Raw genomic sequence first — 72,089 nt, 5'->3', positions numbered from 1 at the left:
AATAACGGATGTTAGTTGTGACGGAAGACAAAACGGCATATTGCACAAATTTTTCTTCCGTCACAAGAAATATGTAAATTAACGGCCGTTATTTTTAACATTGAAGTCTATGGGTGACTCCTGCAGTGCTGAGGGACTACTACTACTCCCATCATGGAACAGACTTGTTTCCATGATGGGAGTAGTAGTTCCCCGGCTGCGGGAGTCAGCAGACAGCTGGGAGGCTACATAAGTGTTTGTATTATAACCCCTATCATGGAACAGACTCTGTTCCATGATGGGGGTTGTAGTATAGGGGCTCAGAGATTGATCGGACCGGGTCTCACTTCTGAGACCTCATGCGATCAGAAGTTATTAAACAGGAGCGGGCGAGATGGTCCGCAACCCTGCCGTGTACGATGTATTTTACTTTCATTTTTTTATTCTTCTATTTGAAAACCCCGCCGGGAGCCCTGAATGGCCGGTACTGAGGAGCCATTCAGGGCTCCCGGCAGGGTTTTCAAATAGAAGCGCTGCAGTGGGGAAAGACATATAGAATCGCTGGGAGGGGGTATATGTCTGGCCTCCACAGCGCTTCTATATATTTTGCCCCCCCCGCAACGCATTTATATATGTTCCCCTCGGCACCGCATTTATATGTTACCCTGCAGTGCATATATATGTTCCCCCCACAGCGCATATATATGTTCCCCCCACAGCGCATATATATGTTCCCCCCACAGCGCATATATATGTTCCCCCCACAGCGCATATATATGTTCCCCCACAGTGCATATATATGTTCCCCCCACAGTGCATATATATGTTCCCCCCACAGCGCATATATATGTCCCCCCCCCCACCCCCCGCAGTGCTATCAGAAGCCCCCAGCAGCGCTATGAATGAAAAGTATTCTACAGGCATTTGATTATAGAAGCTATGTGGGGGGCCAGACATATGGATATATGTCTGACCCCTGCAGCGCATCTATATGCAGTAGCCACCACAGTGCTATAAATGACAATTATTCTTTCAGCAGCACATCGCGCCGGCCAGATGCGCTGCTGTAGAATACCTTTCATTCATAGAGCTGCTGTGGGGGGAACATATATAAATGTGATGCGGGGGGAACATACATAAATGCGCTGCGGGGGCCAGATATATTACCCTCCACCCCCCCCCCCCCCTAGCAATTCTATATATCTTTCCCCAACGCAGCGCTTCTATTTGAAAACCCCGCTGGGAGCCCTGAATGGCTCCTCAGAACCGGCCATTCAGGGCTCCCGGCGGGGAATTTAAAAATGAAAGTAAAATACATCGTACATCGCAGGGTTGCAAACTATCTCGCCCGCTCCCGTTTAATAACTTCTGATCGCATGGAGTCTTAGAAGTGAGACCCAGTGCGATCAATCCCTCAGCCCCTGTACTACAACACCCATCAAGGAACAGAGTCTGTTCCATGATGGGGGTAATAGTACAAACACTAATGTAGCCTCCCCAGCTGTCTGCAGACTCCCGCAGCTGGGGAACTACTACTCCCATCATGGAAACAATTATGTTCCATGATGGGAGTAGTAGTAGTCCCTCAGCACTGCAGGAGTCACTGATGTCACCTCTTCTGAGCTCAGAAGTAATAACGGATATTATAAACCAGGTGCAAACAGATGACATAAAGGATCATCCCGTTAGAACCCGTTATTTCATCCGTTATTTCATCCGTTATTTCATCCGTTAATTTGCATCCGTTTTTACACAGAAAGCGGATGTTTAATAACGGATGAATACTCATAGTGTCAAAGGAGCCTTAAAGCAACCTTAAAAAAAGTTACAATTTTTGTTGTCGCTGGATGCCCTGAGGGCCCATTCACACTATGGAATTTCCAAGCTCAGAAATCCCGGCCGCCTGAAGATTATCTGTTACCCCATTCACATCGCTGAATATCTGCAGTGGAAAATTCCAGATTTTGGAACCATCAAAGACTGAACATTCAGCACAGATTGCATTGCCGGTGAAGTGAAAAAAAAATACTGTCACCCGTAGCCGAATATGATTCGTAGCTCAGCGCCCTCAGCCCTTCTCAGTGCTGATCACTGTTAGGGGTTAGGATTAGAGTTAGAGGTTAGGATTAGGGGTTAGGATTAGGACTGGGGGTTAGGATTAGGGTAAAGGGGTTAGGATTAGTGGTTAGTATTGGGGTTAGGATTAGGGTTAGTTTTAGGGATTAGGATTAGGGGTTAGTATTAGGGTTAGTTTTAGGGGTTAGCATCAGGGTACGGGATTAGGATTTGGGGTTGGGATCAGGGGTTAGGCTTAGGGTTAGTTTTAGGGGTTAGGATTAGGGTAAAGTTAGGATTAGGGTAAGGATTAGGGTTAGTTTTAGGGGTTAGGATTAGGGTAAGGTTAGGATTAGGGTAAGGATTAGGAGTAAGGATTGGGGTTAGTTTTAGGGGTTAGGATTAGGGTAAGGTTAGGATTAGGGTAAGGATTAGGGTTAGTTTTAGGGGTTAGGATTAGGGTAAGGTTAGGATTAGGGTAAGGATTAGGAGTAAGGATTAGGGTTAGTTTTAGGGATTAGGATTAGGGTAAAGTTAGGATTAGGGTAAGGATTAGGGTTAGTTTTAGGGGGTTAGGATTAGGGTAAAGTTAGGATTAGGGTAAGGATTAGGGTTAGTTTTAGGGGTTAGCATCAGGGTACGGGATTAGGATTTGGGGTTGGGATCAGGGGTTAGGTTTAGGGTTAGTTTTAGAGGTTAGGATTAGGGTAAAGTTAGGATTAGGGTAAGGATTAGGGTTAGTTTTAGGGGTTAGGATTAGGGTAAGGTTAGGATTAGGGTAAGGATTAGGGTTAGTTTTAGGGACTAGGATTAGAGTAAGGGATTAGAGGTTAGGGGTTAGGATTAGAGGTTAGGGTAGGGGAGTAGGATTAGGGGGAGATTAGGAAAAGGGGATAGGATTAGGATTTGGGGTTAGTATTAGGGGTTGGGTTTAGAATAAGGGTTTGGATTAGAGTAGGATTAGGGGTAAGGGTTAGGATTAGGGGGTAGGATTAGGGATATGGGTTAGGATTAGAGGTTAGGGGTACAGGAGTAGGATTAGGGTGAGATTAGGATTAGGGGATAGGATTAGGATTAGGGGTTAGTATTAGGGGTTGGGTTTAGAGTAAGGGGGTAGGATTAGGGGTAAGGGTTAGGATTAGGGATAGGGGTTAGGATTAGGGTTTAGGGAGTGAGAGGGAGCTGGCTGTAAAGCAGAAAAGGGTGTCCCTTGGTCCTAGCATTGATTGATTGCAGTGGCAGCTGCTGCAGACAGAATCTACACCCTGATTGTCTCCAGCTGGAGATTCGGTAGTGTGAATAAGCCCTAATATTCAAGAACTAATGGGTGCCACATAAACCTGTTCTTAGGCTGTGAAGAAGCTTTGGAAGTGAAACTATTGTTGCCTGTGTTCTGGCTAAGCTGTTAATAAAGTTTGGATCCATGACGTGTGCCGCGGACGTGTTATTCTTACCTCCGCTGCTGCTGGTCTGCTTTGAGCACCGTCCGGAGCTTGTGGAGTGATCATCCGTGTACCTGTTGAACCCCGCATCATATGGGAAGTATGTGGTAGTGCCAGCTGTATTCCTTCTCCGCATCTCTGTTCTCGTGTACCTATAATATCATAGAAAAAAAATACTGCTTCTATATGTTACTCACTGGGTCATGCAGATGCTTTTTATCTGTCTAGTTTTGTATTTTTATTACAAATTTCTTTGTTTTGCTGCTCACTCATTCTGACACCAACTGCTCCGGAAGGGGCGTGTCCAAGGCAAGCCCTGACCTCGCCATGCATTCACTTCTTTCCTGAGTCTGCTGTGCTGCACTGAGTCTCTTCATCCAATCACTGCAGACCACTCTATAACCCCCTCCTCTCTGTTTTCATGCTGCAGTCTGATAGGACAGGAGTGAGCACAGAGGAGTGCTAGTCCCGCCCTCACTTCCTGGACTTTGTCCCTGTCTGTGCTTCAGCTGGGACAAAGATGATGCTGCAGCCGGACAGGATTATGTTCTGGATGATATGGGGACCCCTAGTGGTCTTTTTTTATAAGCCACGAATTCTATAAAAATAATGTTTTCTTAGGAAGTAGATTGGAAAGGTTAATGTTTTGCGAAGATGTAAAACATGTAATGCCCATTTAGCCACACCTCTATCACAGCCAATGTCTGCCTAGGCTGGTTTTGTAGGTCAGTGGGTGGATTGTAGGTGGATGGCAAGGTAGGTAAGTAGATGGATAGTTGTTTGGGTAGGTAGGTAGATGGGTAGGAATGTAATTAGATGTGTGTTTGGCTGATTGGGTAGGTAGATAACTGGGTGGGTGAGTGGATGGTTTGGTTATTAGTTGGGAGATTGGTGCGGTGTGTAGATTTGATAAGTGGGCAGATAGGTATGTACATGGATTGTTGTAAGCATAGGTAGGAGGATGGGTGGGAAGGTAAGTAGGTGAACAGTTATTTGGGTAGGTAGATAACTGGCAGGATGGCTCTGGATTAATAGGTAGTAGGGTAGGTAGGTAGTTTGGTATGTTGAGTGGTTAGCTGGTTGGTTTGTTGGTTGTTTTTTTTTTCCTTTCAGTACATTTTAACCAGTACATGGGGTAGCTAGGTGGGTTAGGCAGTTTTAGGTAAATATGATCCCTTAAAGGTGCCCTCTTTGTACCGACATTTTTTTTTTTTTTTTTTTAAAGTAACCTGAAATACCTCTTTCCATTCTCAGACCAGGCAGGTAGGTCATCTTACTGCAGTATAACGCCTGTGATGTGATGCGGTGACAATAGCAGTCTATGGTATAGAAGGGTAAGTGGTGGGAAGAGCAGATAATGGCTCTCTGCTCTGTCATAGTGTTCAACTGCATGAGCATCCTAAAGTCGCAGATATAGTTATGAAAAGAAAAAACACTCACCCGGGGATCTGAAGCAGGTTACTGGAATTCACAATCTCCTAGGACAGTGCTTACAACTAAGGACTAATGTACCAGGGGATCCAAAAGTCAGGACGAACTTTAAAAACAAATAATTCGAAAACGAATCAAGAAACAAAGATACGGTTTACACCAAACGGATGGAAAAGAAACCCGGTTTTGTTTTGGTTTTATGTGGCAACGAAAAAAAAATAGTTCTGTTGGCGACCAATAGATGGCGCTATACAGCATTTAGTAGCATTTCTTGCGTTATGGCAGACACATTTTGGCGGATGGCATCTTTCAGTGCTGCTAGTGATGGCGGTTGGTCGCGGTACACTTTTGACTTCAAGAATCCCCAAAGCCAAAAGTCACAGGGTGTCAGATCGGGAGATCTTGGAGGCCATGCGTGATTAAAGTAGCGACTGATAATGCGATCCTCCCCAAATGTTGAGTGTAGCAGGCGTTCCACAGGCAGAGCAATATGAGGTGGCGCTCCTTCTTGCATAAAGGTGACTGTTTGGAGTGCCTGTGGCGCCTGCAGTTCAGGAATAATGTTGTTCTGTAACAGTGCTACATATCGCTGACCGGTGACAGAAACTGTTTTGAAACCTGTCGCCAACGTTGGTCGCCAAGAGAATTATTTTTTTTCATTGCCTCACAAAACCCGGTTTCTTTTCCATCCATTTGGTGCAAACCGTACTTTGTTTCTTGATTCGTTTTCAAATTATTCATTTTTAAAGTTTGTCCTGACTTTTGAATCACCCGGTATATAGAAGCAGTATTATAGTAGTTATATTCTTGTATATAGGAGCAGTATTATAGTAGTTATATTCTTGTATATAGGAGCAGTAATATAGTAGTTACATTCTTGTATATAGAAGCAGTATTATAGTAGTTATATTCTTGTATATAGGAGCAGTATTATAGTAGTTATATTCTTGTATATAGGAGCAGTATTATAGTAGTTATATTCTTGTATATAGGAGGCAGTATTATAGTAGATATATTCTTGTATATAAAGGGCAGTATTATAGTAGTTATATTTTGTATATAGGAGACAGTATTATAGTAGTTATATTCTTGTATATAGGAGGCAGTATTATAGTAGATATATTCTTGTACATAGAAGCAGTATTATAGTAGTTATATTCTTGTATATAGGAGCAGTATTATAGTAGATATATTCTTGTATATAGGAGCAGTATTATAGTAGTTACATTCTTGTATATAGGAGCAGTATTATAGTAGTTATATTCTTGTATATAGGAGGCAGTATTATAGTAGATATATTCTTGTATATAGGAGCAGTATTATAGTAGTTACATTCTTGTATATAGGAGCAGTATTATAGTAGTTATATTCTTGTATATAGAAGCAGTATTATAGTAGTTATATTCTTGTATATAGAAGCAGTATTATAGTAGATATATTCTTGTATATAGGAGCAGTATTATAGTAGTTACATTCTTGTATATAGGAGCAGTATTATAGTAGTTATATTCTTGTATATAGGAGCAGTATTATAGTAGTTATATTCTTGTATATAGGAGCAGTATTATAGTAGTTATATTCTTGTATATAGGAGCAGTATTATAGTAGTTATATTCTTGTATATAGGGGGCAGTATTATAGTAGTTATATTCTTGTATATAGGAGCAGTATTATAGTAGTTATATTACTGTATATAGGAGCAGTATTGTAGTAGTTATATTCTTGTATATAGGAGCAGTATTATAGTAGTTATATTCTTGTATATAGGAGCATTATTATAGTAGTTATATTCTTGTATATAGGAGCATTATTATAGTAGTTAGATTCTTGTATATAGGAGCAGTATTATAGTAGTTATATTCTTGTATATAGGAGCAGTATTATAGTAGTTATATTCTTGTATATAGGAGCAGTATTATGGTAGTTATATTCTTGTATATAGGAGCAGTATTATAGTAGTTATATTCTTGTATATAGGAGGCAGTATTATTGTAGTTATATTCTTGTATACAGGAGCAGTATTATAGCAGTTATATTCTTGTATATAGGAGCAGTATTATAGTAGTTATATTCTTGTATATAGGAGCAGTATTATAGTAGTTATATTCTTGTATATAGGAGCAGTATTATAGTAGTTATATTCTTGTATATAGGAGCAGTATTATAGTAGTTATATTCTTGTATATAGGAGCAGTATTAAAGTAATTATATTCTTGTATATAGGAGCAGTATTATAGTAGATATATTCTTGTATATAGGAGCAGTATTATAGTAGATATATTCTTGTATATAGGAGCAGTATTATAGTAGTTATATTCTTGTATATAGGAGCAGTATTATAGTAGTTATATTCTTGTATATAGGAGCAGTATTATAGTAGTTATATTCTTGTATACAGGAGCAGTATTATAGTAGTTATATTCTTGTATACAGGAGCAGTATTATAGTAGTTATATTCTTGTATATAGGAGCAGTATTATAGTAGTTATATTCTTGTATATAGGAGCAGTATTATAGTAGTTATATTCTTGTATATAGGAGCAGTATTATGGTAGTTATATTCTTGTATATAGGAGCAGTAGTATAGTAATTATATTCTTGTATATAGGAGCAGTATTATAGTAGTTATATTCCTGTATATAGGAGCAGTATTATAGTAGTTATATTCTTGTATATAGGAGCAGTATTATAGTAATTATATTCTTGTATATAGGAGCAGTATTATAGTAGTTATATTCTTGTATATAGGCGCAGTATTATAGTAGTTATATTCTTGTATATAGGAGCAGTATTATAGTAGATATATTCTTGTATAATGGAGCAGTATTATAGTAGTTATATTCTTGTATATCGAAGCAGTATTATAGTAGATATATTCTTGTATATAGGAGCAGTATTATAGTAGTTATATTCTTGTATATAGGAGGCAGTATTATAGTAGTTATATTCTTGTATATAGGGGCAGTATTATAGTAGTTATATTCTTGTATATAGGTACAGTATTATAGTAGTTATATTCTTGTATATAGGAGCAGTATTATAGTAGATATATTCTTGTATATAGGGGCAGTATTATAGTAGAAATATTCTTGTATATAGGTGCAGTATTAGAGTAGTTATATTCTTGTATATATATATATATATATATATATAGGAGCAGTATTATAGTAGTTATATTCTTGTATATAGGAGCAGTATTAGAGTAGTTATATTCTTGTATATAGGAGGCAGTATTATAGTAGTTATATTCTTGTATATAGGAGCAGTATTATAGTAGATATATTCTTGTATATAGGAGGCAGTATTATAGTAGTTATATTCTTGTATATAAGGGCTGTTAGGATTCGGCAGGCTGGATGTGGATCCTCTGTGTCAGCGAGGGATTGGCGTGGACCGTGTCGGTGGACCGGTTCTAGGACTGTTAGGATTCGGCAGGCTGGATGTGGATCCTCTGTGTCAGCGAGGGATTGGCGTGGACCGTGTCGGTGGACCGTTTCTAGGTTGCTACTGGTTTTCACCAGAGCCCGCCGCAAAGCGGGATGGTCTTGCTGCGGCGGTAGCAACCAGGTCGTATCCACCGGCAACGGCTCAACCTCGCTGACTGCTGAGAAGGCGTGGGGCAGGAGGACAAGACAGAGGCGAGGTCAGACGTAGCAGAAGGTCGGGGCAGGCGGCAAGGTTCGTAGTCAATGGCGATAGCAAGAGGTCAGGAACACTGGTAAGGCAAACACTATAAATGCTTTCTCTGGCACAAGGCAACAAGATCCGGCAAAGCAGTGAAGGGGAAGTGAGGTTATATGAGCAGGGAGCAGGTGGAGGCTAATTAGACTGATTGGGCCAGGCACCAATCATTGGTGCACTGGCCCTTTAAATCTTAGAGAACTGGCGCGCGCGCCCTATGGAGTGGAGCCGCGCGCACCAGGACGTGACAGCCGGGGACCGGGACAGGTGAGTGACTTGGGATGTGATTCGCGAGCGGGCGCATCCCGCTATGTGAATCGCATCCCCGCCCACAGTGTCAGTGCAGTGCTCCCGGTCAGCGGGTCTGACCGGGGCGCTGCAGAGAGAGGAACGCTCCGGGGAGGAACAGAGACCCGGAGCGCTCAGCGTAACAGGACCCCCCCCCTTAGGTCTCCCCCTCTTTTTGTCCGGTTGTCGCTCCACATGGGACGAGGACATTGGGAGCGATTGGAGAGTCTCCTTCTGGAAGACAGAGAAGTCCTGGGTATACTCATCAACGGCAGGCAGTTCAGTAGGAGTGGGAATGAGGAGGGGGGGCAGAGGGTGAAGCTTGGCACGGGGCAGAGTGTTACCAGGACGAGGGCTATGAGGAGGAGACACTGAGGTTTGACTGATGGGACTGGGAGCAGACGTGAGGCATTTTTTGTGGCAAGAAGCACCCCAGCTCTTGATCTCCCCGGTGGTCCAGTCAAGGGTAGGATAGTGGCGTTGGAGCCATGGCAGACCGAGGAGGACTTCAGATGTGCAGTTGGGCAAAACAAAAAATTCAATTTTTTCGTGATGCCATCCAATGCTCATGAGCAGGGATTCTGTGCGTTAACGCACAGTGCAGTCCAATTTTACTTCGTTGACCGAGGAAATGTAGAGCGGCTTGACGAGACGGGTCACAGGGATGTTGAACTTATTAACAAAAGAGGCCAAAATGAAATTTCTCGCAGAACCGGAGTCCAAGAAGGCCATAGCTGAGAAGGAAGAGTTGGCAGAAGGGGAAATCCGCACGGGCACAGTGAGACGTGGAGAAGCAGACTTCATACCAAGAGACGCCACTGCCACGTGAGCTGGGTGCGTGCGTGCGTTTCCCAGACGTGGAGGACGAATAGGGCAATCCACCAAGAAATGTTCGGTACTAGCGCAGTACAGACATAAATTTTTATCTCTACGGCGAGTCCTCTCTTCATGGGTCAGGCGAGACCGATCCACTTGCATAGCCTCCTCAGCGGGAGGCACAGGGGTAGATTGCAAAGGATACTGTGAGAGAGGTGCCCAGAGATCAAGGTCTTTTTCCTGGCAGAGCTCCTGGTGTCTTTCAGAAAAACGCATGTCAATGCGGGTGGCCAAATGGATAAGTTCATGCAGGTTGGCAGGAATTTCTCGTGCAGCCAGCACATCCTTGATGTTACTGGATAGGCCTTTTTTAAAGGTCGCGCAGAGAGCCTCGTTATTCCATGATAATTCGGAAGCAAGAGTACGAAATTGGATGGCGTATTCTTCTACAGAAGAATTTCCCTGGACCAGGTTCAGCAAGGCAGTTTCGGCAGAAGAAGCTCGGTTGGTTCCTCGAAGACACTACGAACCTCAGCGAAGAAGGACTGTACAGTGGCAGTGACAGGATCATTGCGGTCCCAGAGTGGTGTGGCCCATGACAGGGCCTTCCCAGACAGGAGACTAACCACGAAAGCCACCTTCGACGGTTCTGTAGGAAATTGGTCCGACAGCATCTCCAAATGTAGGGAACATTGTGACAGGAAACCACGGCAAAGTCTAGAGTCTAGAAGCGGAGGCCAGGAGCGGCCACTCGCTGCGGAGGAGGTGCAGGAGCTGTCGGAGGAGATGGTTGCTGCTGTAGCTGTGGCAGAAGTTGCTGTAGCATGGCGGTCAACTGCGACAGCTGCTGTCCTTGTTGGGCGAACTGTTGTCCAAGTTGCTCTATCTGTTGAGACTGCTGGGCGACCACCGTGGTAAGGTCAGCGACAACTGGCAGCGGGACCTCAGCGGGATCCATGGCCGGATCTACTGTTAGGATTCGGCAGGCTAGATGTGGATCCTCTGTGTCAGCGAGGGATTGGCGTGGACCGTGTCAGTGGACCGGTTTTAGGACTGTTAGGATTCGGCAGGCTGGATGTGGATCCTCTGTGTCAGCGAGGGATTGGCGTAGACCGTGTCGGTGGACCAGTTCTAGGTTGCTACTGGTATTCACCAGAGCCCGCCGCAAAGCGGGATGGTCTTGCTGCGGCGGTAGCAACCAGGTCGTATCCACCGGCAACGGCTCAACCTCGCTGACTGCTGAGAAGGCGTGGGACAGAAGGACTAGACAGAGGCAAGGTCAGACGTAGCAGAAGGTCGGGGCAGGCGGCAAGGTTCGTAGTCAATGGCGATAGCAAGAGGTCAGGAACACTGGTAAGGCAAACACTATAAACGCTTTCTCTGGCACAAGGCAACAAGATCCGGCAAAGCAGTGAAGGGGAAGTGAGGTTATACGAGCAGGGAGCAGGTGGAGGCTAATTAGACTGATTGGGCCAGGCACCAATCATTGGTGCACTGGCCCTTTAAATCTTAGAGAACTGGCGCGCGCGCACGCCCTAAGGAGCGGAGCCGCGCACGCCAGGACGTGACAGCCGGGGACCGGGACAGGTGAGTGTCTTGGGATGCGATTCGCGAGCGGGCGCGTCCCGCTATGCGAATCGCATCCCCGCCGGCAGTGTCAGTGCAGCGCTCCCGGTCAGCGGGTCTGACTGGGGCGCTGCAGATAGAGGAACGCCGCGAGCGCTCTGGGGAGGAGCAGGGACCCGAAGCGCTCGGCAGTATTATAGTAGATATATTCTTGTATATAGGGGCAGTATTATAGTAGTTATATTCTTGTACATAGAAGCAGTATTATAGTAGTTACATTCTTGTATATAGGAGCAGTATTATAGTAGATATATTCTTGTACATAGGAGCAGTATTATAGTAGTTATATTCTTGTATATAGGAGCAGTATTATGGTAGATATATTCTTGTATATAAGAGCAGTATTATAGTAGTTATATTCTTGTATATAGGAGGCGGTATTATAGTAGTTATATTCTTGTATATAGGAGGCAGTATTATAGTAGTTATATTCTTGTTTATAGGAGCAGTATTATAGTAGCTATATTCTTGTATATAGGAGGCAGTATTATAGTAGTTATATTCTTGTATATAGGAGCAGTATTATAGTAGATATATTCTTGTATATAGGAGGCAGTATTATAGTAGTTATATTCTTGTATATAGGAGCAGTATTATAGTAGCTATATTCTTGTATATAGGAGGCAGTATTATAGTAGTTATATTCTTGTATATAGGAGCAGTATTATAGTAGTTATATCCTTGCATATAGGAGCAGTATTATAGTAGTTATATTCTTGTATATAGGAGGCAGTATTATAGTAGTTATATTCTAGTACATAGGAGCAGTATTAAAGTAATTATATTCTTGTACATAGGAGCAGTATTATAGTAATTATATTCTTGTACATAGGAGCAGTATTATAGTAATTATATTCTTGTACATAGGAGCAGTATTCTAGTAGATATATTCTTGTATATAGGAGCAGTATTATATTAGTTATATTCTTGTATATAGAAGCAGTATTATAGTAGTTATATTCTTGTATATAGGAGCAGTATTATAGTGGTTATATTCTTGTATATAGGAGCAGTATTATAGTAGTTATATTCTAGTACATAGGAGCAGTATTATAGTAATTATATTCTTGTACATAGGAGCAGTATTATAATAGTTATATTCTTGTATATAGGAGCAGTATTATAGTAGTTATATTCTTGTATATAGGGGCAGTATTATAGTAGTTATATTCTTGTATATAGGAGCAGTATTATAGTAATTATATTCTTGTATATAGGAGCAGTATTATAGTAGTTATATTCTTGTATATAGGAGCAGTATTATAGTAGTTATATTCTTGTATATAGGGGCAGTATTATAGTAGTTATATTCTTGTATATAGGAGCAGTATTATAGTAATTATATTCTTGTACATAGGAGCAGTATTATAGTAGATATATTCTTGTATATAGGAGCAGTATTATAGTAGTTATATTCTTGTATATAGGAGCAGTATTATAGTAGTTATATTCTTGTATATAGGAGCAGTATTATAGTAGTTATATTCTTGTATATAGGAGCAGTATTATAGTAGATATATTCTTGTATATAGGAGCAGTATTATAGTAGTTATATTCCTGTATATAGGAGCAGTATTATAGTAGTTATATTCTTGTATATAGGAGCAGTATTATAGTAGTTATATTCTTGTATATAGGAGGCAGTATTATAGTAGTTATATTCTTGTATATAGGAGCAGTATTATAGTAGTTATATTCTTGTATATAGGAGCAGTATTATAGTAGTTATATTCTTGTATATAGGAGCAGTATTATAGTAGATATATTCTTGTATACAGGAGCAGTATTATAGTAGTTATATTCTTGTATATAGGAGCAGTATTATAGTAGTTATATTCTTGTATATATGAGCAGTATTATAGTAATCACATTCTTGTACATAGGTGGCAGTATTTAATAATATTATATGATTTTTGTTTTGTAATATTATTGTTTATCTGTGGAAGGGGTGGAGTTGCCCTTTAAGAATAGGGGTGTTTTTTTTTTCCTTTCAGTACATTTTGTTTTGTAGAGAGTCGCACAGAATTTGGAATACACCTATCATAAAATCATGTAGAGGAAAAGAACAACAGGAACTTCGCATTGTACTCAATATATTAGAAATCCAGGCCGTGTGATTCATGTGTCTCTCCCTGAGGCCCTATTATTGGGATGAATATATCTTTACAATACATTGGGGTTATCCTACGTACAGAGTCAATGGGCAGCCGTCCAGCCACACATTTATGTTATTGTTTTAAATCTATATACAACCATTTCTTCATTCTCTGAGGATGCAGAGCTGAATGATAGCATATATATATATATATATATATATATATATATATACATGTACATATTACCTGCCATCGCTGAGGACAGAGAGGCCATATGATTCCCATTGCAGATGGCATCATGTTGGGCAGTAGGGACCTCAGCGCAGCGCCATAAACCAAGTGCTATGGATATTTGTAGCTATAAAATGTCCCAACTGTTATACAGTGGGGCAAAAAAGTATTTAGTCAGCCACCAATTGTACAAGTTCTCCCCTTTATAAAGATGAGAGGCTGTAACTATCATCATAGGTTATAACCTCAACTATGAGAGACAGAATGAGAAAAAAATCCATAATCACATTGTCTGATTTTTAAAGAATTTATTTGCAAATTATGGTGGAAAATAAGTATTTGGTCAATAAGAAAAGTTCATCTCAATATTTTGTTATATCCCCTTTGTTGGCAATGACAGAGGTCACATGTTTTCGGTCTTCACAAGGTCTTCACACACTGTTCCTTGTCACGATGCCGGCTGGCAGGAGGTCAAGTACACAGTATGGACAAACACAGTAACGCTTTCACTAGGCTCTAAGGCAACAAGATCCGGCAGGGGAGTGCAGGGGCAGTGATCTGATATAGTCTGGGAGCAGGTGGAAGCCAATTAAGCTAATTGGGCCAGGCACCAATCATTGGTGCACTGGCCCTTTAAGTCTCAGGGAGCTGGCGCGCGCGCGCCCTAGAGAGCGGAGCCGCGCGCGCCAGCACATGACAGCAGGGGACCGGGACGGGTAAGTGACCTGGGATGCGATTCGTGAGCGGGCGCGTCCCGCTGTGCGAATCGCATCCCCGACGGCCATGACAGTGCAGCGCTCCCGGTCAGCGGGACCGACCGGGGCGCTGCGGAGAGATAGACGCCATAAGCGCTCCGGGGAGGAGCGGGGACACGGAGCGCTAGGCATAACAGTACCCCCCCCCCCTTAGGTCTCCCCTTCTCTTTGTCCGGTAACTGCCTCCCCTGGGATGAGGACACCGGGAAAGGATGGAGGGATTCCTCAACGGCAGGCAGTACAGCAGGAGTGGGAATGGGGAGGGAGGGCAGAGGGCGAGGCCTGGCACGGGGCAGTGTGACACCAGGACGGGGGCCATGAGGAGGCACCGAGGCTTGCCTGACTGGACTGGGAGGGGGGGAAGGGCACTTCTTATGGCAGGCAGAGTCCATAAAGACCTTAGGGAGACCGGTTACAGGGGGAACCACAGGGTCACGGCAGGGAGTACTGGGAACCGGTTTAAGGCAGTCCTTGAAACAAGAGGTACCCCAGCTCTTGATCTCCCCTGTGGACCAATCCAGGGTTGGGGAATGGTGTTGAAGCCAGGGTAGTCCAAGGAGAATTTCGGAAGTGCAATTGGAGAGGACCAAAAACTCAATTTTTTCGTGATGAGGTCCGATGCACATTAGGAGGGGCTCCGTGCGGTAACGCACGGTGCAATCCAACCTGACTCCGTTGACCGCGGAAATGTAGAGTGGCTTGACGAGACGGGTCACCGGGATGCGGAATTTATTCACCAAGGAATCCCGAATAAAATTCCCAGAGGCACCAGAGTCCAAGCAGGCCACGGCTGAGAGGGAGGAGTTGGCTGAAGGAGAAATCCGCACGGGCACAGTGAGACGTGGAGAAGCCGACTTTGAATCAAGAGACGCCACACCCACGAGAGCTGGGTGCGAGCGTGCGTTTCCCAGACGTGGAGGACGGATAGGGCAATCCACCAAGAAATGTTCGGTACTGGCACAATACAGACAAAGATTTTCTTCTCTACGGCGATTCCTCTCCTCCTGGGTCAGGCGAGACCGATCCACTTGCATGGCCTCCTCGGCGGGAGGCCTAGGCGCAGATTGCAGTGGAGACTGTGGGAGAGGTGCCCAGAGATCTAAGTCTTTTTCCTGGCGGAGCTCTTGATGTCTCTCAGAAAAACGCATGTCAATGCGAGTGGCTAGATGAATGAGTTCATGCAGGTTAGCAGGAATTTCTCGTGCGGCCAGAACATCTTTAATGTTGCTGGATAGGCCTTTTTTAAAGGTCGCGCAGAGGGCCTCATTATTCCAGGATAGTTCAGAAGCAAGAGTACGGAATTGTATGGCGTACTCGCCAACGGAAGAATTACCCTGGACCAGGTTCAGCAGGGCAGTCTCAGCAGAAGAGGCTCGGGCAGGTTCCTCAAAGACACTTCGAATTTCCGAGAAGAAGGAGTGTACAGAGGCAGTGACGGGGTCATCGCGGTCCCAGAGCGGTGTGGCCCATGACAGAGCTTTCCCAGACAGAAGACTGACTACGAAAGCCACCTTAGACCTTTCAGTAGGAAACTGGTCCGACATCATCTCCAAGTGCAGGGAACATTGTGAAAGAAAGCCACGGCAAAACTTAGAGTCCCCATTAAATTTGTCCGGCAGGGACAAGCGGAGGCGAGGAGTGGCCACTCGCTGCGGAAGAGGTGCAGGAGCTGGCGGAGGAGAAGGTTGTTGCTGCTGTAGCTGTGACTGAAATTGCAGTAGCTGAGACTGAAGCTGCTGTAGCTGCGACTGAAGTTGCTGAGTCATGGTGGTCAAGTACGACAGCTGGTGCTCTTGTTGGGCGATCTGTCGAGCTTGCTGGGCGACCAGCGTAGTGAGGTCGGCGACAACTGGCAGAGGAACTTCAGCGGGATCCATGGCCGGATCTACTGTCACGATGCCGGCTGGCAGGAGGTCAAGTACACAGTATGGACAAACACAGTAACGCTTTCACTAGGCTCTAAGGCAACAAGATCCGGCAGGGGAGTGCAGGGGCAGTGATCTGATATAGTCTGGGAGCAGGTGGAAGCCAATTAAGCTAATTGGGCCAGGCACCAATCATTGGTGCACTGGCCCTTTAAGTCTTAGGGAGCTGGCGCGCGCGCGCCCTAGAGAGCGGAGCCGCGCGCGCCAGCACATGACAGCAGGGGACCGGGACGGGTAAGTGACCTGGGATGCGATTCGCGAGCGGGCGCGTCCCGCTGTGCGAATCGCATCCCCGACGGCCATGACAGTGCAGCGCTCCCGGTCAGCGGGACCGACCGGGGCGCTGCGGAGAGATAGACGCCGTAAGCGCTCCGGGGAGGAGCGGGGACCCGGAGTGCTAGGCGTAACATTCCTGGTATTTTGGCCCATTCCTCCAAGCAGATCTCCTCTAGAGCAGTGATGTTTTGGGGCTGTCTCTGGGCAACACGAACTTTCAACTCCCTCTAAAGGTTTTCTTTGGGGTTAAGATCTGGAGACTGGCTAGGCCACTCCAGGACCTTGAAATGCTTCTTACGAAGCCTCTCCTTCATTGCCCGGGCAGTGTGTTTGGGATCATTGTCATGCTGAAAGACCCAGCCACATTTCATCTTCAATGCCCTTGCTGATGGAAGGAAGTTTTCACTCAAAATCTCACGATACATGGCCCCATTCATTCTTTCCTTTACACGGATAAGTCGTCCTGGTCCCTTTGCTGAAAAACAGCCCCTAAGCATGATGTTTCCACCCCCATGCTTCACAGTAAGTATGGTGTTCTTTGGATGCAACTCAGCATTCCTTTTCCTTCAAAAATGCTAAGTTGAATTTTTGCCAGAAAGTTCTACTTTGGTTTCATCGGACCATATGACATTCTCCCAATACTCTTCTGGATCATCCAAATGCTCTCTAGCAAACTTCAGACGGGCCCAGAAATGTACTGGCTTAAGCAGGGGGACACGTCTGGCACTGCATGATTTGAGTCCCTGGCGGTGTAGTGTGTTACTGATGGTAGCCTTTGTTACTTTGGTCCCATCTCTCTGCAGGTCATTCACTAGGTCCCCCGTGTAGTTCTGGGATTTTTGCTCACCGTTCTTGTGATCATTTTGACACCACGGGGTGAGATCTTACGTGGAGCCCCAGATCAAGGGAGATTGTCAGTGGTCTTGTACGTCTTCCATTTTCTAATAATTGCTCCCACAGTTGATTTCTTCACACCAAGCTGCTTGCCTATTCCAGATTAAGTCTTCCCAGCCTGGTGCAGGTCTACAATTTTGTTTCTGGTGTCCTTCGACAGCTCTTTGGTCTTGGCCATAGTGGAGTTTGGAGTGTGACTGTTTGAGGTTGTGGACAGGTTTCTTTTATACTGATAACAAGTCCAAACAGGAGCCATTAATACAGGTAACGAGTGGAGGACAGAGGAGACTCTTAAAGAAGAATTTACAGGTCTGTGAGCGCTTGTTTGTAGGTGACCAAATACTTATTTTCCACCATAATTTGCAAATAAATTCTTTAAAAATCAGACAATGTGATTTTATGGATTTTATCTTTTCTCATTATGTCTTTCTCACCTATGATGAAAATTACAGCCTCTCATCATTTTAAGTGAGAGAACTTGCGCAATTGGTGGCTGACTAAATACTTTTTTGCCCCACTGTATACAAGTGATGAAGAAATATAAGATGTAGAGATGTCATCTGCGTCATGCTGTCATCTTACTCAGATGTATTTTATGTGAATGTATCACAATGTGATATCTTCTGTATAGAGTACTGCAGATAATATTCTTACCAACGGATGGTGGTGTAGAGTTTTGGAAATGCTATGCTCACTAGCACTCCATGCTGTCATACTTGTTTCCAGATCTGTGGCTTCACAAAATCCTGTCTCTGAGCTCTACAGGCAGTTCTATTCTCCTCATAGCTCTGGTGTGATGCTCTGTTTCTGTGATGCTTTGTCTGTGAGGTGGTGCGGCCCGGAGCCAGGGGCTTGGTCGGGCAGCAGTGGGGCGGTCTGGCCACTGGGTTGTTCCCCCTATGGGCATGGTGTCTCAGAGGCAGTGGTCACCGCCCGGCACTACGCCAGTGTTAGGTTAGGGACCCACTCTGAATAGGTGGCCTTGACGTGGCGAGTGGGCTTGTACTTTTTGATCAATATGTATAATAACAAGCTGTTCGTCTGGAGGCACCCTGGTTGGGAAACACTGGTATAGAGTACTGCAAAGAATATTCTTGCCAACAGGAGGCGATGTAGCTATGCTCACTAGCACTCCATGCTGTTATAATTAGTATTTAGCAATTTATTGGTCATTAATGAAAGTTTCAAGATCCAAGTGAGTCAGCAAGTGCCCCCCAATGTTCAGTCAATGTTTCTAAATGACAACCAATCTAATGGGGTGGCTGCTCTAGGAAGAGTCCTGGTTGTTTCTTCTTCTCCCATGTTAGAATTATGGAGGCCACTGAGCTCCTGGGAACTTTTAGTGCAGCAGAAATGTTTTGCAGCTTCTTCAGATCTGCAGCTGTACACAATCCTGCCCCTGAGCTCTACAGGCAGTTCTTTCCTCCTCATGTCTTGGTGTTTGCTCTGATATACATTGTCAGCTGTGAGACCTTATATAGACAGGGCTGTGTCTGAGCTCTACAGGCAGTTCTTTACCCCTCATGGCTTGGTGTTTGTTTTTATATACATTGTCAGCTATGAGACCTTATATAGACAGGGCTGTGTCCGAGCTCTACAGGCAGTTCTTTCCACCTCATGACTTGGTGTTCGCACGGATATACATTGTCCGCTGTGAGACCTTATATAGACAGGACTGTATCTTAGCTCTACAGGCTTTTCTCTCTCCCCTCATGGCTTGGTGTTTGCTCTGATATACATTGTAAGCTGTGAGATCTTATATAGACAGGACTGTGTCCGAGCTCTATGGGCAGTTCTTTACCCCTCATGGCTTGGTGTTTGCTCTGATATACATTGTCAGCTGTGAGACCTTATATAGACAGGGCTGTGTCTGAGCTCTACAGGCAGTTCTTTAGCCCTCATGGCTTGGTGTTTGTTCTGATATACATTGTCAGCTGTGAGACCTTATATAGACAGGACTGTGTCTTAGCTCTACAGGCAGTTCTTTCTTCCTCATGGCTTGGTGATCACTTTGATATACATTGTCCGCTGTGAGACCTTATATAGACAGGGCTGTCTCTGAGCTCTTCAGGCAGTTCTTTACTCCTCATGGCTTGGTGTTTGTTTGATATACATTGTCAGCTGTGAGACCTTATATAGACAGGGCTGTGTCTGAGCTCTACAGGCAGTTCTTTATTCTCATGGCTTGGTGTTTGCTCTGATATACATTGTCAGCTGTGAGACCTTATATAGACAGGACTGTGTCTGAGCTCTACAGGTAGTTCTTTCCTCCCTCATGTCTTGATCTTTTGCTCTGATATACATTGTCAGCTGTGAGACCTTATATAGACAGGACTGTGTCTGAGCTCTACAGGCAATTCTTTCCTCCTCATGGTTGGTGTTTGTTCTGATATACATTGTCCGCTGTGAGACCTTATATAGACAGGGCTGTCTCTGAGCTCCTCAGGCAGTTCTTTCCCCCTCATGGCTTGGTGTTTGCTCTGATATACATTGTCAGCTGTGAGATCTTATATAGACAGGACTGTGTCTTAGCTCTACAGGCAGTTCTTTCTTCCTCATGGCTTGGTGTTTGATCTGATGTACATTGTCAGCTGTGAGACCTTATATAGACCAGGCTGTGTCTGAGCTCTATAGGCAGTTCTTTACCCCTCATGGTTTAGTGTTTGCTCTGATATACATTGTCAGCTGTGAGACCTTATATGCACAGGGCTGTCTCTGAGCTCTACAGGCAGTTCTTTCCCCCTCATGGCTTGGTGTTTGCTCTGATATACATTGTCAGCTATGAGACCTTATATAGACAGGACTGTGTCTGAGCTCTACAGGCAGTTCTCTCCCCCTTCATGGCTTGGTGTTTGCTCTGATATACATTGTCAGCTGTGAGACCTTATATAGACAGGGCTGTCTCTGAGCTCTACAGGCAGTTCTTTCCCTCCTCATGGCTGGGTGTTTGCTCTGATATACATTGTCCGCTGTGAGACCTTATATAGACAGGGCCGTGTCTGAGCTCTACAGGCAGTTCTTTCCCTCTCATGGTTTGGTGTTTGCTCTGATATACATTGTCAGCTGTGAGACCTTATATAGACAGGGCTGTCTCTGAGCTCTACAGGCAGTTCTTTACCCCTCATGGTTTGGTGTTTGTTCTGATATACATTGTCTGCTGTGAGACCTTATATAGACAGGACTGTGTCTGAGCTCTACAGGCAGTTCTTTCCCTCCTCATGGCTTGGTGTTTGCTCTGATATACATTGTCAGCTGTGAGACCTTATATAGACAGGACTGTGTCTGAGCTCTACAGGTAGTTCTTTCCCCTCATGGCTTGGTGTTTGCTCTGATATACATTGTCAGCTGTGAGACCTTATATAGACCGGGCTGTGTCTGAGCTCTACAGGCAGTTCTTTCTACCTCATGGCTTGGTGTTTGCTCTGATATACATTGTCAGCTGTAAGACCTTATATAGACAGGGATGTGTCTGAGCTCTACAGGCAGTTCTTTCTACCTCATGGCTTGGTGTTTGCTCTGATATACATTGTCAGCTGTAAGACCTTATATAGACAGGGATGTGTCTGAGCTCTACAGGCAGTTCTTTCTACCTCATGGCTTGGTGTTTGTTCTGATATACATTGTCAGCTGTGAGATCTTATATAGACAGGACTGTGTCTTAGCTCTACAGGCAGTTCTTTCCACCTCATGGTTTGGTGTTTGCTCTGATATACATTGTCAGCTGTGAGACCTTATATAGACAGGACTGTCTCTGAGCTCTACAGGCAGTTCTTTCCCCCTCATGGCTTGGTGTTTGCTCTGATATACATTGTCAGCTGTGAGATCTTATATAGACAGGACTGTGTCTTAGCTCTACAGGCAGTTCTTTCTTCCTCATGGCTTGGTGTTTGATCTGATGTACATTGTCAGCTGTGAGACCTTATATAGACCAGGCTGTGTCTGAGCTCTATAGGCAGTTCTTTACCCCTCATGGTTTGGTGTTTGCTCTGATATACATTGTCAGCTGTGAGACCTTATATGCACAGGGCTATCTCTGAGCTCTACAGGCAGTTCTTTCCCCCTCATGGCTTGGTGTTTGCTCTGATATACATTGTCAGCTATGAGACCTTATATAGACAGGACTGTGTCTGAGCTCTACAGGCAGTTCTCTCCCCCTTCATGGCTTGGTGTTTGCTCTGATATACATTGTCAGCTGTGAGACCTTATATAGACAGGGCTGTCTCTGAGCTCTACAGGCAGTTCTTTCCCTCCTCATGGCTGGGTGTTTGCTCTGATATACATTGTCCGCTGTGAGACCTTATATAGACAGGGCCGTGTCTGAGCTCTACAGGCAGTTCTTTCCCTCTCATGGTTTGGTGTTTGCTCTGATATACATTGTCAGCTGTGAGACCTTATATAGACAGGGCTGTCTCTGAGCTCTACAGGCAGTTCTTTACCCCTCATGGTTTGGTGTTTGTTCTGATATACATTGTCAGCTGTGAGACCTTATATAGACAGGACTGTGTCTGAGCTCTACAGGTAGTTCTTTCCCCTCATGGCTTGGTGTTTGCTCTGATATACATTGTCAGCTGTGAGACCTTATATAGACCGGGCTGTGTCTGAGCTCTACAGGCAGTTCTTTCTACCTCATGGCTTGGTGTTTGCTCTGATATACATTGTCAGCTGTAAGACCTTATATAGACAGGGATGTGTCTGAGCTCTACAGGCAGTTCTTTCTACCTCATGGCTTGGTGTTTGTTCTGATATACATTGTCAGCTGTGAGATCTTATATAGACAGGACTGTGTCTTAGCTCTATAGGCAGTTCTTTCCACCTCATGGCTTGGTGTTTGCTCTGATATATATTGTCAGCTGTGAGATCTTATATAGACAGGAATGTGTCCTAGCTCTACAGGCAGTTCTTTCCCCTCATGACTTGGTGTTTGCTCTGATATACATTGTCAGCTGTGAGATCTTATATAGACAGGACTGTGTCTTAGCTCTACAGGCAGTTCTTTCCACCTCATGGTTTGGTGTTTGCTCTGATATACATTGTCAGCTGTGAGACCTTATATAGACAGGACTGTCTCTGAGCTCTACAGGCAGTTCTTTCCCCCTCATGTCTTTGTGTTTGCTCTGATATACATTGTCAGCTGTGAGACCTTATATAGACAGGGCTGTGCCTGAGCTCTACAGGCAGTTCTTTCCCCCTCATGGTTTGGTGTTTGCTCTTATATATAGACAGGGCTGTGTCTTGTCCGATCAGATGAATTTACCTCAGGTGACTCCGATCAAGGTGGAGAAACGTCTCAGAGATGATCGAGAGAAATGGGAGGAGCCAGAGCTAAATATCACGTGTCATAGCAGAGGGTCTGAATACTTATGTTTAGGGTAAAATTAAAAAAATATTCCTTTTTAATACATTTGCAAAAATTTCTAACATTTTGTTCTCACTTTGTCATCATGAGGCGTTGAGAGCAGGATGATGGGGGAACTCGAATTCTTTTTATTTTCAAATTCAAAAGGTTTTATTGTAAGAAGAAATTCCAAATCCAAACAAAAAATAGAAGAAAATGAGAGAATAAATGAGGCGCTGGGTGTTCCCACCAATACAACACATGCTAAAAATTATATTTATTATAGAACAAGAAGCAACATAGAAAAATAAGTGAAAGGGTCCTAAGACTCCCCCAATGTACAGTGACCCCCCCGACCTACGATGGCCCCGACGTACGATCATTTCAGCATACGATCACTCTCAGAGGCAGCATCAACATACGATGCTTTTGTATGTCGGGGCCATCGCATAAACGGCTATCCGGCAGCGCAGACTGCTTCAGCTGCCCCCGGATAGCCGTTTACGGTGCCCCGTGTGGTCCGGTGACGATCACTTACCTGTCCTCGGGGCTCCGGCGCGTCCTCTTCGGGATCCCCTGCATCGTCGGCGCTCTCCATCGTCGTCATCCCGTCATCCAATAGGAGCGGCGTGCGTAGTGACGTGATGGCGGCGACGGAGAGCGAGGATGCCGGGGAAGCAGAGGCCTTTCCGGAGCGTGGGGGACACCCCGGGGACGCGGCGACAGCGATGGAAGGCGACATCCAGGGCAGCGGTGATGAGCGGTGATGGTCCGGAGCAGCGGGGACACGTGAGTATAACTTCCTCTAACAGTGGTCTCCAACCTGCAGACCTCCAGATGTTGCAAAACTACAACACCCAGCATGCCCGGACAGCCGTTGGCTGTCCGGGCATGCTGGGTGTTGTAGTTTTGCAACATCTGGAGGTCCGCAGGTTGTAGACCACTGTCCTATACTTTACATTGCACGAATCCCTCAACATGCGATGGTTTCAACAAACGATGGTCCATTTGGAACGGATTACCATCGTATGTTGAGGGACCACTATATCGGATGTGACCTCACAGTTGGGTTTTGCTTTACATTTTTGTAGCATTTTTTGTTAAGTAAACATTAACCCCTTAAGGACTCAAGGTTTTTCCGTTTTTGCACTTTCGTTTTTTCCTCCTTACCTTTTAAAAATCATAACCCTTTCAATTTTCCACCTAAAAATCCATATTATGGCTTATTTTTTGCGTCGCCAATTCTACTTTGCAGTGACATTAGTCATTTTACCCAAAAATGCACGGCGAAACGAAAAAAAAATAATTGTGCGACAAAATCGAAGAAAAAACGCCATTTTGTAACTTTTGGGGGCTTCCGTTTCTACGCAGTGCATATTTCGGTAAAAATGACACCTTATCGTTATTCTGTAGGTCCATACGATTAAAATGATCCCCTACTTATATAGGTTTGATTTTGTCGCACTTCTGGAAAAAATCATAACTACATGCAGGAAAATGTATACGTTTAATATTGTCATCTTCTGACCCCTATAACTTTTTTATTTTTCCATGTATGGGGCGGTGTGAGGGCTCATTTTTTGCGCCGTGATCTGAAGTTTTTATCGGTATGATTTGACTTTAGAATTTTTTTGCGCGTACGCCATTGACCATGCAGTTTAATTAATGATATATTTTTATAGTTCGGACATTTACGCACGCAGCGATACCACATATGTTTATTTATTTTTTTTTTTTACATTGTTTTATTTTTTTTATGGGAAAAGGGGGGTGATTCAAACTTTTATTAGGGAAGGGGTTAAATGACCTTTATTAATACTTTTTTTTTTACATTTTTTTTGCAGTGTTATAGGTCCCATAGGGACCTATAACACTGCACACACTGATCATTATTATCCCATAGGGACCTATAACACTGCACACACTGATCATTGTTATCCCATAGGGACCTATAACACTGCACACACTGATCATTGTTGTCCCATAGGGAGCTATAACACTGCACACACTGATCATGATTATCCCATAGGGGCCTATCACACTGCACACACTGATCATTGTTATCCCATAGGGACCTATAACACTGCACACACTGATCATTGTTATCCCATAGGGACCTATAACACTGCACACACTGATCATTGTTATCCCATAGGGACCTATAACACTGCACACACTGATCATTGTTATCCCATTGGGACCTATAACACTGCACACACTGATCATTGTTATCCCATAGGGACCTATAACACTGCACACACTGATCATTGTTATCCCATAGGGACCTATAACACTGCACACACTGATCATTGTTATCCCATAGGGACCTATAACACTGCACACACTGATCATTGTTATCCCATAGGGACCTATAACACTGCACACACTGATCATTGTTATCCCATAGGGACCTATAACACTGCACACACTGATCATTGTTATCCCATAGGGGCCTATAACACTGCACACACTGATCTCCTATGCTGATCACTGGCGTGTATTAACACGCCTGTGATCAGTGTTATCGGCGCTTGACTGCTCCTGTCTGGATCTCAGGCACGGAGCAGTCATTCGCCGATCGGACACCGAGGAGGCAGGAAAGGTCCCTCCCGGTGTCCGGCCAGCTGTTCGGGATGCCGCGATTTCACCGCGGCGGTCCCGAACAGCCCGACTGAGCAGCCGGGTCACTTTCACTTTCGCTTTAGAAGCGGCGGTCAACTTTGACCGCCGCTTCTAAAGGGTTAATACCACATATCGCCACGATCGGCTTCATATCGCGGGAGCCGGCGCAGGACGTAAATATACGTCCTGCGTAGTTAAGGGGTTAAGAGTTATCATCATCTAAGAGTATGTTCACACTGATTAATATGTGCGAGGAATTCTCGCTGAAAAAATCCACTCAGAAATGACCGTTTTTTTCAGCGCGGAATGTGTGCGGAATTCCGCACGGCATAAGAGACATCATTAGAATTAATTTTTTTTTGCGGGAATTGCGCGCAAATTCCACGCAATTTCCGTGCGAATTCCTCGCGGAAGTGTCACGTGTTGACATTTTTTTTTTACATTGAGTTCTATGGGGTTAGGACGCCAACGGCTGTCCGAGCATGCTGGGAGTTATAGTTTTGCAACATCTGGAGGTCCGCAGGTTGAAGACCACTGGTCTAGACAATTTTCTGTGAAGTAAAGAACCTGGTAAGAAATGTATCACTATTGGTGTAGGTCAGAGTTTTCCAACCAGTGTGCCTCCAGCTGTTGCAAAACTACAACTCCCAGCATGGCTAACCTGACTATTCTTTTGCCTGTTGTCCTGCACCTTGTAGTCCTCCTAGTCCTGACCTTGGCTTGCCTGACCCTGCTTGTTTGTCTCTTTGTTTTCCTTGTTGTCTTCCTGGTTTTGTTTCATTATCATATATAGAAGTGTTTTCCAACCAGCGTGCCTCCAGCTGTTGCAAAACTACAACTCACAAAAAAAGTCACAAAATTTGCAACTCCAGCAGTTTTAGATCTGAGTGATATTTTAAAGGAAGTGGCGGCTTGAACGCTCCTTTTCTAGCTCTGTAGTGGTTGCTAATTTATGTCATTTAATTATTTTATTGTTGTAGTGCAAGTTTAAAAAAATAAATAAATAAAAAAAAATGCAAATGCAATCCCCTCAAATAAACTACAATGAAAACATGCAACATTTTGTTTAAAAATCGCATATTATTGCACAACGGGTTAAAACGTCACAAATTTTACAGCGGGGTTACAAAGTTGCAGATTACCGTGCAGCGCCGAACCATACAAAGTGTTCTGAAGGTTTATTTATAAACAAATGTAACAAATGTGTAATAGGCCATTATTGTCGCAGGCCGCGTGACCATTTCATAAATTTTGTGCACGTACAAATTATCTGCACATAAAAAAGTGACATTTTTTTATTTTGTTTGTTTGTTGTTTTTGTTTGTTTTTAACCTACAGCAACATTAATAAATTCCTCCTAATATGTTAAAAACAAACAACAAAACACAACGGGACAAGGTCAGGATGGGCTTATGGTCTCATATTCATTGACAGCAAGCAGAGTTCATATATGATGATGGTTTACATATCCACTGGGGATCTTCTTTCATGCCGCAGATAATTGTGGTCGCGGATCGTTGGCGATGATGATGACGACTGCAGAATAAACCGCCGTCCCAACACGTTTCCTTTATTATTTGTGGATCTCACTCGGATCTGTCGATTTGCTGAACATTTTTTGGGGCATTTTGTGCCAACAGGAAGGTCAGGAAAGTCAAGGCCGTAAAATATTGAAAAGAAAAATGCGAGGTTTTGAGCGAACGCCAACCATTGTGCGCTCCCCCGCCGGTGACACGACGCTCAGGAGGAGATGAGGGATCGGTAATCAGCAGAACAAAGTCCTGGACTCTCAGCAGGAAACACAACAACCTTTCCTCTCTGTTTGTGGTAGAAAATGTTTTTCCTTTGGCACCAAAAACCTTTCTGTAAACTGGTGGCACTGTCACTGCGAGAACAACCCCCCACCCCCACCCCCTGGGGGGAGACGGCACCGAGATAAGGTGACCAACCAAGGGTCAGGAGAAGGGGCACGCCTCAAGGATCACTGTGGGCTCTGCCTATTCCTCCAATCCTCTGCTCTGTTATTTGGGCATCACTGTTGCACTGTATTGTAGAATCATTTATGCTCTGAATGGCGGTATTATTTATGTAATACTGCTATATTTATGCCCCTGAATATAAAACTACCTCACACTGTCCCCCTGAATATAAAACTACCTCACACTGTCCCCCTGAATATAAAACTGTAACGCCGAGCGCTCCGGGTCCCGCTGCTTCCCCGGAGCGCTCGCGGCGTTACTCTGCTTGCAGCGCTCCGGTCGGCGCTGCTGACCGAGAGCGCTGCTACCCTGTCACCGGAGGGGATGCGATCCGCGGGACGGGACGTGCCCGCTCACGGATTGCATCCCATGTCTCTTCTCACCTGCTCCGTCCTTCCTCTGTCCCTGCCCGGCGCGCGCGGCACCGCTCTCTAGGGCGCGCGCGCGCCGGCTCTCTGAAATTTAAAGGGCCAGTGCGCCACTAATTGGTGCCTGGCCCAATCTAGTCCAATCACTGTTTTCCCTATAAAACATCACTTCCCCTTCCTGTCCCTGCCGGATCTTGTTGCCTAGTGCCTAGTGAAAGCGTTCCAGTGTGTCCTTGCCTGTGTTTCCAGAATCTCTGCTGTTGCCCCTGACTATGAACCTTGCCGCCTGCCCTGACCTTTCTGCTACGTCTGACCTTGCCTTGCCTTGTCCTTTTGTACCGCGCCATCTCAGCCACCAGTGAGGTTGAGTCGCTACTGGGAGGAACGACCTGGTGGTTACCTGCCGCAGCAAGTCCATCCCGCTTTGCGGTGGGCTCTGGTGAATACCAGTAACCCCTTAGACTCCGTTCCCCTGGTACGGCCCACGCCATCACCTCTCTTGTACAGAGGATCCACTTCCAGTGTCCTCACCCTCTGCCAACCCGGATCCTGACAAAAACTACCTCACACTGTCCCCCTGAATATAAAACTACCTCACACTGTCCCCCTGAATATAATACTGCCACACACTGTGCCCCTGAATATTATACTGCCACACACTGTGCCCCTGAATATAATACTACCACACACTGTACCCTCTGAATATAATACTACCTCACACTGTGCCCCAGAATATAATACTGCCACACACTGTGCCCCTGAATATGATACTGCCACACACTGTGCCCCTGAATATAATACTGCCACACACTGTGCCCCTGAATATAATACTACCACGCACTGTGCCCCTGAATATAATACTGCCATACACTGTGCCCCTGAATATAATACTACCACACACTGTGCCCCTGAATATAATACTACCACACACTGTGCCCCTGAATATAAAACTACCATGCACTGTGCCCCCGAATATAAAACTACCACACACTGTGTCCCCGAATATAATACTACCACACACTGCGCCCCAGAATATAATACTGCCTCACACTGTGCCCCAGAATATAATACTGCCACACACTGTGCCCCTGAATATTATACTACCACACACTGTGCCCCAGAATATAATACTGCCCCACACTGTGCCCCTGAATATAATACTGCCAACCACTGTACCCCAGAATATAATACTGCCACACACTGTTCCCCTGAATATAAAACTACCACACACTGTACCCCTGAATATAATACTGCCACACACTGTGCTGGACCCCCGAATGAACTGTGTCACTGTGCTTTTATTCATTGTTTCCTAACCTATTACTCTTCAGCTGTTGCAAACTACAACTCCCATCATGCTCAGAAAGAATACCCATACAACAGTACATAGTAACATAGTTCATAAGGTTGAAAAAAGACCAGAGTCCATCAAGTTCAACCTATATCCCTAATGAGTCCCTACAGAGTTGATCCAGAGGAGGCAAAAAACCTCATACTAGAGGTAAAAATTCCTTCCCGACTCCAAATATGGCATCAGAATAAATCCCTGGATCAACCTTCTGTCCCTATAAATCTAATATACATAACCTGTAATGTTAGTATTCTCCAAAAATGCATCCAGACCCCTTTTAAATTATTGAACAGAATTCACCATGACCACCTCCTCAGGCAGAGAATTCCACAGTCTCACTGCTCTTACAGTAAAGAACCCCAGTCTGTGCTGGTGTAGAAACCTTATTTCCTCTAGACACAGAGGATGCCCCCTTGTTATAGATACAGTCCTGGGTATAAATAGATCATGGGAGAGATCTCTGTACTGTCCCCTGATATATTTATGCATATTTATGAGGTCGCCCCTAAGCCTTCTTTTTTCTAAACTAAATAACCCTAATTCTGATAATCTTTCTGGGTACTGTAGTCCTCCCATTCCCTGTATTACTCTGGTTGCCCGTCTTTGAACCCTCTCCAGCTCCACTATACACTGGTGCCCAGTACTGTCAACAGCATTCTATGTGTGGTCTGACCAGTACTGTACACAGTATTCTATGTGTGGTCTGACCAGTACTGTACACAGTATTCTATGTGTGGTCTGACCAGTACTGTACACATTATTCCATGTGTGGTCTGACCAGTACTGTACACAGTATTCTATGTGTGGTCTGACCAGTACTGTACACAGTATTCCATGTGTGGTCTGACCAGTACTGTACACAGTATTCTATGTGTGGTCTGACCAGTACTGTACACAGTATTCTATGTGTGGTCTGACCAGTACTGTACACAGTATTCTATGTGTGGTCTGACCAGTACTGTACACAGCATTCTATGTGTGGTCTGACCAGTACTGTACACAGCATTCTATGCGTGGTCTGACCAGTACTGTACACAGTATTCTATGTGTGGTCTGACCAGTACTGTACACACTATTCTATGTGTGGTCTGACCAGTACTGTACACAGTATTCTATGTGTGGTCTGACCAGTACTGTACACACTATTCTATGTGTGGTCTGACCAGTACTGTACACAGTATTCTATGTCTGGTCTGACCAGTACTGTACACAGTATTCTATGTGTTGTCTGACCAGTACTGTACACAGATTTCCATGTGTGGTCTGACCAGTACTGTACACAGTATTCTATGTGTGGTCTGACCAGTACTGTACACACTATTCTATGTGTGGTCTGACCAGTACTGTACACAGTATTCTATGTGTGGTCTGACCAGTACTGTACACAGTATTCTATGTGTGGTCTGACCAGTACTGTACACAGTATTCTATGTGTGGTCTGACCAGTACTGTACACAGTATTCTATGTGTAGTCTGACCAGTACTGTACACAGTATTCTATGTGTGGTCTGACCAGTACTGTACACAGTATTCTATGTGTGGTCTGACCAGTATTGTACACAGTATTCTATGTGTGGTCTGACCAGTACTGTACACAGTATTCTATGTGTGGTCTGACCAGTACTGTACACAGTATTACATGTGTGGTCTGACCAGTACTGTACACAGTATTCTATGTGTGGTCTGACAAGTACTGTACACAGTATTCTATGTGTGGTCTGACCAGTACTGTATACAGTAGTCTGTGTGGTCTGACCAGTACTGTACACAGTATTCTGTGTGTGGTCTGACCAGTACTGTACCCAGTATTCTATGTGTTGTCTGACTAGCGATTTGTACAGCGGTACAATTATTTCCTTGTCATGGGCATCTATGCCCCTGTTGATTCCCCCCATGATTTTATTTGCCTTGGCAGCAGCTGCCCGACACTGGTCACTACTGTTACGCCGAGCGCTCCGGGTCCCCGCTCCTCTCCGGAGCGCTCGCTACACTCTCCTCACTGCAGCGCTCCGGTCAGATCCACTGACCCGGGGCGCTGCGATACCGCCTCCAGCCGGGATGCGATTCGCGATGCGGGTAGCGCCCGCTCGCGATGCGCACCCCGGCTCCCGTACCTGACTCGCTCTCCGTCGGTCCTGTCCCGGCGCGCGCGGCCCCGCTCCCTAGGGCGCGCGCGCGCCGGGTCTTTGCGATTTAAAGGGCCACTGCGCCGCTGATTGGCGCAGTGGTTCCAATTAGTCTGATCACCTGTGCACTTCCCTATATTACCTCACTTCCCCTGCACTTCCTTGCCGGATCTTGTTGCCATCGTGCCAGTGAAAGCGTTTCCTTGTGTGTTCCTAGCCTGTGTTCCAGACCTCCTGCCGTTGCCCCTGACTACGATCCTTGCTGCCTGCCCCGACCTTCTGCTACGTCCGACCTTGCTTCTGTCTACTCCCTTGTACCGCGCCTATCTTCAGCAGCCAGAGAGGTTGAGCCGTTGCTAGTGGATACGACCTGGTCACTACCGCCGCAGCAAGACCATCCCGCTTTGCGGCGGGCTCTGGTGAATACCAGTAGTGACTTAGAACCGATCCACTAGCACGGTCCACGCCAATCCCTCTCTGGCACAGAGGATCCACTACCTGCCAGCCGGCATCGTGACAGTAGATCCGGCCATGGATCCCGCTGAAGTTCCTCTGCCAGTTGTCGCTGACCTCACCACGGTGGTCGCCCAGCAGTCACAACAGATAGTGCAACAAGGCCAACAGCTGTCTCAACTGACCGTGATGCTACAGCAGCTACTACCACAGCTTCAGCAATCATCTCCTCCGCCAGCTCCTGCACCTCCTCCGCAGCGAGTGGCCACTCCTAGCCTCCGCCTGTCCTTGCCGGATAAATTTGATGGGGACTCTAAGTTTTGCCGTGGCTTTCTTTCCCAATGTTCCCTGCACTTGGAGATGATGTCGGACCAGTTTCCCACTGAAAGGTCTAAGGTGGCTTTCGTAGTCAGCCTTCTGTCTGGAAAAGCCCTGTCTTGGGCCACACCGCTCTGGGACCGCAATGACCCCGTCACTGCCTCTGTACACTCCTTCTTCTCGGAAATCCGAAGTGTCTTTGAGGAACCTGCCCGAGCCTCTTCTGCTGAGACTGCCCTGTTGAACCTGGTCCAGGGTAATTCTTCCGTTGGCGAGTATGCCGTACAATTCCGTACTCTTGCTTCAGAATTATCCTGGAATAATGAGGCCCTCTGCGCGACCTTTAAAAAAGGCCTATCCAGCAACATTAAAGATGTTCTGGCCGCACGAGAAATCCCTGCTAATCTACATGAACTCATTCACCTAGCCACTCGCATTGACATGCGTTTTTCCGAAAGGCGTCAGGAACTCCGCCAAGATATGGACTCTGTTCGCACGAGGCGTTTCTTCTCCCCGGCTCCTCTCTCCTCTGGTCCCCTGCAATCTGTTCCTGTGCCTCCCGCCGTGGAGGCTATGCAGGTCGACCGGTCTCGCCTGACACCTCAAGAGAGGACACGACGCCGCATGGAGAATCTCTGCCTGTACTGTGCTAGTACCGAACACTTCCTGAAGGATTGTCCTATCCGTCCTCCCCGCCTGGAAAGACGTACGCTGACTCCGCACAAAGGTGAGACAGTCCTTGATGTCTACTCTGCTTCTCCACGTCTTACTGTGCCTGTGCGGATATCTGCCTCTGCCTTCTCCTTCTCTACTATGGCCTTCTTGGACTCCGGATCTGCAGGAAATTTTATTTTGGCCTCTCTCGTCAACAGGTTCAACATCCCAGTGACCAGTCTCGCCAGACCCCTCTACATCAATTGTGTAAACAATGAAAGATTGGACTGTACCATACGTTTCCGCACGGAGCCCCTTCTAATGTGCATCGGATCTCATCACGAGAGGATTGAACTTTTGGTCCTCCCCAATTGCACTTCTGAAATTCTCCTTGGACTTCCCTGGCTTCAACTTCATTCCCCAACCCTGGATTGGTCCACTGGGGAGATCAAGAGTTGGGGGCCCTCTTGTTCCAAGGACTGCCTAAAACCGGTTCCCAGTAACCCTTGCCGTGACTCTGTGGTTCCTCCTGTAACCGGCCTCCCTAAGGCCTATATGGACTTTGCGGATGTTTTTTGCAAAAAACAAGCTGAGACTCTACCTCCTCACAGGCCTTATGATTGTCCTATCGACCTCCTCCCGGGCACTACTCCACCCCGGGGCAGAATTTATCCTCTGTCCGCCCCAGAGACTCTTGCCATGTCTGAATACGTCCAGGAAAATTTAAAAAAGGGCTTTATCCGTAAATCCTCCTCTCCTGCCGGAGCCGGATTTTTCTTTGTGTCCAAAAAAGATGGCTCCCTACGTCCTTGCATTGACTACCGCGGTCTTAATAAAATCACGGTTAAGAACCGCTACCCCCTTGCCCTCTGGTCTGCCCGCTGTGGATGAAATTTCTCGTGACCTTTCCATCATATGGAGAGAGACCCAAAATTCTCTCTTACAGGCTTCATCACGCATGAAGAAGTTCGCGGATAAGAAAAGAAGAGCTCCTCCCATTTTTTCCCCTGGAGACAAGGTATGGCTCTCCGCTAAATATGTCCGCTTCCGTGTCCCTAGCTACAAGTTGGGACCACGCTATCTTGGTCCTTTCAAAATTTTGTGCCAGATTAATCCTGTCTCTTACAAACTTCTTCTTCCTCCTTCTCTTCGTATTCCTAATGCCTTTCACGTTTCTCTTCTTAAACCACTTATCATCAACCGTTTCTCTCCCAAATCTGTTCCTCCCACTCCTGTTTCCGGCTCCTCGGACATCTTCTCCGTCAAAGAGATTCTGGCATCCAAAAAGGTCAGAGGGAAAACCTTTTTTTTAGTGGATTGGGAGGGTTGTGGTCCAGAAGAGAGATCCTGGGAACCTGAGGACAATATCCTAGACAAAAGTCTGCTCCTCAGGTTCTCAGGCTCTAAGAAGAGGGGGAGACCCAAGGGGGGGGGTACTGTTACGCCGAGCGCTCCGGGTCCCCGCTCCTCCCCGGAGCGCTCGCTACACTCTCCTCACTGCAGCGCTCCGGTCAGATCCACTGACCCGGGGCGCTGCGATACCGCCTCCAGCCGGGATGCGATTCGCGATGCGGGTAGCGCCCGCTCGCGATGCGCACCCCGGCTCCCGTACCTGACTCGCTCTCCGTCGGTCCTGTCCCGGCGCGCGCGGCCCCGCTCCCTAGGGCGCGCGCGCGCCGGGTCTTTGCGATTTAAAGGGCCACTGCGCCGCTGATTGGCGCAGTGGTTCCAATTAGTCTGATCACCTGTGCACTTCCCTATATTACCTCACTTCCCCTGCACTTCCTTGCCGGATCTTGTTGCCATCGTGCCAGTGAAAGCGTTTCCTTGTGTGTTCCTAGCCTGTGTTCCAGACCTCCTGCCGTTGCCCCTGACTACGATCCTTGCTGCCTGCCCCGACCTTCTGCTACGTCCGACCTTGCTTCTGTCTACTCCCTTGTACCGCGCCTATCTTCAGCAGCCAGAGAGGTTGAGCCGTTGCTAGTGGATACGACCTGGTCACTACCGCCGCAGCAAGACCATCCCGCTTTGTGGCGGGCTCTGGTGAAAACCAGTAGTGACTTAGAACCGATCCACTAGCACGGTCCACGCCAATCCCTCTCTGGCACAGAGGATCCACTACCTGCCAGCCGGCATCGTGACAACTACAGATAAATTTACTGTTAACTAAGACTCCTAAGTCCTTTTCCATGTCAGTCATCCCAAGCGTGCTCCCATTTCATACATAATCCCAGCCCAGATTTTTCTTCCCCATGTCCTTTACCTTACATATACCAGTGTTGAACCTCATCTGCCACTTCCCAGCCCAAACCTCCAACCTATCCAGATTCATTTGTAACAGTGCACTGCCCTCTATAGTGTTATCTACTATACACAGTGCACTGTCCTCTATAGTGTTATCTACTATACACAGTGCACTGCCCTCTATTGTGTTATCTACTATACACAGTGCACTGTCCTCTATTGTGTTATCTACTATACACAGTGCACTGTCCTCTATTGTTTTATCTACTATATACAGTTCACTGTCCTCTATAGTGTTATCTACTATACATAGTGCACTGCCCTCTATTGTGTTATCTACTATATACAGTGCACTGTCCTCTATAGAGTTTTCTACTATACACAGTGCTCTGTCCTCCAAAGTGTTTACTGCTTTGCAGAGTTTGGTATCCTCTGCAAAGATTGCTACTTTACTATTCAACCCCTCTACAAAGTCATTAATGCAGATATTGAACAGAACAGGACCCAAGACTGACCCCTGTGGTCCCCACTAGTTACAGTCACCCAATCAAAATAAGTACCATTAACAACCAGCCTCTGTTTCCTATCACTGAACCAGTTACTTACCCACTTACACACATTCTCCCCCAGCCCAATCCTTCTCATTTTATGCACCAATCTTTTATGTGGCACCATATCAAATGCTTTGGAAAATCCAGATATATGCCATCCAGCGATTGCTCCTGGTCCAGTCTGGAGCTCACCTCCTCATAAAAGCTGATCAGGTGACAGGACTGATCCCTCATAAAGCCATGTGATATGGGGTCATACATTTATTTTTATCAAGATATTCCAAAATAGCATCTCTTAGAAAACCCTCAAACAATATACATACAAAGGAGGTTAAACTAACAGGTCTGTAATTCCCGAGGTCACCTTTTGACCCCTTTTTAAATATTGACACCACATTTGTCATGCATCAGTCCTGGAGAACAGTCCCTGTAACTATAGAGTCCCTGAATATTAAAAATAGGGGTCTGTCTATTACATTACTTAATTCCTTTAGAACACGAGGGTGAATGCCATCTGGACCTGGTGATTTGTCTATTTAGATTTTTGTAGGCGGCACTGTACTTCTTCCTGGGTTAGATAGGTGACCTGTACTTCTTCCTGGGTTAGACAGGTGACCTGTACTTCTTCCTGGGTTAGACAGGTGACCTGTACTGGGGAGTTTACCTTATCTCTCGGTATTTCACCTGGCATTTCCTCTTCCTCTGTGAATATAGTGGAGAAGAATTTGTTTAACCCCTTAAGGACTCAGGGTTTTTCCGTTTTTGCACTTTCGTTTTTTCCTCCTTACCTTTTAAAAATCATAACCCTTTCAATTTTCCACCTAAAAATCCATATTATGGCTTATTTTTTGCGTCGCAAATTCTACTTTGCAGTGACATTAGTCATTTTACCCAAAAATGCACGGCGAAACGGAAAAAAAAATCATTGTGCGACAAAATCGAAAAAAAACCCGCCATTTTGTAACTTTTGGGGGCTTTCGTTTCTACGCAGTGCATATTTCGGTAAAAATTACACCTTATCATTATTCTGTAGGTCCATACGGTTAAAATGATACCCTACTTATATAGGTTTGATTTTGTCGCACTTCTGGAAAAAATCATAACTACATGCAGGAAAATTTATACGTTTAAAAATGTCATCTTCTGACCCCTATAACTTTTTTATTTTTCCACGTATGGGGTGGTATGAGGACTCATTTTTTGCGCCGTGATCTGAAGTTTTTATCGGTATGATTTTTGTTTTGATCGGACTTTTTGATCACTTTTTATTCATTTTTTAATGATATAAAAAGTGACCAAAATACGCTTTTTTGGACTTTGGAATTTTTTTGCGCGTACGCCATTGACCGTACGGCTTAATTAATGATATATTTTTATAGTTCGGACATTTACGCACGCGGCGATACCACATATGTTTATTTTTTATTTTTTTTACACTGTTTTATTTTTTTTATGGGAAAAGGGGGGTGATTCAAACTTTTATTAGGGAAGGGGTTAAATGACCTTTATTAACACTTTTTTTTTTACATTTTTTTTGCAGTGTTATAGGTCCCATAGGGACCTATAACACTGCACACACTGATCTCTAATGCTGATCACTGGCGTGCATTAACACGCCTGTGATCAGCATTATCGGCGCTTGACTGCTCCTGCCTGGATCTCAGGCACGGAGCAGTCATTCGTCGATCGGACACCGGGGAGGCAGGTAAGAGCCCTCCCGGTGTCCGATCAGCTGTTCACCGCGGCGGTCCCGAACAGCCCGACTGAGCAGCCGGGTCACTTTCACTTTCACTTTAGAAGCGGCGGTCAGCTTTGACCGCCGCTTCTAAAGGGTTAATACCGCACATCGCCGCGATCGGCGATGTGTGGTATTAGCCGCGGGTCCCGGCCGTTGATTACCGCCGGGACCGACGCGATATGATGCGGGATCGCGGCGCGATCCCGCTTCATATCGCGGGAGCCGGCGCAGGACGTAAATATACGTCCTGCGTCGTTAAGGGGTTAAAGGGGTATTCCAGGCAAAAACTTTTTTTGATATATATCAACTGGCTCCGGAAAGTTAAACAGATTTGTAAATTACTTCTATTAAAAAATCTTAATCCTTCCAATGGTTATTAGCTTCTGAAGTTGAGTTGCTGTTTTCTGTCTAACTGCTTTCTGATGACTCACGTCCCGGGAGCTGTGCAGCTCCTATGGGGATATTCTCCCATCATGCACAGCTCCCGGGACGTGACATCATCATTTAGCAGTTAGACAGAAAACTTCAGAAGCTAATAACTATTGGAAGGATTAAGATTTTTAAATAGAAGTAATTTACAAATCTGTTTAACTTTCTGGAGCCAGTTGATATATAAAAAAAAGTTTTTGCCTGGAAAACCCCTTTAATGCTTCTTCACTGCCGTTCTGTTTTAGTAGTTTAAATGCTTTATTTTTGTCATTTATTGCCCCCTTAACATTTTTATTCATCCATATTGGTTTTCTTTTATTTCTGACCCTTTTATTCCCATAAGGTTTATACATCTTACAGTGAGAATTTAAGATATTTTTAAAAGTCTCCCATTTAGTGACATATTCTTGTTTTTGAGGACATTATCCCATTTTATATTGTTAAGGGCTTCTCTGAGTTGATCAAACTTTGCCTTCCTAAAGTTCATTGTTTTTGTGGCCCCTCGAGAGATCCCCTTATTGAAGAACAAGTTATAGTGTATTATATTATGGTCACTATTTCCTAGGTGTCCTTCTACCTGCACATTAGTTACTCTGTCAGGTCTGTTGGTTAATATTAAGTCTAGTAGGGCGCCCCCTCTGGTCAGGTCTATTGGTTAATATTAAGTCTAGTAGGGAGCCCCCTCTGGTCAGGTCTGTTGGTTAATATTAAGTCTAGTAGGGCGCCCCCTCTGGTCAGGTCTATTGGTTAATATTAAGTCTAGTAGGGCGCCCCCTCTGGTCAGGTCTATTGGTTAATATTAAGTCTAGTAGGGCGCCCCCTCTGGTCAGGTCTATTGGTTAATATTAAGTCTAGTAGGGCGCCCCCTCTGGTCAGGTCTATTGGTTAATATTAAGTCTAGTAGGGCGCCCCCTCTGGTCAGGTCTATTGGTTAATATTAAGTCTAGTAGGGAGCCCCCTCTGGTCAGGTCTATTGGTTAATATTAAGTCTAGTAGGGCGCCCCCTCTGGTCAGGTCTATTGGTTAATATTAAGTCTAGTAGGGCGCCCCCTCTGGTCAGGTCTGTTGGTTAATATTAAGTCTAGTAGAGCGCCCCCTCTGGTCAGGTCTGTTGGTTAATATTAAGTCTAGTAGGGCGCCCCCTCTGGTCAGGTCTATTGGTTAATATTAAGTCTAGTAGGGCGCCCCCTCTGGTCAGGTCTGTTGGTTAATATTAAGTCTAGTAGAGCGCCCCCTCTGGTCAGGTCTGTTGGTTAATATTAAGTCTAGTAGGGCGCCCCCTCTGGTCAGGTCTGTTGGTTAATATTAAGTCTAGTAGAGCGCCCCCTCTGGTCAGGTCTGTTGGTTAATATTAAGTCTAGTAGAGCGCCCCCTCTGGTCAGGTCTGTTGGTTAATATTAAGTCTAGTAGGGCGCCCCCTCTGGTCAGGTCTGTTGGTTAATATTAAGTCTAGTAGGGCGCCCCCTCTGGTCAGGTCTGTTGGTTAATATTAAGTCTAGTAGGGCGCCCCCTCTGGTCAGGTCTGTTGGTTAATATTAAGTCTAGTAGGGCGCCCCCTCTGGTCAGGTCTGTTGGTTAATATTAAGTCTAGTAGGGCGCCCCCTCTGGTCAGGTCTATTGGTTAATATTAAGTCTAGTAGGGCGCCCCCTCTGGTCAGGTCTATTGGTTAATATTAAGTCTAGTAGGGCGCCCCCTCTGGTCAGGTCTGTTGGTTAGTATTAAGTCTAGTAGGGCGCCCCCTCTGGTCAGGTCTATTGGTTAATATTAAGTCTAGTAGGGCGCCCCTTCTGGTCTGTTGGTTAATATTAAGTCTAGTAGGGCGCCCCCTCTGGTCAGGTCTATTGGTTAATATTAAGTCTAGTAGGGCGCCCCTTCTGGTCTGTTGGTTAATATTAAGTCTAGTAGGGCGCCCCCTCTGGTCAGGTCTATTGGTTAATATTAAGTCTAGTAGGGCGCCCCCTCTGGTCAGGTCTGTTGGTTAGTATTAAGTCTAGTAGGGCGCCCCCTCTGGTCAGGTCTATTGGTTAATATTAAGTCTAGTAGGGCGCCCCTTCTGGTCTGTTGGTTAATATTAAGTCTAGTAGGGTGCCCCCTCTGGTCGGGCTCTGCACCATTTGGGACAGATAATTGTCTTTAGTTATAGTCAGAAATCTGTTTCCTTTATGAGATTCACAGGTCTCAGTCTTCCAGTTTATATCAGGATAAAGTCCCCCATTATTATCGCCTCTTCCATTATGTTTGGTGGCTTATAGTAAACCCCTATCAGAATTTTATTATTTTTATCTCCATATATTTCTACCCATAATGACTCCACAATATCATTTCCCTCCCGTGTATCCTCCCGCAGTGCGGCCTTCTGAATGGACTTTACATAAAGACAAACTCCTCCCCGTTTCCATTTTGTCCGATCCTTCCTGAATAGACTATAACCCTGTATGTTGACCGCACAGTCACAGCGATCGTCCAGCACCAACGGTGGCGCTCTTCACCGCGGTCTGCCAGCTGAGTACTCCTTCTCTAGATGGTGCATTATTTATTCCTCTGAATGACAGTATTATTTAGGCTCTGGATGGTGCTACTATTTATGTGTCGGATAGTAGTGTCATTAAAGGGGTATTCCAGGAAAAAAACTTTTGGTTTTATAACAACTGGCCCCAGAAAATTAAACAGATTTGTAAATTACTTCTATTAAAAAATCTTAATCCTTCCAATAATTATCAGCTGCTGAAGTTCAGTTGTTCTTTTCTGTCTGGCAACAGTGCTCTCTGCTGACATCTCTGCTTGTCTCGGGAACTGCACAGAGTAGAAGAGGTTTACTATGGGGATTTGCTTCTACTCTGGACAGTTCCCGAGACAGGTGTCATCAGAGAGCACTTAGACAGAAAAGAACAACTCAACTTCAGCAGCTCATAAGTACTGAAAGAATTAAGATTTTTTAATAGAAGTAATTTACAAATCTGTTTAACTTTCTGGAGCCAGTTGAGATATGTGTGTGTGTATGTATAAAAGTTTTTTCCTGGATAACCCCTTTAATGTTGTTGATGGTGGATAGATTTATGCACTGCATGGTGGTATTATTTAGGTTCTAGGTGGTGATAATATGTGTGCACTGTATGGCAGCATTATTTGGTTTCTGAATGACAGTAGTATTTATTCTCCGAATGGTGGTATTTTGTATTCACTGGATAGTGGTAATATTTAGGTGCTGCAAGTTGGTATTTACTAAATGGATTGCAGTATTATTTATGCACTGCATGGTGGTATTATTTTTTTTCTCTATATGGTGGTATTATGTTTCCTCTAGATGGTGGTATTATATTTCCTCTAGATGGTGGTATTATGGTTCCTCTAGGTGGTGGTATTATGGTACCTCTAGGTGGTGGTATTATGATACCTCTAGGCGGTGGTATTATATTTCCTCTAGATGGTAGTATTATGGTTCCTCTAGGTGGTGGTATTATGGTACCTCTAGGTGGTGGTATTATGGTACCTCTAGGTGGTGGTATTATGTTTCCTCTAGATGGTGGTATTATGGTACCTCTAGGTGGTGGTATTATGGTACCTCTAGGCGGTGGTATTATGTTTCCTCTAGATGGTGGTATTATGGTACCTCTAGGTGGTGGTATTATGGTACCTCTAGGTGGTGGTATTATGTTTCCTCTAGGTGGTGGTATTATGTTTCCTCTAGGTGGTGGTATTATGTTTCCTCTAGATGGTGGTATTATGGTACCTCTAGGTGGTGGTATTATGGTACCTCTAAGCGGTGGTATTACGTTTCCTCTAGATGGTGATATTATGTTTCCTCTAGGTGGTGGTATTATGTCTCCTCTAGATGGTGGTATTATGGTACCTCTAGGTGGTGGTATTATGGTACCTCTAGGCGGTGGTATTATGTTTCCTCTAGATGGTGGTATTATGGTACCTCTAGGTGGTGGTATTATGGTACCTCTAGGCGGTGGTATTATGTTTTCTCTAGATGGTGGTATTATGGTACCTCTAGGTGGTGGTATTATGGTACCTCTAGGTGGTGGTATTATGTTTCCTCTAGGTGGTGGTATTATGTTTCCTCTAGGTGGTGGTATTATGTTTCCTCTAGGTGGTGGTATTATGTTTCCTATAGATGGTGGTATTATGTTTCCTCTAGATGGTAGTATTATGGTACCTCTAGGTGGTGGTATTATGGTACCTCTAGATGGTGGTATTATGTTTCCTCTAGGTGGTGGTATTATGTTTCCTCTACATGGTGGTATTATGTTTCCTCTAGGCGGTGGTATTATGTTTCCTCTAGGTGGTGGTATTAGGTTTCCTCTAGGTGGTGGTATTATGTTTCCTCTAGATGGTGGTATTATGGTACCTCTAGGTGGTGGTATTATGGTACCTCTAGGTGGTGGTATTATGTTTCCTCTAGGTGGTGGTATTATGGTACCTCTAGGTGGTGGTATTATGGTACCTCTAGGTGGGGGTATTATGTTTCCTCTAGGTGGTGGTATTATGTTTCCTCTAGGTGGTGGTATTATGTTTCCTCTAGGTGGTGGTATTATGTTTCCTATAGATGGTGGTATTATGTTTCCTCTAGATGGTAGTATTATGGTACCTCTAGGTGGTGGTATTATGTTTCCTCTAGATGGTGGTATTATGTTTCCTCTAGGTGGTGGTATTATGTTTCCTCTAGATGGTGGTATTATGTTTCCTCTAGGTGGTGGTATTATGTTTCCTATAGATGGTGGTATTATGTTTCCCCTAGGTGGTGGTATTATGGTACCTCTAGGTGGGGGTATTATGTTTCCTCTAGGTGGTGGTATTATGTTTCCTCTAGATGGTGGTATTATGTTTCCTCTAGATGGTGGTATTATGTTTCCTCTAGGTGGTGGTATTATGTTTCCTATAGATGGTGGTATTATGTTTCCCCTAGGTGGTGGTATTATGGTACCTCTAGGTGGGGGTATTATGTTTCCTCTAGGTGGTGGTATTATGTTTCCTCTAGATGGTGGTATTATGTTTCCTCTAGGTGGTGGTATTATGGTACCTCTAGGTGGTGGTATTATGTTTCCTCTAGGTGGTGGTATTATGTTTCCCCTAGGTGGTGGTATTATGGTACCTCTAGGTGGTGGTATTATGTTTCCTCTAGATGGTGGTATTATTTAGGTTGTACATCGTGTTATTACGGTATTTTGTATACAAGTACTAATTAGACTAACTATGATGCCATTATTTATGCAATGGGAGCTGGTATTTGATTCTGGATAGAAGAATTATTTATGCACCACATGGCAGTGCATGCTGGGAGTTGTAGTTTTTTTTAACAACTGGAGGAGCCTGAAGAGCTGGAAGATTGGAAACACTGGGATGGGTGGTAACAGAATGGCTTTCAGACACTGCAGTTTCAAGTCAACTAAACGTATACATCTTTTTGCGAGAAACATTCAGTTCGGGTTGTTTTTCATCCTATGGCAGTGTTTTCCAACCAAAGTGCCTCCAGCTGTTGCAAAACTACAACTTCCATCATGCCCGGACAGCCTTCGGCTGTCCGGGCATGCTGGGAGTTGTAGTTTTGCAACAGTTGGAGGCAACTAAGTTGGGATACACTGCCCTATGGATATAAAGAAGAATGGTCCATTCACTAACAGCAAGTAGAGATATTGAAAATGGTGCAGAATTTGCAGAATATTTTAAATTTTACAAATAAATCTTTTTTTTAAATCACCAAGCGCTCACATTATGGGGTTTTACGTTTTTTTTCTCTGCGACCTTCTGTCCCCTCCTCGCACGTATATCCCCCCCGCACACAGATGGCCGCCTTATTGCAGCAGAGCCAGAGATGTTACATTAATGTTTTGGGGGATTACAGCTCCTCCCGGCAGCGGCGGCCGCATATGTTACCAGTTAATTGTGGAAGTGGAAGCTCCCCCGCTGCTTTACAACAGGGAGACGTTCACGTGCGTTCTGCAGAGCTGGATGGGAGCGTCGCGCTTCTCCGTATAAAATCCGAATTTACAAACAAATCGTCCTATAAAAAAAAAGAAAATCACATTATACTCAGGACGAGATGGGGGATGGGGGGGGATGGACCCCAAACTCAGAGGACGACCAACGGGAAGAGACACGAAAATTATTATAAGTAAAATAATCAGATGAGCTTAGATCTCAGATGAGCTTGTTGTTTGGTGTTACATAGGACTGCAGCCTACACCTAGTACATTATCTGTACTCTACTACATTATCTGTACTCAGAGAGATATCACTGTGTTATCTGTGGTGTTACATAGGACTGCAGGTCACATCTACTACATTATTTGTACTCAGAGAGTTATCACTGTGTTATCTGTGGTGTTACATAGGACTGCAGGTCCCATCTACTACATTATCTGTACTCAGAGAGTTATCACTGTGTTATCTGTGGTGTTACATAGGACTGCAGGTCACATCTATACATTATCTGTACTCAGAGAGTTATCACTGTGTTATCTGTGGTGTTACATAGGACTGCAGGTCACATCTATACATTATCTGTACTCTACTACATTATCTGTACTCAGAGAGATATCACTGTGTTATCTGTGGTGTTACATAGGACTGCAGGTCACATCTACTACATTATTTGTACTCAGAGAGTTATCACTGTGTTATCTGTGGTGTTACATAGGACTGCAGGTCCCATCTACTACATTATCTGTACTCAGAGAGTTATCACTGTGTTATCTGTGGTGTTACATAGGACTGCAGGACACATCTACTACATTATCTGTACTCAGAGAGTTATCACTGTTATCTGTGGTGTTACATAGGACTGCAGGTCCCATCTACTACATTATCTGTACTCAGAGAGTTATCACTGCGTAATCTGTGGTGTTACATAGGACTGCAGGACACATCTACTACATTATCTGTACTCAGATAATTATCAGTGTTATCTGTGGTGTTACATAGGACTGCAGGTCACATCTACTACATTATCTGTACTCAGAGAGTTATCACTGTGTTATCTGTGGTGTTACATAGGACTGCAGGACACATCTACTACATTATCTGTACTCAGAGAGTTATCACTGTGTTATCTGTGGTGTTACATAGGACTGCAGGTCACATTTACTACATTATCTGTACTCAGAGAGTTATCACTGTGCGCTATATGTAGTGTTACATAGGACTGCAGGTCACATCTATACATTATCTGTACTCAGAGAGTTATCACTGTGTGCTATATGTAGTGTTACATAGGACTGCAGGTCACATCTACTACATTACTACATTAGTTGAGCTCCTGCAGTGCACTGCACTCTGCCACGTTGCATTGTGGGAGATGTAGATTGCAGTACAGTCAGTGCATCTATGTACCACAACGCACCACTGAAGCTGCCCACACTGAACCAACAGGGGGCATTATGTGAGGGTACGAGTATAAATTTAACCTTAAACACTACCTGTCACTAGATAAAACTTTTAATATAATGTTCCTTGTGTAATTAGCAGACACTTTCCCATTCACTTGCTTTTAAAATTATCAACATATGTTTAGATTGTAATGGAAAAAACAGCCACTAGGTGGCTCTGTTCTGTTCCCTGCCAGAATTAATACAGTGAGTTTGGTCTCCTCCTGGCTTGGCAGGAGACTAAACTCAGGAAGTGCTTCTGGCTGCACTGAGCTTGATTGACAGCTGCACAGAGCCTCACTGAAAGCTGAACACAGCCTGAGGTCTTCTATTTGTGGTAGGCCTCTGGGGTAGGGGTAGTGTAGTCAGGGTTTTACTTCAGTATATCAGGGTTAACCCTATTGTTCGTAACGCCAGGCTGAGGGCTAGTATGCTGAGGTAATTCTCCGGCCTATTGCCGCCCTTCCCAGTAATGATAGGTGCATGCATAAAATGACTGAAGGTCCACAAGGTAGTTGAACTTGGATAAACTTTACTTAAAGACTTGCGGTACATCCAATGAACAGTAACAGTCTCATTCAAACAGTCTCTATACACTTCAGTGATTGACAGTTGTTGCGGACCTTGACTGGTGATATAAGTCTCTGAATTTAGGGTTAATTGCGAAGATCCGTCCGGATTTAGGGGATAGATAAGGTCCGGTGATCTTACAGAGTGCTTAAGGATTGATACACTCACGGTTTAGAAGAGATCAGCCGTCGCCGCAAGGTTCAGGCCTAACTCACTGATGACAGCAGCGCAGATCCTTCTCTATCAACAGCCCAGGAACAAGAGAGATGCTGCTTGCTTGGCAGCCCAGGAACAAGGGAGTGAGCAATGGCCGCCGCTCCCTTATATGGGCAGGGCAGTTTTAATTGGTCCGAATATCTGTCACTCACCGTTACAAGGAATGATGGTTGCAATATGTCATAGGGACCTCCAAAGGTCCTTAAGCAAAAACCATAGAGTTTACCTGACCACGTGACCCGCAGGTCCTGCTACGCTCCGTACAGGTAATTAACCAATCATATACATTTGTACAAATATATTTATATAAATCCTGAATAAACTGTTAGATAACTGATACCTAGATGAGAGGTGACAAGGGGCGGACTAGATAAGAAGTACCCCGACGTCCTAGGGACTCTGGCTATGGGGACCTATATACAGGTACCGTATAGGATGCGGTACCGGGACACCACAAACCCCCTTACTTAAGATAAGTCGACCTCGACGCCTGTCCCCTAAGGCAGAGGGACTAGGACTAGACCAGGATGATACTTATAAATTTGCTAAACATCCTAAGTAAACATTGAACACATTTACATTCTCTGATACACTTACTAGTATCTGGACCAGACAATAGAAATCTTTCTAGACATTGGTACTATCTAGACATTAACGCTATCTAGACATTAATACTATCTAGACATTAATGCTATCTAGACATTAACAAAGCTATCTAACCTTTAGTTTCTAGCTTCTTAGACATTTTATTAAACTTACTATACAATTAGGCAGCTAACATCTAGTTACTAGCTCCTAAGACATTTTTATTAGCTCTCTACACATTTTATGAGGCTAACTAGACATTAGTACAGCTCTATATACCTCTAACGTCAAGCTGACTAGACATTTTTATTATCTCACACATTTTATTCTTTTTGCCAACTATGAATTACCTGTTAGTACACGAAAGTTATACTGGCTAGCCGAAAGCTAGGTCACAGTAAGGTTGGCTGCTAGGGTCTATCGGCTACACGCTACTTACCCCTAGAGCACTTCACATAACCTACCTTGGTTACTTTAAGAATTACGTGTTTAATTCTATATTCGCAAGAGCACCTACTGGCCAGGCAGAGAATCTCACACACGCAATACAGAGAAAAGAAGTATACCTAACAGTGGCAGGAATTGAATTTCAATAGGCTACAATCCCTAAAGTGTTTTCTTAAGTGAGATATTTATTTTGGTGTATGTACTAGAGAAACTGGAAGTAGTACATTTAAGTCAGTTAGTTAAGGTACTATGTGTGCAAGTACTATTTTAAGGGCAATCTTCCCTATTACTTTTGTTGAGACAGGTGCTAGCGATAGGCGACAGCAATAATACTACCCACGGAGGAGTCGGGGTGTCACCTATTTAGCAACTACTAAACACCTTTAGCATTCTATACATTTGTATGTACAAGGATCATTTAGGTTTTTTAGTGTTGAGTGTACACGTGCAACACACTGACATTTTTTGTGTACAGCTCTGACTCACTTTTTATGTACATAGATATAAGACTATCTTTCTATGTACAACCCTTACCTATTTTTTATGTACACAGTCACGAGGATACCTTCCCGTGTACAAGAACCACATACATATTTACTACACAATTACACAATTATGAACAGCAACATTTAGCATAAGAATTTTAATGAAGCTGCTGGTATATACATAAACCAGACGTGTAAGGATCAACAGTCCACCTACACTAGGGAGTCCAATTAAAGGGAAATATACAACGTGGCATGTAAGGATCAGCAGTCCACCTACACTAAGAGTTCATGGAAGGGAAAAGTATACACGGCCTTAACCACAACTCAGCTGGGTACAGTCCTTAATGAATCTCCTACAGGCTAGGAGTCTCTTGACTTAATAGTCAGACACAAGCTTAGTGGTTACGTTGCTGAACTTTGAACTGGAACAATCTTAGCACAGTCCTGCTAGGCACAATTCTTGAACTTGGTTGCTGCAAAATAAAAGTGGTTCACACAAGAAACAATCTGACATTACTTTAAAGTCTCTTCAAAGAACATTCTTCTTTACTCTTGTAGTGCCTCTTGGTTCCTCTGTACCTCCCAACATCAGGGGCAGGTGTAGAATTGACATAGCTTTGCCACACAACGTTGGTGAGGATGGAGGGGTGGAAGGCAGCATTAGCAGGGGTTATAGGCTTTCTAGCCGGGATCAAAGTGAGGCAATAGGGTTTGATCACCATCTCCAAACTAGGATGGACCCATGACTCTTTCGTTAGTACCCTGGAAGCAGGCAAACTCTCCATGTCAGAAGAGGGCCTTGGTACATACGTTGGTACCTGTGCAGGAGGCAAACTCTCATTGCTCCGAGAGGGCCTAGGTACGTGCGTTGGTACCTCTGGAACAGACAAACTCTCATTGCTCTGAGAGGGTGTAGGTACGGTCTTTGATGCCCGCAATTTGGGTTTACTTTCCTAAACCTGAGCAGGACTTGACTCTCCACGGTATGTAGAAAATGAAGAACTTGACTCTTTGCTGTACATAGAAGATGATGAACTTGACTCTTTGCTGTACATAGAAGATGATGAACTTGGCTGTTGAAGCTCCTCCTCCCTGGGTACGCTGGTGGAGGCTTTAGGAGCAGACCTTTTCGGCCTCAAGTTGAAGGGATCAGACTCCCAATCAGTTGACGGAAAATATTTGAAGGGAAGTTGTGTTGGGGCTGTTGGCCTGGTGACCACTGCAGCCCATTCTCCACGAAGGCTCTGGACGGGGGTGTACTCCACAATTTCACCCACCTCCAAGGTGTAGAACTTCTTATGGAGATATGGCCTTTGCACTGCTCGCCAGTTTACGAGGATGGTCTGCCCAGTGTGGCAGTCAAGGAATGTCTCATAACCTCTGACCTTGTCGAATTTGGCCACAGTTGCTCTTTTTCTTTCTAATGGCTCCTCCCCTTCTCGGGGGTGATCCCATTTACGTATGTACAATGCCTCCATTTCTTTGGTGTTTTCTTGCCATCGTACTTTCTCTTCATGGGGCAAATGCACGTGTTTGGGGGCATAGAGTTCTTTGTGTCGGGCCTTTAGCTTTTCCATCAATTCGGCCAGCTCGGCTTCTTGACGGGCCCTTTCCCTTTCTGCAGTTGGGATTGGTGGGAGTGGCTTCCCAGGTAATGGTTGAAGTACTCTGTGCATGTACTCGATCAGCTCCGGCTCATCTCCGAACACCCATTGCGGCAATTTTGGTGAGCACGGTTGTGCACTTGGCAAGCTTGATCGAGGTATGACTTCAGGGCTGGAGGAGGAAGAATAGGCCGCCTCTGCCGAGGTACTCACTGCAGACTCCTCCGATGGGATCTCGGCCCACGAGCCCCAAGTTCTGTGGTGAGGGGACAACCTCACTGGCAATGCACCTCCAGGTGTCCCTGCGCTCTCTGCTGGAGGTGTGTCTGACCAATCGTCATCATCATCAGGCAGTGGGGGAAGAGTGCAGGCCCCTTCTTCGTCTAATGACAAAAGTAGGGCTGCGACTGCCACAACTTTCCGCTTTTCCGGCGCCATTTTGCCAACTTGACCACATGGAACGCTGCTCTCCGCCATGTCTGTACTCTCCGGCTCTCTGTGCAGACTGAAGAGGTCGCTGTGCGTGGCGTCTTTTGTAGTGGGCTTCCCCAAAATGGCGGTCGGCAGGAAGGACATTATCGGTGCAGCCCCGACTTCCGGTCCCTCCAGAGACGACTCCTGCATCTCCAAGTTCCCTTTCGGCTGTGACACAGCAACTTGGCAGCCACGCCCAGGGGCGGGGCGTGGCGCAGCGCAGGCTTTCTTCGCGCGCTTAACCGGCAGCAGTTCGGCTCCGCCTGTGCCGACCGGACCAAAGGATCGCACCATGAACTCATTGCGCAGTTTACACATCTTAGTTGTAGATTAATTTTCGCCTCCCCCCTTACTTTTCTCGTGGCCCCCTTGTATGGTGCACCACAGCCAACAGCTGTCCGGGCATGCTGGGAGTTGTAGTTTTGCAATATCTGGAGTGCCACAGTCTGAAGACCCCTGGGGTACAGGATAGATGGAATAACCCTGGGTCTCATTCTACTGTAAATCTCATTATTACTCTCTGCGGGGCATGCTGGCACTTGTAGTCCCACTGTAAATAACGAGGGACCACAGGTCTTCCTGCCAATATTACTCAGTAATTAGATAATTGGAGAACATAAAATTACAGAATCGGTCTCTATGGTCCCTCCCCCGCCTACCTCTTCGCCAAAACTCCGGTGACTTAGTCTTCCGACTGTTGTTTTTATTTATTTATTTATTTATTTATTGGTGTTGTTTTTTATTTTATTTTTCTTTTTTTGGCGCAGTTTTGTTGGCTTCCCGATATTATTTTCATCTCATCGTCTCGCTGTGCGTAACGTAGTTAAAAGTAGCAGAGGCGAGAAGTTTTGCGCCTCGTCAGGGGACTCCATCCTCATTAATCCTATTTTTATAATTTGGAATTAATTTTGCGCATTTATCATGTGTCTTCCGAGGAGGCGCCGGCTTTTCCCCCCTTCTCGGAGTAATGAACAATTTGGCTCCTGTAAGGACATTTGCAGCTCGAGGATCAGGTGATTAACGCGCCGCTGCGTTCTATTACCCGTCTAATGCCTCTATCCTCTGATTAACAATTTAGACAATATCAGACGAGCTCCTCGCCGCGCAAATCCCCTGCCCTCGTCTTCCAAGCGCAGCTCGTGGGAGAGGATGCCGCACATTCGCGTTTTTTTTTTTTTATTATTTCATTTTTTTTGTCTTCTATCATCTCAGCGGTTTAATATTTCTATTTCTGTTTATGGTTTTAGTTGAGACTTTTGTGCTGACGGAGAAATACATCGCTACATAATAATCCGATAATCCAGAATCATTGAAAATGCTTAAAGGGGTTATCCAGGAAAAACCTTTATATGTATATATATATATATATATATATGAACTGGCTCCAGAAAGTTAAACAGATTTGTAAATTACCTCTATTAAAAAATCTTAATCCTTTCAGTACTTATGAGCTGCTGAAGTTAAGGTTGTTCTTTTCTGTCTAAGTGCTCTCTGATGACACGTGTCTCGGGAACCGCCCAGTTTAGAAGAAAATCCCCATAGCAAACCTCTTCTACTCTGTGCAGTTCCCGAGACAAGCAGAGATGTCAGCAGAGAGCACTGTTGCCAGACAGAAAACAACAACTCAACTTCAGCAGCTGATAATTATTGAAAGGATTAAGATTTTTTAATAGAAGTCATTTACAAATCTGTTTAACTTTCTGGAGCCAGTTGATGTATAAAAAAAAAGTTTTTTTCTGGAATACCCTTTAAAGTGCCGGATTATCAGATTTTCCGAACCAGTGGACACCGATGTGTCTGTCTGTAAGTGTGAGCATTCCAAAATTGTAAATAGTGCCGCCATGACACGGGATACAGCAGTGTTTTCCAACCAGTGTGTGTCCTGCTGTCACAAAACTACAACTCCCAGCATGCCCGGACAGCCTTCTGGCTGTATCTTCTCACTTACTCTAATCTGAAGCACACACAGGGCATCCGTACACAAGGTTCAGGACTCCAGAAATGGCAATGCACTAATAAATAGTGCCGCCATAATACAGCACATAGTACTAATAGGTGTGTGTACAGTCAAAGCTGTAAATGTTGTCCCCCCTGAAATATTTCTAGAAAATGAAGTATTCCTCACAGGAAAGGATTGCAGTAACACATGTTTTGCTATACACATGTTTATTCCCTTTGTGTGTATTGGAACTAAACCAAAAAAGGAAGGAAAAAAAACAAATTGTACATAATGTCACCAAACTCCAAAAATGGTCTGGACAAAATTATTGGCCCCTTAACTTAATATTTGGTTGCACACCCTTTGGAAAAAATAACTGAAATTAGTGTCTTCCTATAACCATCAATAAGCTTCTTACACCTCTCAGCCGGAATGTTGGACCACTCTTCCTATAACCATCAATAAGCTTCTTACACCTCTCAGCCGGAATGTTGGACCACTCTTCCTATAACCATCAATAAGCTTCTTACACCTCTCAGCCGGAATGTTGGACCACTCTTCCTATAACCATCAATAAGCTTCTTACACCTCTCAGCCGGAATGCTGGACCACTCTTCCTTTGCAAACTGCTCCCGGTCTCTTATTGGAAGGCGCCTTTTCCCAACAGTAATTATAAGATCTCTCCACAGGTGATCAATGGGATTTAGATCTGGACTCATTGCTGACACTTCAGAACTCTCCAGCACTTTGTTGTCATCCATTTCTGGGGCTTTGTGACGTATGTTTGGGGTCATTGTCCTGCTGGAAGACCCAAGATCTCGGACACAAACCCAGCTTTCTGACACTGGGCTGTACAGTGCGACCCAAATCCATTGGTAATCCTCAGATTTCATGATGTCTTGTACACATTCAAGGCCCCCAGTGCCAGAGGCAGCAAAACAACCCAAAACATCACTGACCTCCCCCATATGTCACTGTAGGTACTGTGTTCTTTTCTTTGTAGGCCTCATTCCGATTTCGGTAAACAGTAGAATGATGGGCTTTACCAAAAAGCTCTATCTTGGTCTCATCTGTCCACAAGATGTTTTCCCAGAAGGATTTTGGTTACTGAAGTTCATTTTGGCAAAATGTAGTCTTACTTTTATATGTCTCTGTGTCAGCAGTGGGGTCCTCCGGGGTCTCCTCCATAGTGGGGTCCTCCTGGGTCTCCTCCATAGTGGGGTCCTCCTGGGTCTCCTCCATAGTGGGGTCCTCCTGGGTCTCCTCCATAGTGGGGTCCTCCTGGGTCTCCTCCATAGTGGGGTCCTCCTGGGTCTCCTCCATAGTGGGGTCCTCCTGGGTCTCCTCCATAGTGGGGTCCTCCTGGGTCTCCTCCATAGTGGGGTCCTTCTGGGTCTCCTCCATAGTGGGATCCTCCTGGGTCTCCTCCATAGTGGGGTCCTCCTGGGTCTCCTCCATAGCGTTTCATTTCATTTAAATGTTGACGGATAGTAGTGTTGAGCGGCATAGGCCATATTCGAATTCGCGAATAGTCACGTATATATGGATGAATATTCGTCATATATTCGCGAATATTCGCATATTCGTAATATTCTCGATTTATTTTCGCATATGCGAACAATTCGTGTATGCGAAAATTCACATATGCGAAAATTAGCATATACAGAAATTAACATAAGCATAAATTCGCATATGCGAATATTAGCATATGCAAATTTTTTGCATATGCGAAAATTCGCACACCGGTCTCAAACAGTAGTGTTAGAGCCTTCTTTACACCACACAAGCTCGAAGCAGAAAGGGATGATCACTGTGATGTGTACTGTGAAAAAAATAATAATAAAAAAATAAAAGAATATTCGTAATTACGAATATATAGTGCTATATTCGCGAATATTCGCGAATATTCGCGAATATGCGATACTCGCGAATAAAATTCGCATTGCGAATATTCGCGAGCAACACTAACGGATAGTTCGCGCTGACACTGATGCTCCCTGAGCCTGCAGGACAACTTAAATATCTTTGGAACTTGTTTGGGGCTGCTTACCCACCATCTTGATTATCCTGCGTTGACACCTTTCATCTATTGTTCTCTTCTGTCCACCCCCAGGGAGATTAGCTACAGTGCCATGGGTTGTAAACTTCTTGATAATGTTGCGCACTGTGGACAAAGGCAAATCTAGATCTCTGGAGATGGACTTGTAACCTGGAGATTGTTGATATTTTTCCCCAATTTTGGTTCTCAAGTCCTCAGACAGTTCTCTTCTCCTCTTTCTGTTGTCCATGCTTAGTGTAGCACACACAGACACACAATGCAAAGACTAAGTGAACTTCTCTCCTTTTTATCTGCTTTCAGGTGTGATTTTTCTATTGCCCACACCTGTTACTTGCCCAAGGTGAGTATAAAGGAACATCACGTGCTTGAAACAATCTTATTTTTCCACAATTTTGAAAGGGTGCAAATAATTTTGTCCAGCCCATTTTTGGAGTTTGGTGACATTATGTCCAATTTGCTTTTTTTCCTCCTTTTTTGGTTTAGTTCCAATACACAAAGGGAATAAACATGTGTATAGCAAAAGGTGTGTTACTGCAATCCTTTCCTGTGAGGAATACTTCATTTTATAGAAAAATTTCAGGGGCGCCAACATTTATGGCCATGACTGTATATCTGCTTACCAGCTCCTGTCCAAGGCACACACAAAATAGCCTTATATAAGAGTCCGCCCTCCAGAATCGGCACATTGTAAATAGTGCCACCATAATATAGTGTGTACCATCTACAACCAGTGACCATCTAAACCAATGTACAATAAACAACCAGTAACCATCTACAACCAGTATACCATCTACAACCAGTGTACTATCTACAACCAGTGCACCATCTACAACCAGTATACCCTCTACAACCAGTGTACCCTTTACAACCAGCACATCGTCTACAACTAGTGCACCATCTACAACCAGTGTACCATCTACAACCAGTGTACCATCTATAACCAGTGTACCACCATCTACAACCAGTCTACCATCTACAACCAGTCTACCATCTACAACCAGTCTACCATCTACAACCAGTCTACCATCTACAACCAGTAACCATCTACAACCAGTGTACCATCTACAACCAGTGTACCATCTACAACCAGTGTACCATCTACAACCAGTATACCATCTACAACCAGCGTACCATCTACAACCAGCGTACCATCTACAACCAGTGTACCATCTACAACCAGTGTACCATCTACAACCAGTAACCATCTACAACCAGTGTACCATCTACAACCAGTGTACCATCTACAACCAGTATACCATCTACAACCAGCGTACCATCTACAACCAGCGTACCATCTACAACCAGTGTACCATCTACAACCAGTGTACCATCTACAACCAGTAACCATCTACAACCAGTATACCATCTACAACCAGTAACCATCTACAACCAGTGTACCATCTACAACCAGTGACCATCTACAACCAGTATACCCTCTACAACCAGCACATCGTCTACAACTAGTGTACCATCTACAACCAGTCTACCATCTACAACCAGTATACCATCTACAACCAGTATACCATCTGCAACCAGTGTACCATCTACAACCAGTGACCATCTACAACCAGTATACCCTCTACAACCAGTATACCCTCTACAACCAGCACATTGTCTACAACCAGTGTACCATCTACAACCAGTATACCCTCTACAACCAGCACATCGTCTACAACTAGTGTACCATCTACAACCAGTGACCATCTACAACCAGTATACCCTCTACAATCAGTGTACCATCTGCCACCAGCATACCATCTACAACCAGTGTACCATCTACAACCAGCGACCATCTACAACCAGTGTACCATCTACAACCAGTGACCATCTACAACCAGTATACCATCTACAACCAGTGTACCATCTGCCACCAGCATACCATCTACAACCAGTGAACATCTACAACCAGTGACCATCTACAACCAGTATACCATCTACAACCAGTGTACAATATACAACCAGTGTACAACATACAACCAGTGTACCATCTACAACCAGTGTACCATCTGCAACCAGTGCACCATCTACAACCAGTGCACCATCTACAACCAGTGCACCATCTACAACCAGTGTAGCATCTGCCACCAGTGTACCATCTACAACCAGTATACCATCTGCAACCAGTGTACCATCTACAACCAGTGCCCATCTACAACCAGTGTACCATCTACAACCAGTGACCATCTAAAACCAGTGACCATCTACAACCAGTGTACAATATACAACCTGTGTACAATATAAAACCAGTGACCATCTACAACCAGTGTACCATCTGCAACCAGTGTACCATCTACAACCAGTGCACCATCTACAACCAGTGTACCATCTATAACCAGTGCACCATCTACAAACAGTGCACCATCTACAACCAGTGTACCATCTACAAGCAGTATACCATCTACAACCAGTATACCATCTACAACCAGCGTACCATCTGCCACCAGTGTACCATCTACAACCAGTATACCATCTACAACCAGTGCACCATCTACAACCAGTGAACATCTACAACCAGTGTACCACCATCTACAACCAGTATACCATCTACAACCAGCATACCATCTGCCACCAGTGTACCATCTACAACCAGTGTACCATCTACAACCAGTAGACCATCTACAACCAGTAGACCATCTATAACCAGTGCACCATCTACAACCAGTGTACCATCTGCAACCAGCATACCATCTGCATCCAGTGTACCATATGCAACCAGTGTACCATCTACAACCAGTGTACCATCTACAACCAGTATACCATCTACAACCAGTGTACAATATACAACCAGTGTACCATCCGCCACCAGCATACCATCTACAACCAGTGTTCCATCTACAACCAGCGACCATCTACAACCAGTCTACCATCTACAACCAGTAACCATCTACAACCAGTGACCATCTACAACCAGTATACCATCTACAACCAGTGACCATCTACAACCAGTATACCATCTACAACAAGTGTACAATATACAACCAGTGTACAATATACAACCAGTGTACCATCTACAACCAGTGTGCCATCTGCAACCAGTGCACCATCTACAACCAGTGCACCATCTACAACCAGTATACCATCTACAACCAGTGTACCATCTGCCACCAGTGTACCATCTACAACCAATGCACCATCTACAACCAGTGTACCATCTACAACCAGTATACCATCTACAACCAGCATACCATCTGCAACCAGTGTACCATCTACAACCAGTAACCATCTACAACCAGTGTACCATCTACAACCAGTGACCATCTACAACCAGTATACCCTCTACAACCAGCACATCGTCTACAACTAGTGTACCATCTACAACCAGTGACCATCTACAACCAGTCTACCATCTACAACCAGTATACCATCTACAACCAGTATACCATCTACAACCAGTGCCCATCTACAACCAGTGTACCATCTACAACCAGTGACCATCTAAAACCAGTGACCATCTACAACCAGTGTACAATATACAACCAGTGTACAATATAAAACCAGTGACCATCTACAACCAGTGTACCATCTACAACCAGTGCACCATCTACAACCAGTATACCATCTACAACCAGTGTACCATCTACAACCAGTATACCATCTACAACCAGTGACCATCTACAACCAGTGTACCATCTACAACCAGTATACCCTCTACAACCAGTGCACCATCTACAACCAGTGTACCATCTACAACCAGTGTACCACCATCTACAACCAGTGACCATCTACAACCAGTGAACATCTACAACCAGTGTACCACCATCTACAACCAGTGTACCATCTACAACCAGCATACCATCTGCCACCAGTGTACCATCTACAACCAGTGACCATCTACAACCAGTGAACATCTACAACCAGTGTACCACCATCTACAACCAGTATACCATCTACAACCAGCATACCATCTGCCACCAGTGTACCATCTACAACCAGTGTACCATCTACAACCAGTAGACCATCTACAACCAGTATACCCTCTACAACCAGTAGACCATCTACAACCAGTGACCATCTACAACCAGTGACAATCTACAACCAGTATACCATCTACAACCAGTATACCATCTACAACCAGTGACCATCTACAACCAGTATACCATCTACAACCAGTGACCATCTACAACCAGTGTACCATCTACAACCAGTAGACCATCTACAACCAGTGACCATCTACAACCAGTGACCATCTACAACCAGTATACCATCTACAACCAGTATACCATCTACAACCAGTGACCATCTACAACCAGTATACCATCTACAACCAGTGACCATCTACAACCAGTGTACCATATACAACCAGTTAACATATATAGAAAAACTGAGCCAATAAGGACACTGGGGCGTGTCTGTGACTACCTAAAACTTCCTGTAGGCACTGCAGCTCATGTCTTTTCTTGCAATATATTTGTATATAGTTGTTATTTTTGGTGCAGATTTTTAATACACTATAATGTCACTTATTCCACCCTGAAAATGTGCAGTGAATCTAAATCAGACTTATCCCCCATTGAAGAGGACAAATCTCCATCCAAATCCTTGACCATCGTTTGCTGGTAAAATCGAATGTGTCTAAAAACAATTATCTGTCAGACATACGGTTATACATTATCACACATTTTTTGTCCGTTTTAGTAAAATAAAAAATGTTTTATCTGATTTTATGTTTCTCAAACTTTTCAGACTATTTTAAACTTTCTGTGCATGTGTAAAAAAATAAATGGTGTATGATGAAAACATCGAAACGTAAGGTGATACGATTCATTATGGTTTACATAGACAGTAATGGGAAAAAATAAATAGTGTACGATGACGTGTGTCGAAACGTACCATGTAACGATTTAATGATTTATATAGACAGTAATGTAAAATAAATAAATATTGATACAATTTTAAATCTGTTTTTGAGTGAACCATGAAAAAAATCGGACAAAAATGTAAACGGACCAAAATGGGTGCGTGAGTTGGATACGATACTGGTCAATAGAAGTCGGTGGATACTTTTAGATCAATGTTTCCTGTTGAAAAACTACAACTCTCATTATGATCGGAGTTGTAGTTTTGCAAAAGCTGGGGAGGCACAGGTTGGGGAACATTAATCTAGAGAGTAGCGCTTCCCAACTAATGTGCCTCCAGCTGTTACAAAACTAAAACTCCCAGCATGCCCAGACAGCCGTTGGCTCCGAGCATGCTGGGAGTTGTAGTTTTGCAGCAGTTGCAGGAATCCTGGTTGGAGAAAACATTGGTCTAGATCAGTGATGGCGAACCTATGGCACGCGTGCCACTATTGGCACGCCGAGCCCCCTCTGTGGGCACGCGGCCACAGGCCCCCGTCACATTCCGGTCATCCCTGTGTCCCGAAAGGTCATTTAGGGACACAAGGATGTCCCGGTTACCTCTCTGCGGTCCCGCGTTAGCTTTAAAAATGCAGGGACCGCCGGGAGGTAGAGCATGCAGGGATGTTACGTCACTGATGTCCCGTGCATGCGCCCATAAAGCAGAGCAGAGCATCGGGGAGGACCGAGGATGACGCGTGCATGGAAAGTGACCAGCGGGACGTCATCTTCGGTGTTCCGATACAGACATACAGCCTCCAGCCATACACTTTATATGGCTGGAGGCTGGATGTCTGTGGGGGAACACTGCCTGCCTAATGTGGGGGGGAACACTGCCTAATGTGGGGGAACACTGCCTAATGTGGGGGAACACTGCCTAATGAGGGGGAACACTGCCTGCCTAATGTGGAGGAACGCTGCCTGCCTAATGTGAGGGAACGCTGCCTGCCTAATGTGGGGGAACTTTGCCTGCCTAATGTGAGGGAACGCTGCCTGCCTAATGTGGGGGAACTTTGCCTGCCTAATGTGAGGGAACGCTGCCTGCCTAATGTGGGGGAGTGCTGCCTGCCTAATGTGGGGGAACTCTGCCTGCCTAATGTGAGGGTACGCTGCCTGCCTAATGTGGAGGAACACTGCCTGCCTAATGTGAGGGAACGCTGCCTGCCTAATGTGAGGGAACGCTGCCAGCCTAATGTGAGGGAACTCTGCCTGCCTAATGTGAGGGAACGCTGCCTGCCTAATGTGGAGGAACGCTGCCTGCCTGATATGAGGGAACGCTGCCTGCCTAATGTGAGGGAACGCTGCCTGCCTAATGTGAGGGAACGCTGCCTGCCTAATGTGGAGGAACGCTGCCTGCCTGATATGAGGGAACGCTGCCTGCCTAATGTGAGGGAACGCTGCCTGCCTAATGTGGAGGAATGCTGCCTGCCTAATGTGAGGGTACGCTGCCTGCCTAATGTGGAGGAACGCTGCCTGCCTAATGTGAGGGAACGCTGCCTGCCTAATGTGGAGGAACGCTGCCTGCCTGATATGAGGGAACGCTGCCTGCCTAATGTGAGGGAACGCTGCCTGCCTAATGTGGAGGAACGCTGCCTGCCTAATGTGAGGGAACGCTGCCTGCCTAATGTGGGGGAACTCTGTCTGCCTTATGTGGGGGAACCCTGCCTAATGTGGGAGAACACTGCCTGCCTAATGTGGGGGTAACTTTACTGCCTACCTTGTGGGGGGGGAATTATACTGCCAACCTTGTGGGGAGAATTATACTGCCAACCTTGTGGGGGGAATTATACTGCCAACCTTGTGGGGGGGGGGAATTATACTGCCAACCTTGTGGGGGGAATTATACTGCCAACCTTGTGGGGGGAACTATACTGCCAACCTTGTGGAGGGAATTATACTGCCAACCTTGTGGGGGGGAACTATACTGCACCTAATGTGGGGGGAACTATATTGCACCTAATGTGTATTCTGCTTTAATTGCTGTGCTGGCACTTTGAGGGGGAAAAAGTTGGCATGCATTGCGGTTTGGGCACTCGGGTTCAAAAAGATTTGCCATCACTGGTCTAGATTTAGGATTTTAAGCTATTTTTAGGCATAAAATTCTATGAATTAGACAGCAAAAGTCTGACAAGTTTTCGCTGCTCCTCCGTATTTATCACCTATGCGCCTCTTGCGGATTTTGCCTATTTTTACCCGTTTTCTATAAAGTGATCTTTCTGACTTATATGCGACCATCTATGAGAGTGAAGGTAAATACTCAAATAACAGTTGAACAATCTTTTATGATTTATTTGGTTTAATGTTTTTATGATAGAAATGTTTAATACATTGACACGAAACCTAAAAAAAAAAAAAGTAGACAATGTAGTGTGAGTGGAGGGTGAGCCGGGGCTGTACAGGTGGGAGCAGGGCTCTAAAGGGGGGCTGTAGGGCTGTATGGGGGGATCGGGGCTATACAGGGAGGGGGGCAGGGCTATACAGGGGGGCTGGGGTTGTACAGGTGGATCGGGGCTATACAGGGGGGGGGCAGGGCTGTACAGGGGGGCCGGGGCTGTACGGGGGGCCAGGGCTGTACATGGGGGGAGCATGGCTGTACAGGGGGATCGGGGCAATACAGGGGGGGGCAGGGCTGGACAGGGGGGCCAGGGCTGTATGGGGGGTCGGGGCTGTACAGAGGGGCTGGGGCTGTACAGAGGGATCATGGCTATACAAGGGGAGGGGAGCGGGGCTATACAAGGGGAGGGGGGCGGGGCTGTACAGGGGGATCGGGGCTATACAAGGGGAGGGGGGCGGGGCTGTACAGGGGGATCGGGGCTATACAGGGGGGGGGGGGGCAGGGCTGTATGGGAGGTCGGGGCTGTACAGGGGGGGGGAGGCCGGCGTTGTACATGGGGGGGGGTGCAGGGCTGTACAGGGGGGAGGTTGATGCCGGAGTTTAGCATAATTTACCCTGCAGACATCATCGCTTCCCCTTTAAAACTTCGAAGTGAAATTGATTTCCTGCGCATACAAAACCTATTAAGAAAATAAGAGCAATAAAAGCCACTTCAGTCAGATGTAAAACATTTTACCATAAACCTGTATTAAATATGTGGAGGTTTGTGTTTCTTCTAGTCAGATGCCTTTGGTTGTCTGGAGGTTTTATATTCAGGCATGTCCCCTTCCTCCCCCCCCCTCCCCCACATTACAGAACGTTCCTGATCAATTGGTTGTCGATGGTTTTTATTTGCTCATTTTAGGAATCGTCACGTTGGATGGAGAAATGTTTATGGCCAATTCACAAATCCATCAATTCTGGATGGGAATAGGATTTGTTTTCTTACCAAAGGGGGAATGGTTGGACTCAGACCTTAGATACATCATCAGGAAAGGCTCAGACCTTAGATACATCCTCAGGAAAGGCTCAGATACTGGATACATCCTCAGGAAAGGCTCAGATACTGGATACATCATCAGGAAAGGCTCAGATACTAGATACATCATCAGGAAAGGCTCAGATACTATATACATCATCAGCAAAGGCCCAGATACTAGATACATGATCAGGAAAGGCTCAGACCTTAGATACATCATCAGGAAAGGCTCAGATACTAGATACATCATCAGGAAAGGCACAAACCTTAGATACATCCTCACGAAAGGCTCAGATACTGGATACATCCACAGGAAAGGCTCAGATACTAGATACATCATCCGGAAAGGCTCAGATACTAGATACATCATCAGGAAAGGCTCAGATACTAGATACATAATCAGGAAAGGCTCAGATACTAGATACATCATCAGGAAAGGCTCAGATACTAGATACATCATCAGCAAAGGCATAGATACTAGATACATCATCAGGAAAGACTCAGACCTTAGATACATCCTCAGGAAAGGCTCAGATACTGGATACATCCTCAGGAAAGGCTCAGATACTAGATACATAATCAGGAAAGGCTCAGATACTAGATACATCATCAGGAAAGGCTCAGATACTAGATACATCATCAGGAAAGGCTCAGATACTAGATACATCATCAGCAAAGGCATAGATACTAGATACATCATCAGTAGTGTTGCTCGCGAATATTCGCAATTCGAATATTATTCGCGAATATCGCATATTCGCGAATTCGCGAATTTCGCGAATATAGCGCTATATATTCGTAATTACGAATATTCGTTTTTTTTTTTTTTTTTTTCTTCACAGTACACATCACAGTGATCATCCCTCTCTGCTTCCAGCTTGTGTGGTGTAAAGAAGCCTGTAATACTACTGTGTGAGACTGGCGTGCGAAAATTCGCATATGCGAAAATTCGCATATGCTAATTTCCGCATATGCGAATTTCCACATATGCTAATTTTCGCATGCGCGTATTTTCGCATATGCGAAAATAAAACGAGAATGTAACGAATATGCGAATATTCGCGAATATATGACGAATATTCGTCCATATATCCGCGAATATTCGCGAATTCGAATATGGCCTATGCCGCTCAACACTAATCATCAGGAAAGGCTCAGACCTTAGATACATAATCAGGAAAGGCTCAGACCTTAGATACATCATCAGGAAAGGCTCAGACCTTAGATACATCATCCGGAAAGGCTCAGACCTTAGATACATCATCAGGAAAGGCTTAGATACATCACCAGATGAACCGTAGACCTTAGATACATCATCAGGTGAACCTCAGATCTTAGGCCCCTTTCACACTACAGATATCATCCTGTAAAAACCTCCTAAATTTCTCCCGGCATAAAGTCCTGAAAACGTCTGTCAAAAAATCCCATTCATGTCAATGGGATTTTTTGAACATCGTTTTGCATCAGACATGTCCATTTTTTACTAATGTCAGTTATCTTTGCCGGCACAAAATGCACTAATTTTTGGTCTGGCAAAAAAATTTAATATGGTGAAAAACCGGACGTTAAAATTTTACATTGAAGTCAATGGGAACCAGATGTTAAAAAAAAAAAAAATCAGTTATCATCAGTTATTGTCAGGTTTTTTAACATCCGTTTTTTGTACTGAGCATGCTCAGTACAGCTTTAGAAAAAAGGGTTACAAACCTGATTTAAAAAAACGGATGTAACTGGTAATAACGGATGATAACGGATGAACAACATCAGTTTTTTTTAAGAAAAAACCCATTCAAAATAATGGATGATGCTCATCAGTTATCATCAGTTATTACCAGTTATTTCATCCGTTTTTTGTTTTTTTCATCCGTTATTGTAAAATAACGGCAGTAAAAAAGCAGGATGATACCTGTAGTGTGAAATGGGCCTTAGATACATAATCAGGTGACCTCAGATCTTAGATACATCATCAGGTGACCTCAGATCTTAAATACATCATCAGGTGATCTTAGATACATCATCAGGTGACCTCAGATCTTAGATACATCATCAGGTGATATCAGATCTTGGATACATCATCAGGTTACCTCAGATCTTAGATACATCATCAGGTGACCTCAGATCTTAGATACATCATCAGGTGACATCAGATCTTAGATACATCATCAGGTGACATCAGATCTTAGATACATGATCAGGTGACCTCAGATCTTAGATACATCATCAGGTGACCTCAGATCTTAGATACATCATCAGGTGACCTCAGATCTTAGATACATCATCAGGTGACCTCAGATCTTAGATACATCATCAGGTGACATCAGATCTTAGATACATCATCAGGTGACCTCAGATCTTAGATACATCATCAGGTGACCTCAGATCTTAGATACATCATCAGGTGACCTCAGATCTTAGATACATCATCAGGTGACATCAGATCTTGGATACATCATCAGGTGACCTCAGATCTTAGATACATCATCAGGTGACATCAGATCTTGGATACATCATCAGGTGACCTCAGATCTTAGATACATCATCAGGTGACCTCAGATCTTAGATACATCATCAGGTGACATCAGATCTTAGATACATCATCAGGTGACCTCAGATCTTAGATACATCATCAGGTGACCTCAGATCTTAGATACATCATCAGGTGACCTCAGATCTTAGATACATCATCAGGTGACCTCAGATCTTAGATACATCATCAGGTGACATCAGATCTTAGATACATCATCAGGTGACCTCAGATCTTAGATACATCATCAGGTGACCTCAGATCTTAGATACATCATCAGGTGACCTCAGATCTTAGATACATCATCAGGTGACATCAGATCTTAGATACATCATCAGGTGACCTCAGATCTTAGATACATCATTAGGTGACATCAGATCTTGGATACATCATCAGGTGACCTCAGATCTTAGATACATCATCAGGTGACATCAGATCTTGGATATATCATCAGGTGACCTCAGATCTTAGATACATCATCAGGTGACCTCAGATCTTAGATACATCATCAGGTGACCTCAGATCTTAGATACATCATCAGGTGACCTCAGATCTTAGATACATCATCAGGTGACAGCAGATCTTAGATACATCATCAGGTGACCTCAGATCTTGGATACATCATCAGGTGACATCAGATCTTAGATACATCATCAGGTGACATCAGATCTTAGATACATCATCAGGTGACCTCAGATCTTGGATACATCATCAGGTGACCTCAGATCTTAGATACATCATCAGGTGACATCAGATCTTAGATACATCATCAGGTGACCTCAGATCTTGGATACATCATCAGGTGACCTTAGATACATCATCAGGTGACCTCAGATCTTAGATACATCATCAGGTGACATCAGATCTTAGATACATCATCAGGTGACCTCAGATCTTGGATACATCATCAGGTGACCTCAGATCTTGGATACATCATCAGGTGACATCAGATCTTAGATACATCATCAGGTGACATCAGATCTTAGATACATCATCAGGTGACAGCAGATCTTAGATACATCATCAGGTGACATCAGATCTTAGATACATCATCAGGTGACAGCAGATCTTAGATACATCATCAGGTGACCTCAGATCTTGGATACATCATCAGGTGACCTCAGATCTTAGATACATCATCAGGTGACATCAGATCTTGGATACATCATCAGGTGACCTCAGATCTTAGATACATCATCAGGTGACATCAGATCTTAGATACATCATCGGGTGACATCAGATCTTAGATACATCATCAGGTGACATCAGATCTTAGATACATCATCAGGTGACCTCAGATCTTAGATACATCATCAGGTGACCTCAGATACATCATCAGGTGACCTCAGATCTTAGATACATCATCAGGTGACCTCAGATCTTAGATACATCATCAGGTGACATCAGATCTTAGATACATCATCAGGTGACCTCAGATCTTAGATACATCATCAGGTGACCTCAGATCTTAGATACATCATCAGGTGACATCAGATCTTAGATACATCATCAGGTGACCTCAGATCTTAGATACATCATCAGGTGACCTCAGATCTTAGATACATCATTAGGTGACATCAGATCTTGGATACATCATCAGGTGACCTCAGATCTTAGATACATCATCAGGTGACATCAGATCTTGGATATATCATCAGGTGACCTCAGATCTTAGATACATCATCAGGTGACCTCAGATCTTAGATACATCATCAGGTGACATCAGATCTTAGATACATCATCAGGTGACCTCAGATGTTGGATACATCATCAGGTGACCTCAGATCTTAGATACATCATCAGGTGACATCAGATCTTAGATACATCATCAGGTGACCTCAGATCTTGGATACATCATCAGGTGACCTCAGATCTTAGATACATCATCAGGTGACCTCAGATCTTAGATACATCATCAGGTGACCTCAGATCTTAGATACATCATCAGGTGACCTCAGATCTTGGATACATCATCAGGTGACCTCAGATCTTGGATACATCATCAGGTGACATCAGATCTTAGATACATCATCAGGTGACATCAGATCTTAGATACATCATCAGGTGACCTCAGATCTTAGATACATCATCAGGTGACAGCAGATCTTAGATACATCATCAGGTGACAGCAGATCTTAGATACATCATCAGGTGACCTCAGATCTTGGATACATCATCAGATGACCTCAGATCTTAGATACATCATCAGGTGACCTCAGATCTTAGATACATCATCAGGTGACATCAGATCTTAGATACATCATCAGGTGACCTCAGATCTTAGATACATCATCAGGTGACATCAGATCTTAGATACATCATCAGGTGACATCAGATCTTGGATACATCATCAGGTGACCTCAGATCTTAGATACATCATCAGGTGACATCAGATCTTGGATAGGTTACTTAGTTCCTTAGTTCTTAGATACATCATCAGGTGACATCAGATCTTAGATACATCATCAGGTGACCTCAGATCTTAGATACATCATCAGGTGACATCAGATCTTAGATACATCATCAGGTGACATCAGATCTTGGATAGGTTACTTAGTTCCTTAGTTCTTAGATACATCATGTTTCTTTTCTCTTAAGATACATTGTGAGGCTTTCCTTAAATCTTAGATACATAGTAAGACTTGCCCCAGATCTTAGATACATTATAAGATATTAGATACATTGTGAGCTTCACCTCAGACATATTTTGAGACTATCTTTAGATCTTAGATACACTGTCAGGTTTTAACCAGTTCTTGGATCAGTGTTTCCCAACCAGTGTGCCTCCAGCTGTTGCAAAACTACAACTCCCAGCATGCCTGGACAGCCAAAGGCTATCTGGGCATGCTGGGAGTTGTAGTTTTGCAACAGTTGGAGGCACACTGGATGGGAAAGACTGTCTTAGATACATAGTCAGGCTGGCCTTAGATCTTATATACATAGTTAGGCCCAGTTTACATACATCAGTTCTCCGGCAGTGTTTTGCTCCGGCGTGCATCAGTTGCGATGAGTTTTAGGCTGGGTTCACGGACTCTACTTAGATCCTAAATACATCATCAGACTTATCTCAGGTCTTAGATACATGTGGTGCTTGCCTCTGATTATAGATAGAAGGCTTCTCCACTGACATATATCCTGATATTCTCCTCAGATCTTAGATACATAGTCAGACTTGCCTCAGGTCTTAGATACATAATCAGATTTGCGTCAGATCTTAGATACGTTGTAATCTCATTGGCTTGCACTTAAAGGGGTATTCCAATGAAAGACATTTTTTTTTTCATATAAACTGGCTCCAGAAAGTTAAACAGATTTGTAAATTAATTCTATTAAATCTATAAAATCTTAATCCTTCCAGTACTTATCAGATGCTGAAGTAGAGTTGTTTTCTACTGTCTGACCACAGTGCTCTCTGCTGACACCTTTGTCTGTCTCAGGAACTGTCCAGAGCATTAGAGGTTTGCTATGGGGATTTTCTCCTACTTTAGACAGTCCCTAAGCAGCTGATAAGTACTGGAAGGATTAATATTTTTAATAGAAGTAATTTACAAATCTGTTTAACTTTCTGGAGCCAGTTGATATGGAAAAAAAAATAGTTTTTCACTGGAATACCCCTTTAATCACATGGACCATTCTACTCTCTGAGCATCTTGGAGATTCTTTGTAGCAAAGAGACTCCTCATCTTCTACTATGTACAGTGATCCCTCAACTTACAATGGCCTCAACATGCAATAGTTTCAACATACAATGGTCCAGAAAAGACCATTGTAACTTGAAACCAGACTCAACATACAATGCTATGGAATCTGCTAAACGTGTCAATGGCTGGAAGAACCGACCAATCAGAATGGATATTTCACTGGTAAAACCCCTGTATTAGCACAAGCACTGTATTACTGAAGTGCATGCACTGAATTCCTGTCTGGTAGCGCCCCCTACAGTACAGGGAGGTATTACATGTTCTGTACTCTTTACCTGTATTACTGAAGTGTATGCACTGACTGGTGTCTGGTAGTGCCCCCTACAGTACAGGGAGGTATTACATGTTCTGTACTCTTTACCTGTATTACTGAAGTGTATGCACTGACTGGTGTCTGGTAGCGCCCCCTACAGTACAGGGAGGTATTACATGTTATGTACTCTTTACCTGTACCAGGGTTAGCTCCTCCTTTGGACACCAGGTGAGGGCGGCTCCATTTTACTTTTTAGGACACTGTGTACTGTACAGGACCCTGAAGAAGCTCCTGTCCTCTACATAGATCAGTGTTTCCCAACCAGGGCACCCCCAGCCTTCGGCTGTCCGGGCATGCTGGGAGTTGTAGTTTTGCAACAGCTGGAGGCGCTCTGGTTGGGAAACACTGACACAGACAGTGATTTACAGCTCCCAGTAGATCTTTATTACTCTTATATATAAGAATTTGCTTTATCTATATTAGTTATCTACTTATTTTTCTTTAATCCTCACTTTTTCCTATTTTTGGACGACATTTTGGTGGCTTCAGAACCAATTACCAGGTTCCCATAGAGTTATGGTCTCAACATACAATGGTCTCAACATACAATGGTCGTCCCGGAACCTATTAATATTGTAACTTGAGGGACCACTGTAATTCTCGGTCTGTGACGTCCTACGGGAACAGCGGTCTCCAAACAGCGGACCTTAAGATGTTGCATGCTGGGAGTTGTAGTTTTGCAACAGCTGGAGGTCCAAGGTTTGGAGACTGCTGCAGTGGATAAAAGTAAAACATTGAGTTTATGGGTTAATCTGTGTCGGTTTTCTCTGTGTTGGAGTCTGGTGACGGGTTGGCAGCACACGGGGCAGAGGTGGCAGCGCACTCGGGCATCTGCTGAGATTTCATTTACGGCAGGCGTTTTAGGGCGGCCTGGTTATTTTTACCTGCTCGTCGTCTCGGAGGAAGTGCGGAGTAATGAAGCATGGAGAAGGAGAAGAAGGCTGCGCCTCAGCTGGAAAATGTCACATCCTATTACACAAGACGGCAACGGCGGAAAACAACTGAGAAAGATCGAGAGCAGACGCTCCGAGGCTCAACCACGTCACCGGACCATGGAACAAGCTGATGAGAGCTGGTCCGATGTTATGTCCTATGTCGAGGGGGTATCCAGTTCTGCAGTTTCACAATGTTTTTGGTTTCAGTTCCCCACCATTTTCAAAATGATTTACATTTTTGGCCACTAGGTGTCTCCCTTCACTGCAATCTGCTGTCCACTGCCCGTTGTTAGGGGAAATCTGTCTCTAGTAACGGCCTCATCAAGATGGGACACTTGGGGCTTAGCTACATGCTCTGTGCTAGAGCAGTGTTTTCCAACCAGGGTGCCTCCAGCTGTTGCAAAACTGCAACTCCCAGCATGCCCAGACAGCCTTTGGCTGTCTGGGCATGCTGGGAGTTGTAGTTTTGCAACAACTGGAGGCATGCTGGTTGGAAAACACTGGTCCAGTGAACCTCCACTGACCATACAAGGTAAATCAAGGCTTTCCTCTCATATCGGCAGCACTGCTTAGTGTAACCCTTTCCGTGCTGCTGCTGTTTATTTTCTTTCTGGTCATAGCACCTTGCAAAGCCAGTGTATCAGTAACTCCCTTTTCCCTCTACATTTAATCTACAGTATCATACTGTAAATCATCCCAGAGCACAGTGTCAGCCTTTTTAGTATTTAGGGTAACCCTTTCCTTGATGCACTACTATATTGTTCATGTTCTGCTCACATAGTATCTTGCAAAAACCTACTGCACCAGTAACCCCCTACATACCATCTATAGAAGTATACAGTGTAAATCATCAGCTTAGCATAGAGCTAGCCAGTTCATGGCCTAGCATAGGAAAAAAGGAGAAGGGGATGTGACTGAATAGATAAGTAAGGAAGGAAGTAACTGTGTGTGTGCTGCTGGCAAACAGCTCAGCAACGGTCGTCCTCCCCTGCCATTCTCTAGGAACATTGTTTATGTTCAAAGGCTGAAAAGAGCCTCGGCAGCACAAAAGTATTTCCGGAGAGGTCATAGGCGTAGAGTGTGTGATTTGTTACAATGTATCAGTGTAGACAACACCCCCGATTCTAGGTTGACATCTGATAGACTGTAACAAATTGTATAGGATTGTAAGGTTTTTCACACTAGTCTTCAAACTATAGACCTCCATCTGTTGCAAAACTACAACTCCCAGTATGCCCGGACAGCCGTTGGCTGTCCGGGCATGCTGGGAGCTGTAGTTTTGCAACAGCTGGAGGTCTATAGTTCGAAGATCACTGGTTTATTAGAAAGTTACTAAACTTTTGAATATTACTTAGAGGAAAGAGAATTCTCCTATGACTGTTTAACTCTGAGAACAGTGCCCCTAGTGGTCATCCTGTAGAATACAGGTTTGGATACATTTGCCAGGTTGATACTTAGTTTAGGTAATAATTGTCAGCGAAGGGTTAGTTGGGGGGGGAGGGGTATCGTTGGTAGGGGGGCGGTTGGTTTCATCTACTCAATTGTTTTTATGTAGAAGGGATTAGACATTAATGCAATAAAGTCTGCGCACAGGGGAGGCCAATGTTTTATGAATCGAGCGCATAAATTATAAATGCGCCGCTTACCGCCTCTGTTGCATTCTCCTTGATGTTTTGTTTACAAGAGCGTCTCAGAAGTCCGCGTCGCCTCTCAACGAAAATGAAGGCGAATATTCTGTAAAAAAAAGTAAAAAAAAAGAAAGAAAGAAAGAAATAAAAATAAAAACTATAAAACGCATCTCCGAAAAAATAAGCAAATACTGATAACGGACGGGCGGAAAAAAAATGGAGTCCATCCCCCCAGAGCGGCGCTCTCCTCTTCATATGTAATTATTCGCCGAGTGCATTAGATAAAGCTCCGGCTCCCACATCTATAAATCATTAATGAGGCCGTAAACTCCGAAAAAACTATAAAAGATCCGCAGAACCCGGAGAAGCCGCCGACTAATTGACTCCCAGTTATTTACAATTAATATTTCCATTTGGAATAATGATCGGAGGCCTCGCGCGTTTACTTGTTTCCTTAGGAGATTGTCGCTGCCGCTTTTGCCGATTCATCACATTTCGAGTCTATAAATGACCGGTAATGAGCCTCAGCGCCGAATATAAACTACATGCCAGACGGCGCGGGGAGCAACGCTCAGGTAGTCAGGTGACTATAACCAGACACCTCGAACCGAATACTGAACTTAATTTACTTCATACTCAGTGAGACAAACAAAGAACACCATCTGATCCTGATACATCCTGTATTACACTCCAGAGCTGCACTCACTATTCTGCTGGTGAGGTCACTGTGTACATACATTACATCACTTATCCTGTACTGATCCTGAGTTATATCCTGTATTATACTCCAGAGCTGCACTCACTATTCTGCTGGTGAGGTCACTGTGTACATACATTACATTACTTATCCTGTACTGATCCTGAGTTATATCCTGTATTATACTCCAGAGCCGTACTCACTATTCTGCTGGTGGGGTCACTGTGTATATACATTACATTACTTATCCTGTACTGATCCTGAGTTATATCCTGTATTATACTCCAGAGCTGTACTCACTATTCTGCTGGTGAGGTCACTGTGTACATACATTACATCACTTATCCTGTACTGATCCTGAGTTATATCCTGTATTATACTCCAGAGCTGCACTCACTATTCTGCTGGTGAGATCACTGTGTACATACATTACATTACTTATCCTGTACTGATCCTGAGTTATATCCTGTATTATACTCCAGAGCTGTACTCACTATTCTGCTGGTGGGGTCACTGTGTACATACATTACATTACTTATCCTGTACTGATCCTGAGTTATATCCTGTATTATACTCCAGAGCTGTACTCACTATTCTGCTGGTGAGGTCACTGTATACATACATTACATTACTTATCCTGTACTGATCCTGAGTTATATCCTGTATTATACTCCAGAGCTGTACTCA

The sequence above is a fragment of the Hyla sarda genome, chromosome 9 (genome assembly GCF_029499605.1).
Source record: "Hyla sarda isolate aHylSar1 chromosome 9, aHylSar1.hap1, whole genome shotgun sequence".
Classification (NCBI taxonomy): Eukaryota; Metazoa; Chordata; class Amphibia; order Anura; family Hylidae; genus Hyla; species Hyla sarda.
This window is presented reverse-complemented; position numbering follows the sequence as displayed.